Raw genomic sequence first — 72,089 nt, 5'->3', positions numbered from 1 at the left:
CGACAGAGTAAGTGAAGATATGGTGCTGCTAATGATTGATGGCTTCCGTTGATGGTAGGCGTCATGGGTGCCCCGTTTTACCAACTACCCCCTCCCCCGATACAGTTGGTATCGCATTACCAACCGCCCCCCCTCTGAGACGGTTGGTATCGCATTACCAACTGCCCCCCTCCCCCGAGACAGGTTGTATCGCGTCACCTCAGGTAGTGCGATACCAACTAGCCCACAAGTCTGTTCTTTTGTGCTCTCCAAAATCCTAAGTAGCGCCACTTAGGATGCCAGTATGGCAGACCAACTATACCGAATTACTGCCTTGGTAAGTACTTCCCAGTTAGCATAAGGCCTTAATAAGTCCGGCCCCATATGACGTCGCATGTTACCATATAGAAACGACAGTGACGAAAACGGGGAGGTGCTAAGCGCAGTTGCTGCATGGCTTGTTAGCATCCCGGAGAACCACTCAGCAGGTTTTTTTCCCCTTTATCTGGCATAATTGGACATCCCTTTGGCATTTTCAGCATCCCGACAGATGGGTTATGAGGCTTACCTGGCCAATGTCGACGAGGAACGGCTCATCCTCGAGGTAACCGTTGCGGGACAAGAAGGTATGTTTCTCTCCTTTGGTTGGGGTGTAGTAACGACCACCGAGTGACACCGACAGGAAGAACTGGGTGTAGCCCAGTTTCATGTGCGCCAGCTTTCCAAGCGCCCAGTGCGCCGTGCTCTGCGAAGGGAACACCCGTATTGCTTTAGACTTTGATTCTGAGATCCTGCTTTTGCTCTTACCAGTAGAGTTCTTCAATCGAACCAATATCAAAGCTACGCTTCGAATTCTGTGCATGCTATAGGCTTTGTGCGGGGAGTTACCTAACGCCCCACCACTAGGCAACCAGATGAAACTCGCCGTATGACATATCACCAGCTAAAGTGTTGGAAATCGTTAATCTGGCCGAAAAAAGAATGTGCGCATCCCATGCACTATTCGAATCGGTGGACGCGAAGCTTAATTGAAGTTGTTGCTTGTGTTCATGCTAAAATTGTTGACGTTGTGGGACGATACAATGACGTAGATACCACGTTACGTTACGAAGATGCCGTGTGAATGTTATGTAGACGCCACGTTGGTAGCAAGCATGAAATGACATCTTTTGCACCGGAAAAATACACGAAAATGAATTAAGTTCACTCGTTTATTTCTTGGACAAGGTGAATGATCGTCACTGCTCCGCATTCGAACGTATATTTCCATCCGCAGCGGCTTCCGACACATTTTCAATACCGATATGCTGTTGGTCTATCGGTGCCAACAAAATTGCAAGTCTACTTGTGCAGAGAAGTACGAAACGTAAAGCGTGACATTTAACACCCAGTTTTGATTACACAGTCTCCTGGACAAGCCCAATTTAATATTTCACTGTATTTTTCAGTGTTTTATTTCTTTCACAGTTTTGCGTGACGTGGCATTTAGCGCGCGGCGTCACTGCAGAGACAGGCGTTCTGACCGCTGGCAGAACGCTCGTCTGTGGACGCTGACTGCTAGCCATTCGGCTTCTGCTGAAAGCTATACACGCCCTACAGCGATCGATTCAGAAGACTAGCCCCAACAAAAATTGCATTATCCTTGTGCTTCAATAAGAGCACTTGCTAAAGCAAACAAGTGCTGCCGCGATTTTTCAGGTGCGATGGTAATGGACCAACTGAACGAGATTGACTATAAGTAGGGGTACAGGAGATGTGGAAAGTGTTCGTCATGCCAGACGTTCAGCAAAAGGGTGGTTAGCTGGGACAGTTGGCACGCGGATTAACTGGGAGGAATCCAGCGGAAGAGGCGACATACAAAATCAGTACAAGATCGAATTCCACTACTTATTTTGTATTTTGTAGAAAGTGGGAAGGGGCAAATGAAAGGCAGGGAGGTTAACCAGGACTGATCCCGGTTGGCTGCCCTGCGCCGGGGGAAGGGGATAAAGGGACGAATAGATTAAGAGAAAAAGAGAAAGTGGATATCGCCGACGTAGTGGCAGTTCTCTGCTTCATTTCACAGACGGTCACTCAGTCCTGTAGCTTTCAGTAATAGCAGCAGCACTGTTGTGGCGGAACGTTCCAAAGCATTAAAGGAGTTATAAAAGATATCGTAATGGAGGAACTTCTGAATAACTTGTACCGCGTGAGATTATTTAAATCGCATTTACACCACTATACGCGAGTTCCGTTGCATTCCGCTCCAATCACATTGCGGCTGCAGCTGCCAGGACACGACACCACGATATTGTGCTACAAACTGTCTACATAATGTCCACAAACTTGGATACAGAAGCGTCGTCAGTAAGTCTTTCCGTAGGGTAATGCGTAACTCATAGACGCTTAAGCAAGTTGCTCGAACAAAATATAGAAACAATAGCCGACGTAAGTTCGGGGGCATTCTCCAGACAGTCTGTAGTCAAAAAAGAAAAACATTGTACGGACTTTCTAAATAAATTTTCCCGAGGATTTATCTGGTCAAACTTCCAGGGCGCCTCGGAACGCGTGCTGTAAACTTACTAAATCGTGCACGTATGCGTTTTTGTTTATGGCGGTCGAGTTCCAGAAGGACGGCGGCAGGATCTGTCCTATGCTCCGGTCGTCTTCGACGATGTGGCCGTACACGACGGCACCGTGCACGTGCATGCGTTCCCTGCGCGCACGGAAAGACAGACAGCAGATGCGGGTCGGGAAACACGAAAGAGGAAGCTCCGATACAGTCATGTGCGATTCGCAGCGTGTTTGTTGAGCTAACTGATGCCCAGACTTTTTTTTTATCGTATTAGCATAGTCTCTGCAGTCCAATTACCAATTAAGAATCTCCACCTTCCGCGGTGCATCAGCGGTCGTGACGTTCAACCGCTGAGCACGAGCTCCCGGGTTCGATTACCGGCTAAAACCGGTAGCGCGCCGAGCGAAAAAAAGAAAACAGAAAAACCCCTTTACTGTACAACGTCACTCTCAGCACATGCGTTCCTTTTCGACGTTGAACTCCATAATACGAATCATCCAATGTTCTTGTCTTCTTGATGTAAACACTTCTGTGTTTTACCGAACAGTGCTCGGCTGCCGGTATTCATGACTGTCCGTTAATAGAACATTAGAGTTGGGCCAAGATAATTTTATTCGATTAGAAATTGAATGCGAATAGTAAGCATCAAATACCAAGACGAATATCGAGTCGTCAAATGCAGACTCAAATACTTACAGCAAGAATATTTATTTCTATCTGATTAGGTACCATGCCAATACCGTGCTATAGTACAAGAAAGACAGCTATCAGAAGAACAAGGTCAGCTTCATACACAAGACCACTAACCGTCATTAAAAAAAACTGCACGAATGCCCTTTCAACGTAATAAGAGCCTGGTTGCAAACAAACGTTCAAAGACTGACTGCCTGACGTTTGACTAGCTTTTCAAAGAATCTTAAATAAATGGTTGCCAAAAAAGATCAGAAGTTGGGCAGAAACAATTGCCGCTGAAGGACTTCCGTGCCGTAAATACATGTAAACTGGCTCGTTGCGAGGAAAATACTGGTTATGGCGTGAAAGTTAAAACAGCTACATGGCTAGACTTCCAGAAACACCAAGTTACACACTACAAAAAATATGTGCAGTTCTCATCAGGATTCCGCCTCGAAACCGAAAACACAGCACAAACGTCGAACACTTTTGCTATTGTTTCATCATCATCATCATCAACCTGGTTACGCCCACTGCAGGGCAAAGGCATCTCCCATACTTCTCCAACTACCCCGGTCATGTACTAATTGTGGCCATGTTGTCCCTGCAAACTTCTTAATCTCATCCGCCCACCTAAGATTCTGCCGCCCTCTGCTACGCTTCCCTTCCCTTGGAATCCATTCCGTAACTCTTAATGACCATCGGTTATCTTCCCTCCTCATTACGTGTCCTGCCCATGCCCATTTCTTTTTCTTGATTTCAACTAAGATATCATTGACTCGCGTTTGTTCCCTCACCTAATCTGCTCTTTTCTTATCCCTTAACGTTATACCTATCATTCTTCTTTCCATGGCTCGTTGCGTCGTCCTCAATTTAAGTAGAACCCTTTTCGTAAGCCTCCAGGTTTCTGCCCCGTACGTGAGTACTGGTAAGACACAGCTGTTATAAACTTTTCTCTTGAGGGATAATGGCAACCTGCTGTTCATGATCTGAGAATGCCTGCCAAACGCACCCCAGCCCATTCTTATTCTTCTGGTTATTTCCGTCTCATGATCCGGATCCGCAGTCACTACCTGTCCTAAGTAGATGTATTCCCTTACCATTTCCAGTGCCTCACTACCAATCGTAAACTGCTGTTCTCTTCCGAGACTGTTAAACATTAATGTAGTCTTCTGCAGATTAATTTTTAGACCCACCCTTCGGCTTTGCCTCTCCAGGTCAGTGAGCATGCATTGCAGTTGGTCCCCTGAGTTACTAAGCAAGGCAATATCATCAGCGAATCGCAAGTTACTAAGGTATTCTCCATTAACTCTTATCCCCAATTCTTCCCAATCAAGGTCTCTAAATACCTCCTGTAAACACGCTGTGAATAGCATTGGAGAGATTGTATCTCCCTGCCTGACGCCTTTCTTTATTGGGATTTTGTTGCTTTCTTTATGGAGGACTACGGTGGCTGTGGAGCCGCTATAGATATCTTTCAGTATTTTTACATACGGCTCGTCTACACCCTGATTCCGCAATGCCTCCATGACTGCTGAGGTTTCAACTGAATCAAACGCTTTCTCGTAATCAATGAAAGCTATATATAAAGGTTGGTTATATTCCGCACATTTTTCTATCACCTGGTTGATAGTGTGAATATGGTCTATTGTTGAGTATATAGCCTTTACGGAATCCCGCCTGGTCCTTTGGTTGACGGAAGTCTAAGGTGTTCCTGGTTCTATTTGCAATTACCTTAGTAAATACTTTGTAGGCAACGGACAGTAAGCTGATCGGTCTATAATTTTTCAAGTTTTTGGCGTCCCCTTTCTTATGGATTAGGATTATGTTAGCGTTCTTCCAAGATTCCGGTACGCTCGAGGTCATGAGGCACTGTGTATACAGGGTGGCCAGATTCTCTAGAACAATGTGCCCACCATCCTTCAACAAATCTGCTGTTACCTGATCCTCCCCAGCTGCCTTCCCCCTTTGGATAGCTCCCAAGGCTTTCTTTACTTCTTCCGGCGTTACTTTGGGATTTCAAATTCCTCTAGACTATTCGTTCTTCCATTATCATTGTGTGTGTCACTGGTACTGTACAAATCTATATAGAGCTCCTCAGCCACTTGAACTATCTCATCCATATTAGTAATGATATTGCCGGCTTTGTCTCTTAACGCATACATCTGATTCTTGCCTACTCCTAGTCTCTTCTTCACTGCTTTTAGGCTTCCTCTGTTCCTGAGAGCTTGTTCAATTCTATCCATGTTATACTTTCTTATGTCAGCTGTCTTACGCTTGTTGATTAACTTGGAAAGTTCTGCCAGTTCTATTCTAGCTGTAGGGTTGGAGGCTTTCATAGATTGGCGTTTCTTAATCAGATCTTTCGTCTGCTGCGATAGCTTACCCGTATCCTGTCTAACGGAGTTACCACCGACTTCTATTGCACACTCCTTAATGATGCCCACAAGATTGTCGTTCATTGTTTCAACAATAAGGTCCTCTTCCTGAGTTAAAGCCGAATACCTGTTCTGTAGCTTTATCTGCAATTCCTCTATTTTCCCTCTTACCGCTAACTCATTGATCGGCTTCTTATGTACCAGTTTCTTCCGTTCCCTCCTCAGGTCTAGGCTAATTCGAGTTCTTACCATCCTATGGTCACTGCAGTGCACCTTGCTGAGCACGTCCACATCTTGTATGATGCCAGGGTTAGCGCAGAGTATGAAGTCTATTTCATTTCTAGTCTCGCCGTTCGGGCTCCTCCACGTCCACTTTCGGCTATCCCGCTTGCGGAACAAGGTATTCATTATCCGCATATTATTCTGTTCCTCAAACTCTACTAATAACTCTCCCCTGCTATTCCTAGTGCCTATGCCATATTCCCCCACTGCCTTGTCTCCAGCCTGCTTCTTGCCTACCTTGGCATTAAGTCGCCCATCAGTATAGTGTATTTTGTTTTGACTTTACCCATCGCCGATTCCACGTCTTCATAGAAGCTTTCCACTTCCTGGTCATCATGACTGGATGTAGGGGCGTAGACCTGTACAACCTTCATATTGTACCTCTTATTAAGTTTCACAACAAGACCTGCCACCCTCTCGTTAATGCTATAGAATTTCTGTATGTTACCAGCTATATTCTTATTAATCAGGAATCCGACTCCTAGCTCTCGTCGCTCCGCTAAGCCCCGGTAGCACAGGACGTGCACGCTTTTTAGCACTGTATATGCTTCTTTTGGCCTCCTAACTTCACTGAGCCCTATTATATCCCATTTACTGCCTTCTAATTCTTCCAATAGCACTGCTAGACTCGCCTCTGCTATTGTTTAACTACTGATAATTTGCTATATTTGTGTAGCAGGCAGTAAAACAGTAGCAAGATTTTAACAGTGGGTTGTTCTGAAATATTTTGTTAGTTTCAAGTGTTCGAAAATACCGAATAGTTCCTTTTTGAATTCGAATATGAATAGTGTGTAACATTCAATTCGTATTCGAAACTTCCAATTATCGCCCACCTCTACAGAATACTAACAAGTACTAGTGTAACACACGCAAGTATTTCGTATACGGTGCACTAAATCCCGCTGATAACGAGACTATAGCTGCTGTTATCGCCGGTTTCATAAGAAGATAACAAGATGATCAAGACCACGATTAGTATGACTGGGCATCGCCATGTTAGCGAAGTCAAGGAAGTTTTACCGACGATTGTGTAGGCTAAGTTATGCGAATTCAAAGCGATTCAAGCAGGTTAAGGTTATGTTGTGCTACAATAGACTTCGCAGGCTGTCACTTGATTGCTACCTGCATCAAACAAAGTACTTACCTGATATTATTAAATCCGAGGTTCATCCAAATGTCATTGTAGAATGCCTCGCCGATGAGGAAGTAGCTTGGCCGCTGTGGTTCGACGCCTTTGTGGAGGATATCTTTAACATTCTGCAATGGAGAACCGGCAAGAATATATATATATATATATATATATATATATATATATATATATATATATATATATGTGTGTGTGTGTGTGTGTGTGTGTGTGTGTGTGTGTGTGTGTGTGTGTGTGTGTGTGTGTGTGTGTGTGTGTGTGTGTGTGTGCGTGAATATCTATACTTTAAAGGTAAACGTATGTGCATGCAGCGAGCCCTCTGAGTCAGAAATCTAAATCTCTGCAGTTAGAAAATAGAGTGTACTAAAGCGCCGAGAGAATGTAATTAATTTCGGCTCAAAGCAACAGGTCATAAGGATGACGAGCCGTAAAACGTTTCTTGGGATTTTCGTGTGCTGGAAACGGCCCAAATACGACATAACACTTTTGAAATCAGTGACGTCACAGTGACGTATCGGCGCTGAGGATGCGGTGCCAAATTTGAAGGGAAAGAAACGGAAAGAATCGGCTACGAAAACATATATCTTACTGCTACAGTGGATGGCCGAATAACACACAGTAGTACATACAGGATCCAAATTATCGAATGACACTCTGTAAAGCACCTGGAATTTCGGTGGTCCTTCTTTCGGTTCGTCTGTGGAGCTTGTCCAAGCCACAAAGCTTCTGTTCATGTTAAGCAATAACAATCTATCAAAATTTAATCTGCTTGAATCTTTGCCGCAGCTTTTAAAGATGATTCGGTTCAATGGATTTCTCTTTACCGAGATTCTACTCTATTGGAAGGATACCAGTGTACACTTACTTAATGCGTGTTTCTCTTTAGTGTACCTTAAATACCGCCCGAACACAAGAGAATGTACGCATAGCACCACACTGTCATTTCCAGCGCAATAAAGCCTAAGAGGGAAAATCAGACAGGCTAAGCTGAACTGAGAACTGAGGTGCACTGAAGCAGTAAGCTGTGCGCAAGGAAGAAGGCGATAAAATCAACAGAGAAAATAAAATATACCGCATGTGCGTGTCAATCAAAAGAATAACTGAACTTAATCCTCCTTCGAGACACCAACTGAAGGCATGCTGATACAGTTACATATTCTCGCTGCATGCAGAAAGCGTCTTACATTGATCTAGGTACTCTTTTCAAGTCTGGTTACAGGGGACGCGTATATCATTCAAAAGCGGAAACAATTCACATTTTCGGCAGTGATAGGCCAAATGCCCCGTTTCCATGATCGCATGTGACCACTAATTAGCCCGTGTTTCGGCCTCAAATGAACACTAGCGAGAAACGCTTAATCAGTTTGGATTGATAAAAGATTCCTTCGAAACCCTATTTTAGTTAAGCTTGCGGTAAGAGCCGGTTTTACTTGAAGAGAGCCCCAAATGATAATGGGACGTCACTGGTTTCAAAGTATTTTCTCGCATTAGGGTCATCATATGTCAAAATAAAGCTTCCCTAAACGTACCAACTTCAGCCTCTGTTGTTTTTAAGTGCAATGTAGTCCATGTGCCGTATAAAGTCAAACTATTCTAGTTTAATATTATTCCGATCTCCTGACGTCAAATTTGCGTAACCGCTGGCACAAGTATGGGGTGGTGACCCGCAGTGTTGTTTCAACAACACAACGAAACGCTCTACACGTTTATACGAGGTAATTTTCGCTTACGTTGAAAGAAAATAGCATTACCTACTTTGACATGCTTTTCTTAACTAATTGGCTAAAAAGAGAGGAGGAGCGCGCAGAAATTGAGAGGGTTTCGTTGGGACTGAGATAGCGCAGTGAAAGTATAGATAACCGGATGAGGAGGGTTGTGCCGGCGTCTGCGATTTGTCCGCTTCCCCTTGCTTAGTTTGCGGTGGCTGTTCGAAAATCGGGGCGCTTGCAGCGGAAGATTAATAATGCCGCTAAAACGGATCCTCGCAAGGAAGACTAGGCAAAACGTTGTCGTATACTTTCCGAAAGGGCTCGACAACGTTATATCACCAAAGAATGTTTTTTTTATACGCAATTAATTCTCCACAGCAGCTCCAAGTAGCATGTGCAAGAATGATCGGCAGGCAGCCATCTTTTATTCCTTTCAGAACGGGGCAGTATACGGCTATTCCGAAAAAAGAAATGTTTTATTTGGCATATTAATGCATCTTCAATGCGTACACGTCGCTTTGACGTGGTGAGTTTTCGTTTTCTTTCTTTTTTTTGGGGGGGGGGGGGAGGGGGGGCACGTCGCGCGAGACGGGCGAAATGGGCGCAGCCCGAAAAAGTTTTGACCAATAGCGTAGGACTAATAGTGAGAAAGGCGCAGAATCATGAAGAATGACTTTTCTTTTATTCGGCCTAATCATACATAATCAGTACGTACGCGTCATATCCGATGGCGAGTTTTCGCGGTTTTCGTGACTTCGTGTGACAGGCTGGCAAAGTGTGAGTGGCCTGAATTTTTTTTTCTCCCATCATGGAAGGCTATTGGTAGAAATGAACTAGAAGCAGATTGGAATATATCTTTACGTTTTACGGCTTCATGTTTTATGTCCATATTTAAACTGCAGTGAGAAATTTACTGCAACCGAGCGGACATCCTCACGTTGAATAACATTGCAAATACCTGGGTCAGTTTTCACAAAACGCTCTTATGCAGGATTGTTTGATCCAGTCCAGATGTTGGACATATTATTATCGAGGGCAGCCAGCCAATGGGAAGCAGCACTTACGAATGAAGTTTCATGAATTTGACCTCCGGCGCGACAACTTCCGGGTAGTCTCGTCACGCGCATTTCCTTCTTGCGTCTTTTCTGGCCTTCACAGCCTTCTCTCATAATAAGAGCGACATTTTCTCATTGTAGTAGGGTAATTTACCATTACAGCGTAAGACCTACTTTACCCTCTTTAGTGTCAAAAGAAAAAAATACATGTGCACATGCCTGCAGGTTGTGGAATACTTTTCGGTACTCGTTCATTCCTATTCGATCGTTCGCGAGCAGAAGGTAGGCGTAGTGGTAGATCTTCTTCTTCCACATCTCCTGTAACGTCTTGCTGGCGACCTCTTCAGCGAGCACTTTCTCTGCGGCATCCCTGCAGCTGGAGAGAACAACAGGCTGTACGTGGTCTCTTTGCTGCCAATCTGTATAAACTGGCGGCCGATATTTTTTATGGGTGCAATTGCAAGTGGAACACGCAACGTTTCCTTTTCTTTCCTTGTTTGCTTTCTTTCTTCTTTACACTAATTTTGTGCTGCAGAAGTATTACGATTAAATGTGTAGGCTTCGTCAAATCTTCATAGCTTTCTGTCTATGCCGCATCATCGTTTCCTTTTTAATAAGAAGTCATCAAGGAATCCAACGAATGAATTGAAAATTAGAAATAACCAAAGAAAAAAGAACTAAAGTGGAAGAGAAGAAGGCATCCCGCTGGTGGAAGCTGACCCCACAGCCTAAGTTCATCTGACGCCTGTGTTTAAAAGGATGTTGCTCATCCGCCACCAGTCATCTGAAGGATGCTGGCTAACACTCCCAGAGCTCGGTTGGGTGGACATACACAAATACATCTAGAGCATCGCACCAGTGATGCGGATGTTTGGTCCCCATTGATGTGGGTTGGCTCTAGGATGTGGGTTTGGCTCCCATTGACGGCAAGTTGGCTTTTCTTCCATTTTCCTCTCCCCATTTCCTTTTAATTTACCCATGTCAGTTAAAGCACACATTTAATTTTCCTTTTGCTCTCACAGCCTTGATTGTTGGCTTTGTGTGGTACGTTGTCGCTAACAAGAAACCAAGCCCCTGTGTTCCCCTTGTCCTGTTCAATCATAGCATTAATGTAATTGGCATTTCAATGGCAAAAATAAATTTCTATTTGTTCACAAAGATGATGGGCGCCTTTGTGCCGAACAATAATGCAAGGTTGCCGAGAACGACGCTAATTTTTGCAAGCTATCGCTCAGGCAACGGCGACAATCCGGGTGGTTAAAAAAGACCGGTAGAACCCATCTCACGATAAATCTCGACGCTAATGCGATTAGCATTGAAACAGTGTAACGACGCAATTTATTGCCAAATTATTCACGTCTGCTTAGCCGACTTCTTAAATTTTCTGCTAGCCACATCTCCTCCACTTTCCTGTAGCTCAGAGCACGCTCTGGTCCGGCGCTGTGTTCACTTCAATTCTCTGTTCCTTGCTTCTTTAATTTTCTGTCGCCGACTTCTTCACTTCTTGCCTCTTTTTCTACTCATCTATCCTGATACCTATTGGCACATACCGATCCTGAAGGACTGACCAAGAATTTCAGCATACCTAGTTCCACATGCCCAACGACCCAAGTTGTCTGTTCGTTCACATACCGCCCTGGGCGCATGCCCAGTTGCACCAACTCAAAGGCCTAAGTTGTCTATTCCCAAGTTGTCTATTCAGCTCTTCAGCTACATACCCAGCGGCTCAACTTCACGTGGAAGAGCTTAGATAGGGGCGAACCAAAACGGGTGTGAAGTTCCCAAAGAATGTTAATAGCAGTAAAACACCCAAATGTCCAGTGGTTCCAGCGAGCGTAAACATGCCCGCTCTCGTCGACGTCTGTGTGCGCGCTTGTGCGCCGGTGTGAAACATTATCGCTTCGCCTCTACCTGGGCCTTCTTTGCCGGTCGGCCTGGTCAAGCTCTAGGCTTTATGCGAACAACGAAAAACTGCGCAAAAAAGAACAAGACAGAGAAAGAACCACACGACACAGGCACATCTGCGCCTGTGTCGTGTGGTTCTTTCTCTGTATTGTTCTTTTTTGCGCAGTTTTTCGTTGTTCGCATAATGTCATACCAACTAGCCCCTCACCGTACGCTTCTAAGCTCCAGGCCACTGGGCCAGCGCTACCCGAGAGACTGGAGAGCCCCATCGCGACAGCATCCACGCTCACCGGTAGTCGAAGCTGAATCCGTACTCGGTCTTCTTGTGCTGGGCGGCCGCCTTGAATACGAGAAACAGGCTAGTCGCGAAGGGGCCGCCCCCGAGACCCTTGAGTATCACGTGATCTTTCTCGTACGCCTGGTAGAAGCTGAAGTCGCACAGGCCGTCCTCGGGAAGCTCCGAAACCTGTCTCTGGCTCATGTTGCCGCTCAGGGTGCAGATGAGGGAGTTGTACGGCATCGGCTTCACTATGTACAGGGGAAAGAAACACGCCAAGCAAAGTTCACATTCGTATAATTCACATTCGTGTAACCGGCATTTGCTCTACATAGTAGACGCATCAGCCATTCCCGGACAAGAAGAAGGAGTCGCTGTTTTCCAGAATTGAAGACGATCCTTGCCCCAACTTCACAGCAGTTAACTTTCCAAGGTACCCCCGTACTCGTAACGGCAGCACTCATACATAAGTTTCTGAAAAAATCTGTTTAGGTTTCCTCTGTGTAGCTTCGTGGTAATTTTTGCATTTCGTTATACATAAAATATTGCACTGACGCTTATACAAAGCGATTGTGTGCATTGAGAAAAAATATCAACATTAAGGAAAATGTTTACTCAACTAGCATAGCTTGCAGTTTTTCTTGGCAAGATGACAGCCTTAGATGGCATGTTGAAACATCGTCCTTACAGTTACCGAAGGAGAAAAATAAAAGGAACAAATTTTACCCGCCAACACACCCCTATATCCATTCCTCCTCTTGCGTAACTTTCGAGCCACCAAAAAAAGAATATTTATTGCAACTGGTCAGAACACATTGTTGGGCTAGTTGGTTCATTATAGGGGCAACTAGCCCAATTGCGCATATCTTAAAATAAAAAGCGGTGGGTGAACCTTTTGTCAGCATACCCTCTGTTAAGATATAAAAAAATGCCTGATTTCTCTCGGGATGCGTTGTTCTGGCGCACTAGGCTTGTTCATGTTCTCTTTCCTTCTCCTTGTACTTGTGCTTATCTTCGGTTCATTCTTGTACAACCAGTATTTGTTTTTCGCGTTCAAGAAATAAACCTTCAGTTGTCAGTGCGCATTGTGATGGTCCCCGTCTCCTTTTATCCACATCCGCTGCAAGACGAAATCTTGTCCCACCGATTTACAATTACTCCTCTCTTGCGTTAGTCAATTACGCTGCAAATACAGGATAGAGTCCGTAAACATAAGCTTCGCAATTACACCAGCCGCCGTCGACTGCGTTTCCTTCTCTCGTCCCATATTCCATTGCTCGAATAGACCACCGTTTATCCTCTCTACACGTGCCATGACCACGCTGAAAAGAATAAACATACAATCTTATGACACAATGCTGAAACCATGATGTAGCTTAAGACTTTACCAGTATTCACAGAAAACTCTTACGGGAGAATTGCTCATAAGATCAAATTCCAGTCAATCCTGATGCTTGACATGTATTTTTAGTGAAGGCAACCGTCCAATTGCAAGGAAGCACTTGCGGACAAAAGGCTTTGCGAATACGGCCCTGTTTCTGTTCCCTTACCCCGAAACTGACGGCCCCGTTCTGTCATTCCATCTTTCATTGCGTTTCACAGCTCCATCTCTTTTCCCATTAGTGTCAACTTCTGTGCGCTAGGCAAACAAGCAAATGTGAATTGTTGGCACGCAGTTCTGTCGGTTCACCTTGAAGGCTGAACAAATTCTATGCAAGGTCGGCGAGAATTCGGAAATACATAAATAACCGTTCTTACAGGTGACGTCATCATGCATAGTTGAAGTATTCACATGCTCGGACATGCGTCTAACTTAATTTAACTAATGAATACAAATGTCTAGAGCAGCCATGGAATGACACTGCCGGTACTCACCTATCGGCCCCGTTGGTTCTGAAAATTTTTGTGGCCATGGTTATACATGTCCAAATTCAGTTGCGCATAGATACATAAAAACACGAATGAAGGTACAAAATCCTATATTATTTCTCGTTCTTCAGAGAACCTACGCCTTCCTCTCAGAGACCATGTAACTCTGAAACACCCTCATATTCTCTTTGCAGCACTATAGCGAGGAAGTGTCGTCTACCAGAAGTCTGTGTACAACCAATAAACTGTTCACAATTATTTATCTAAGGGAGGACGTTAGGCTGACCCTTCGACAACTAGACCGTCGAAAGCAGACCAATGACAAACGAGGATCCCCCATTTTCGCTCTGGTATTTTGAACGTGTCTGGCAATAGCAGCGTAAGATTACTACCATTACGTGACGGCCTTTTCCCGACCTTTCGTTTGACCAAGTATGCGCTTGTTTGCCGCAACCCCTTCACCAATACAGGCCTCTGGTTGAAGGACTACGTTTTAATACCGCTGCATGTCAGTCTCATACAGTAGAGCAGTTTTGGTCTTAGGCTACATGCGGTTGATCATTTTTGCCTTGAGAATTGCCGCACGATGTAACTTACCGGTGTTCGTGGCCTCCTCCTGGCTTTTCACTGATAAAGAACGCAAGAAGATAAAACGTGAGACAGTACCCTACATAAAAATTTGCATGCCATTGCCAGGCGCAAATGTCATCAGGTCTCTCTGGGGACGCTATACAACGTTCTCGAATGCAACTTTATCTTTCCGTTCAATAAAAAAACAGCATAACTAAACTCATCAATACTTCTTGGGCGAGTTGGTTCATCTTGAAACATATGGGTAACAGCGCGAACAGACGCCCACAAGTGTTTCCCTTCTTGTGGTTTGCGCTGTTACCCATATGTTTCAACTAGACTTAATTATTTACATTCTAAGCTCGCTACAAAACTTGCTTTCAATAACTCAAGACGACCACGAGGAATATGCCATCAGTCACAATCACCTACGATGTACCCCTTATTTCTTGTTGAATTTATGTAACTTGTTGTTTGTACATATTGTTTCAGTTACAAGAAGCAATCTGTGCATCTGACTGGCAAAAATCAACGCATAAACTGAGACAAATGGCACAGCACACGAAAGGACACATGGTACAGGTAGAAAAAGAACACTCCGTTCCTTATGATTTCTAGCTAAGCGTGTCGTAGCGGTGCTTGGCGTCGTCGGCTTTTCTTCCTCCGCTGTGGAGGACAAGATGTTTTTTTTTTTCCTTTCCACCCATGGCCACGTAAAGAATAAATTTAAACAAATGTCTTGCATGCGTAGAACGAGAATTCTCAACTCCAGAACCACGTGACAAGCACCAATGACCGTCTCCCCTACAATGTATACGTTTCAACTCTAATGGCGTACTCTTACAGGCGTGAAAGGCTGTAGGCGCAAGGTTTAAGCACAGCAGGCGTGAAAGGTTTAATAATTGCGAAACCTGAATCGTTTCTGATTGCAGCAGTATAAAACCGTACATCACTATGTTGTTCGTCTATACTATAACATGCTAGAAATCCCAATATAAGGCTGCAAAAAAAATCCAGGTTTGCCCTGCTGTCCGTAAAACTTCAAAAATTGCCTGCACGTGTATTCAATTCTCTGGGTATTTCAATATGAATGTCCAACTTTGTCGGTAAATGTAGAGGGCGTTTTTTTAGCTGCACCAAATTTTTAAAACTTGCCAGTGGCAGATAGCAATATTCAAACCCATGACTTAAATTACTCTATGAGGCGGCCATTACTTCTACGAGAAATCAAAATGCTTAATTGAATAATGAACACAATTACGCTAATGAACTTTCATTAATTATTTACTGCATATATTTTCATCCACAAGTTGTAGTTAGTGAGTTGGCAAAGCGTATCCACTTGGAATCACTTCTCCGGACTGCACCACTTTCAAGATATAAGTTTTCAATGTGTCCGACGAAATGCCTTGGTGTTCAAGTTACTTTTGTGCTTCATAGCATAAAACTGCGTTTTATTAAACTAAGTAACTGGAACGCCAATAAATTTCGTCGGACACTTTGAAAATTAACATCTCGAAACTGGTGCAGTCGTGAGAATTCGTTCTAAGTGGATACGCCTTGCGATCTCACCGGCTATAGTTCGCAGATTGAAATATGTGTCGTAAGGTAACTAATTTAAAAGTTAGTTAACATGATTATGTTAATTTTTCAAATAAGCATTTTGATTTTTCGCAATGTAATGGCCGCCTCGTGGAGTAACTTAAATCAAGGGTTAGAATTGTGCTACCCGGTCCCGGTAAGTTTCAAAAATTTCACCTACCAGCTCTGTACGATGTCTATTTAGAGAAAACGGGCAAACACGCCTTGCAAGAAGAGTACGCGCGCACACGGAGCAATGCGCACTTTTTTTTACAGTTCTCAGTGTCGATGTGGGGATAAATGAAGATGTCTTATTGGGTGGTCTGGTTTCATTTTCGTGCGCACAGTCACCGCACACTATAAACCCTACTTCGGTCTGTATTTTGGGGGCTTTTGGGAGCTGCTTCTACGTTGCTCGCAAGATCACGCTGGTGGCTCACTGCCAGCCCAACGTACCTGGCCACGCACATCACTAATAAACTTCGCATTTTCTTCATAAACAGCATCAGAGCGGAGAAATAGAAAGAAAGAAAGAAAGAAAGAAAGAAAGAAAGAAAGAAAGAAAGAAAGAAAGAAAGAAAGAATGCACAGCTCGTGGTTTCTTTTCTGTGACGCTCGCATCTGCGCAAATAAGTGAAATGTATATGTTTACCTCTTTTGCATACCTTTGATGATCTTCCACTAATCGCTCGGAACAGCAGAAGGCCTATACTCGTTGCAAAAAAAAAATCTAGCCTGGTCTCAAGTGTACCTCAGATAAAGATATCCTGAGTGCAAAAAGAATCAATAGAAATGTCCTGACGGAATTGCTACAACTTTCGTAGTGGACTTACTGTTTTCCTTCCCATCATCTGAAACGAGAAAAACAAAAACTTTAAATGTATTTATTACTTGCACGCGCTCGTTGTAATAATTTTCTTTATTCGTCACATATCTTCAAGAAAACACACCGTGTTCACGAGAAGTCGTTGCCCTGGCGAAGACAATTGCCTTGTCAAAACTTCGACTTCCTCTTGGGACCGCGCTAGCCTACTGTCATTCATCTTCAATAAAAGTAGTTTGACTTTGTTTTTAAGGTGGCGCATCCCTGCCTACTCTAGTACCCCTGCCTCTTATCACACTATCGATGTCCACAGTTGAAATCCTCCGCGTTATTTCAGAAACCCATTGCATATCACGCCACTCTTGTTTTCATACAATGTGCGGTTCTGGCATATGAACACTTGATGTATAGCACTACCGTGATACAGAGCGTAGCAGCGAATTCCAATGGCGATTATAAAAGACGCTAGTGAGCTCCGACAGATAAGCCTTATCTCCCTATGTCACTGTTGCACGTGCCGGCCGAACGTTGAAGCTGTTTTAAACGCAGTTAGTGCACTTCGCTGTAACAGTGCTGTGCCAGGGTACTGCTATTGCTTTAGGAGTTTGCCGAAAGGTCACTGCCGCAGGTGGCGTCGCCACAACTTCCCTTAGTTCCGGAAATCAACAGCGCAAAACAGACGAGAGCGAAGGAAAAGAAGAGCACGACACTGGCGCTGTGTCTTTTCCTTCGTCCTCGTCTGTTTTGCGCTGTTAATTTCCGAAACATGAATCCCCACCAACTCGCCCAAGTTTCTCTTCTAATACAGTTCCCTTAGCTCTGATTTTGAACCATCGAGCACCGCTTTTTAGTAACAATCACATTGGAATGCAAACCATGAATGGTAACCCAGACACCGCCAAATTTCGCCACCATGATTGAGCTTTGAGCCAATCGGAGAAGGCGACCAATCAGCGTTGACGAGATGGTGAATTCAACAAGGCAACGGACTATCACGTTGCCTAGTGTAGCACCCCAGGACGCAATTTCTGTGTAGTACTCGTTGAAGCTCACCTGGCTTCTTACTCTGTCCTTTCCTCGAGGCGTCGTCTGCCTCCTCCTGCTCCTGACCATGGTCGCCCCCACCTGAAAACGACGCATAATACACATTTCGCACGTGGTAAAGCCAGGTTGCAGGCTACGCTCTCTGCGTGGATGCACTAAAGTGAATCTTAAGATGTGCTCAACAATTACTTTTTTAAAGAGAACAGCGCCAAAAACGGGACATGCAAATGGTAATCACCCACACACACAGAGCACTGCGTTCTTCCCGTATTTCGCGCTGTTTCCTTCAAAGATGTTACCAACAATCTCGAATTCAGATATTAGTGCTGAACAATTACAGCATGTGCCTGAAGTACGAGAAGAGCATGCTATGCAGTGACATAATTTCTGTGTAGTGCTCGTTGAAGCTCACCTGGCTTCTTACTCTGTCCTTTCCTCGAGGCGTCGTCTGCCTCCCCCTGCTCCTGACCATGGTCGCCCCCACCTGAAAACGACGCATAATACACATTTCGCACGTGGTAAAGCCAGGTTGCAGGCTACGCTCTCTGCGTGGATGCGCTGAAGTGCATCTTAAGATGTGCTGAACAATTACTTTTTTTAAAGAGAACAGCGCCAAAACGGGACAAGCAAATGGTAATCACCCACACACACAGAGCACTGTGTTCGTCCCGTATTTCGCGCTGTTTCCTTCAAAGACGTTACCAACAATCTCGAATTCAGATATTAGTGCTGAACAATTACAGCACGTGCCTGAAGTACGAGAAGAGCATGCTATGCAGCGACGTAACGTTCACCTTAGCTACTTCTTTCCTTCGTTCAAGCTGAGGGTTATAAATCCTTGCGACTCAGCCGAGCATGGTTTGACTTCAAGTAGTACTTACTTTTCGTTGGAGTCACTTTCGTAGCGCCCTCACCGTTTATGGCTGCAAATAACTTCTAACGTTTTCAGTCACTTCATGAAAGCATATAACATTATCGTTGTTCCTGTTTTGAAACTTTTCTTTTAGTACCATCATACATATATACCAGTTCACAATAAGAATTTTTCTTTTTTAACGTTCAGAAACCATCGGCGATGATTCTCAATTTGAGCAAATAGAACGAACGAACGAACGAACGAACGAACGAACGAACGAACGAACGAACGAACGAACGAACGAACGAACGAACGAACGAACGAACGAACGAACGAACGAACGAACGTTTTCCTTGCCGAGTCCGACCATCGACCAAGCATGAAAACGGGCGACCGAAGTAATGAAAGGTTTATACACAAACCCACACACAAACATGCACACCTTACGCGAGCTTTGTTTCAGATGTGCGGTAACGTAACCGCATATAACGATGCGACTGTGTATAAAATTGAATTTGTGAATTCAAAATGGCGAGCATCGTATAAAAGCATGAAAACCTTCGTAGTGGTTTTGTCGCTGATAAAAATATTCTTTTTTTTATAATGCGGTGTCTTTCTCTGCCAGCAGAAGTGTTGTCCAAAGAACAACGGTTTCCAACGAGTTCCACGAAATACATTAAGAATATAATGAGCAAATTACTTAAGTTCCTCCGTCGCTACCAGGAGCTCAAGAAACCCCGTCTCGGATTATCAAGAAATTAGTGTATTTGTTGTCATTAGCCATGGCTCATCTACAGAGCGTGTTTGAACAAGATTAGCAGAGATCAAAAAGAGGTTTCCACACGGCGATATTCCAGAGGAGGTCCGCGGGCACGGTAAGACAAGCTTACGTCCTAAAGTGTTATGCCCGGAAGAAAAGTTGTGAATTGGAAGTAGGTGTGGTGCCCGTAATGTTATGTAATAACTACAGATAATCTCGATTGAAATTAACAGAAGAAGCACTTACTAGGTTTCTTGTGCGCTGCGGTAGGTTTTTTTTTCCCTGAAATAGGTGAAGAGAGGGAAGGGCATTGCAGTGAACATCGGTGACAGGGGGAGGGATGGCTACATTTCGCACCGCAATTCACTTCCCAGCAGTAGCAGCAGCATCAACTGCGGCGGCGGCAGCAGCAGCAGCCTATTTTAGGTCATTTATAGAACAAACAAGTAACCCTGTACTGCGTCAAGCCAAACTCGCAATACACCGAGCAAATTTTTAAGTGTTAGTTTCTTTGCTACGGTCCAATCTTCCAACGCTTTTGAATCGAAGCTGTTAAGGTTGGTTTTTGCAACTTTACTAGAACCTAATCTATATGGTGACGTTGAGTTTTCGTGCGGCAGTGTGGTCGATGTCGAATGTCACTCTGAGAGCGGGCAGCAGCAACGCAGCCTGCGTGGGAGCTCCGAAGCGACTATATGGCCCTAGGAACATACATACATACATACATACATACATACATACATACATACATACATACATACATACATACATACATACATACATACATACATACATACATACATACATACATACATACATGCATACATACATACATGCATACATACATACATACATACATACATACATACATACATACATACATACATACATACATACATACATACATACATACATACATACATACATACATACGCTGTATGCATGCATGCATACAGCGCGGCCGCGGCGCTGCATACATGACCATGCTCAGGATATATCGTAGATCATCGGAGTACCGGAAATACTAAACTCGAACTGAAGAACTTGGAAAGACCCAGGTTAAGCGCAGGAATTGCACCGGTTATAGCGAATTTCGCAAAGTTTCGGGTAGATTTCGGGCACTGGCTAACCATTATCCTAGGACTTTTCTAAGTATGTCACTGTTTTTTTTTTATCTGAGAGTTTCTCGAATGTGCAGTACGTCTGCAAAGTTTCTTTTTGCCCTAGTGAAACAGAAGCTTTGCGTTATCCGATAACTTCAGGCGCGTGAGGCCTCTGCCTACTTCGTCTACTCTTGTTGTGCACATAAAAAGCTAAGAAGCCTGCCTTAAAAATGGACTCACTCTTGTCTTTTGAGAGTGGTAATTATCTGGCTAAAATTATAGACCTTTTCAACCAGTGCGCCCTGGTCGTCGCAATAAGAGAAGGCTCTGGACTGTGTCAATCGCGCGTGAGCCCTCGCGCTAAAGCATTGCAGACGCTGCCACGTGGGCCTATGTACTCCCGCGATACAGTTCAGAGAGGAGGTTCTCGCTCTCTCCTATGAAAAGGTCTGTGCTATCCTCAACAGCACCGTCACGCAATTGTGCCCCTTGTATGTCCAAGAAACGTACCATGCAAGTAGAATTTCATTAAAGAACTCCGCGAGGCAGCACTTTCCTCTTCCCATCAGTGACGGTTATGTTATTACACTGTTCACGTTATCGTGCTCTTCATTAACTGGTGCCATCCATAGCTTCCGCTTCAATACCCCGTTATCTCGAAACAAAGCATAGGCGGGACGTGTCTCCGAGGCAAAAGCATATCTATATAGAACATTCACCGCTGCGAACTTTCGGTCGTGGTATTTTAGTGTCTCTCTATGTGTAGCGTATACAGTAACTCCAAAGGTAGTGTCCATAGTGACATTTTCATGAAAACCCTTACATCGGGTGGCATCAATGTGAATCGAGTAGGTTTTGTTGACTGACAGTCGGTTCTAGAATCTCATATTCAATTTTTTCAAACATCGTCGCAAGAAAGTTTCACTTGGGACAATTGGGACATCTGTCGTACACTCTCAATTTCAATCCCGACAAGCCGTTATGTCAATAACTTACCTGTCACATCCGTCACCGAGGCAGGGTCATCTGCAACAGAAGAGGAAAAAATATATCTGATTACATTTAGAACTTGTAATTAAAACGTATGCTGAGATTCCTGTGTGACTACCGACGGCCGCTAGCATTTCATATAGACCAAATGCTAGGAGCTGGTGAGCTACCCGAAATCAGCTGTACAGTTTCCTGCAAAAGTTGCAAGAGGGCATTCCTTCGCTCTATTGTCTACGGGTGCTGCAAGTATGCCGGTTGAGCCAGCATGGGAGTGATGGGCGGTACATGCGGATTTGTCTAAATTTCGTCCTTGTGGCTTCAAATGGCTTTGTGAATTTGTAAATTGATCGTTTCCGACAAGATATTACGTCATAAACGTTACAATTCACAGCGATTATGCATGTGCACGTATAGTTACTGGCTTGCTGGACTATTTAGAAAAATATAATTGCTCGAACAGTTTGAAAAAGGAAGCTCAATAAAGCGGCATGCAAAAACGCCTGTAGCCACAAGAACGAAGATGAGGCAAGTCCGTGCACTATACGTGTTCGCGTGACAGCTGAAGGATTGCAGAGCCAGAGTTCCTTCTAGTGATTTTTGTAGGAAACTCAAATCGACAAAAAAGCCTGCGAACCTATAAGAGATTGATTGATTGATTGATTGATTGATTGATTGATTGATTGATTGATTGATTGATTGATTGATTGATTGATTGATTGATTGATTGATTCCATCAGCAAAATAAAATAAGCGTAGTGGTAAAAAAATTAGAAATGGGTGTGGCTGCGGGTACCGAACGGCCTCACTGCCCCCTTGCAGGCACCTGAACTATCCCGTGATCGAATAACTGAGGAAACGTTTCGTGGAGGGTCGCACATTACAAAGGGCACAAAAGATTGTGAAAGAAATATGTGAAGAACCTATATAAGGAGAGAAAAATTCCGGCATGACCCATCTCAGGACCATAGTGTCGACGTTAATGCGATTAGCATTGAAGCACTGTAGCGACGTACCGTAATGCCACCCCCGAAACGCGTCATGTGTAAAACGCCCAGCACCGAATAAATTTTAAAGAATATGTTTTGCCCCTGGAGAGTGGTACGTGCCCAGTGGCACGTAGCCAGTGACCCAAGTTGGCGCCATGGTGATTCATTGAAGAGCAGACGGTTAGTCTGCATGCGGTTCTCTCAGCACAACAGCCAGATGCTCTAAACATTAGAACACAGACTGTCCAGTGACCCATGTTTGCTGGAAAACGGTTCGATGCATAGATAGGCAGACAGACAGGCAGAGAGTCCGACTCCAAAAAGTGCGTAAGGTACCATAAGAATGCTAACGGCATTAAAGCATAGATACCTGAAAGTCCGTGAAGTATTTTAATTACAGTAATCACATAGAACGGGGCGGCTAGTCGTGCAAAACGTGAGCGAATGACATGCGAAAGAAGAAGCAGAGTATCTTTGTGTGTTCATATGTTCCTCCTTTGTGTTTTACTGCATTATTTGCTGCGGTGATTGTTAGTGTCATGTCTGCACAGTATGGTTCATTCCTAAGCATCATATTCAGCGGCCACCACTTGTAGTGCATATCACCATGTGTGCATGCGTGTTTGCGTGCGCGTATGGCTGTGCATGTTTTCCAGAGTATAGTGTTCTCGTGGCAGTGTGCAACAAGCCGCAGGTAAAATCGATTCTTCGTGTAGAATAAGTGCTCGGAAACTTACGTTCTTTGCTTATACTACTTATACCACTTATACTATAGTGCTCGTAAACTTACGTTCTTTGCTCTGGGATGCAGCGGAAGTGAAGGTGCTAAGCAGGGGTTCGCGGGTCTCTGAATTGGCATTGTTGGCGCCGCTGACGTTGAAGTCAACGTTGCTGGCGTTGACCAGCGGCACATGGCGCAAGCTCTTGTCTGGGCATACGAAAAAAAAGAAGAAAAAAATGGACAAAGGAAGCTGAAGCGCTTTCGGTGCTTCTAGCGGTCATACTCAAAGAAATTCGCGGCTCAAACTAGACGAGGACAGAGAGCACACGGGACGGGACGTGCGCCAGCTACCAACTAGCTCACACCGAGGTTCTGTTTAGCGGTCAAAATACCTAAGCATTTCGTGGCGTGCTTAACCCATTCAGTGCTGTCGCCTGGCACATTGTTCTGGTAGAGTGGCACTAATGTTCAATAGATGCATGGTTTATAACGATTCATTCAACTTGCTATTTGCACTTCTAACTCGAACACCACCGCGTCGTACCGTTTCAAACGGGATAAGAAATGAATTGAAAATGAAAGTGATCGTAAAAACACGGCTCCAGCACGTGCATTCAAGAGATGAATTTCTGTCGGTAATATTGACCTGTAGTGTAGGAAAACAATTGCTCGAAAAAGTACTCTCCGAGAAGTTTGATGAAGTTTCTTTGTCATCCCACAGGTGAGGACAGTGGTCATACGTTAACCTTTATACTTGGAAATGGTGTGCTTGTGCAATATCTATAAGCAAGGAATGCTTGACGAGATATCCGAACAAGTGGTATTCGAGTTTTTTGTTGTCTGAACCTAACATATGAAGAGCTAGTGGAGTTTTCTGCTACTGCGCCCCAAGCTTGGCGAGAGGCATGGTCATGGGTACCTGAAGAGGGCACGAGTAGGACGGCGGCCACCAGGATGAAGAATGTGAGGACCATGGAGAGGCTTAACAGGGCGCAGAACACCGCAGTGGCCTTTGGCCTGCGATTAACATTGCTGGCTTGAGGCCACTGACATGTTATTAAGTAACAGAGCACTTAGAGTTACTTAAGTTTAACTAGCTCGGTAACAAGTCATGTCAGACTGGCATGTTAGTTAAACGCATGATCATAAATTTGAACGGAAGTTGAAAAGACTTCTGAGATCGCTAGTGAGCGAGAATGAATGGGGCACCTAAATAGGAGTCATTTAAGCCGGGCTGGTAGAATGCACCGCATAAAAATCAAATCTGCAAGTAACTCAGGGCATGAGTTTCTTACAAAAAGAAAACATTCCGGCAGAACCATCCTTGGCTTGATATATTTGGGAGTGATAGCTTGGGAATTACGAGAAGAGACCCTTAGCAGGTTTCAGGGAAGAAAGCGCCCCTCATTCACCATGGTAGACCTTGCAGAGAAGGCGAACTTTTATTCAGGTTCAGAACGTGTTGAATCACAAGACACAACGTTCTTGACTTTGTACAAACGTGCCACAGTGTCATAGTACGATCAGTGAGGCGCAGAGAACTTCGGTGACGAACGCGACCTGTAACTTCTATATTCATCGTCAGCTAGAAGGTGCGTTCTCACTTTTCATACACGGTACCCATGATCAAACTGTGGTAAGAACGAAAGCTTCGTATTCGAGTCGGTCAACTATATCGAATGGACGCAGTCAACTATTTCGTCTGTACGTCTGTACAAATGTGTTCTAAGATTATCATGATTGACTACCAACGCTCCAGTGGAATTTGACCGAGGACGTATTATGAGAAGAGCAAGTGCCGACTAAGAAAATGAACGTGCGTTCTTTTTCATTTCGTAAGCAAAGCCATTTCAACGCGTTACGTGCGTCTGATTGATCGTGGAATATTAGCTGCCACTGCCACCAGGTCGTTTTATGGAGTAATCTATCTTAATGACCCTTCCGGTCGAGTTATCTTACAGTGCTTTATTTTGCAAAACTTGATGCCCGGGTGCTAGGTCAGCAATGCTTAGAAAATCGAACAGTGAAAATTTTAGGAGCACGGAATTAAGCTATCAAAATGGGTCACCTCGGAGCTTCGCTGTTTACCTGCATTCGGATGTACGCTGGTGAGGCACACCGCATAGCACACTGAGACGCCTGTGATAGAATTCAAGGCTAGACATACAATAATAGCATGTTGCACGTATGTTACGTATCGACAATGTTCAGAGTTGACTTCGCACCTATTTCGGTCGCGGACAGAGCTGTGGCAGATCCTCAAGTCCCGTCGCCGTTCGATATTACGGCTATTACGGAGAAGTCACGCGTCGATTCGGCAGTGCCTCTATATGGCGCAGCGAGTCCAGAAAGAAGCGCGAGAGAGGAGCTTGGTTGCCGCATGACGCGTTTCTCAGCGTTCGCACGCAACGGTGCGCCATAAATTTGGGCGGCCACGCACAGGCTTCGCGGCGGCGGCCCTAGATGGCGCCGTGTTCTTAGGGAGGCGCGAAAGAGGAGTCCCGCTGCGGTACACGCCTCATACGTATACATATAGACTCGTGCAAGGGCCGCATCACAACTTGGCAGCGCAAATTCTCGGGGCGAAATTCTCACGTAGAAGCACTCGCGTTCGGTGCCCTGATGCCGCACGCTCGCATCGGTGAGTTTTCGCCGATGCGTACTTCCGTGTGCCACTACTATATGGCGAGAGCTGCGCGCTGACCTCTGATGCAGTGGTAAATCCTGGGGTCCAGAGTGTTGACAGTTTAATCCGAACGTTCGGTTCCGTGTAAGGGCCGTACCTCGTCAAAACTGTGAAGGAAGAGTGCGACCCCTACACGGGTCTATACGGTAACTCGCTTCGACGGTGGTGATGCTTTGAGTCATTATGTTGATTCAATGCCAACGCATTACCGTCGACAGTCATCGTGAGATTAGTTCTACCGCGATTTTTTGGAGAATTACCAAATTCGCGAGAACCGCAAAATCTCCGACAACTTGTCGCATGTGGGACCCAAATCCACATCTTCCACAGTACGTGTGGGTTGCGCGCGTAATATGGGGGATATGGGTCCGGACTCTACATGCGGCCAGTTGTCTTTTCACGCACTTTCGTTTCCTTTGAATTTCTTAGCACTTATGCATCCCACTTAAACATGGCGATTAGTTTGCCTTCAGTGTTCATTTCTTTTTTCGTATTATAAGATGTAGTAATAGCGACAACTTTGGGTCCCCCGTCTTGAACTTCATCTAGCGGACATATCAGTAATTGCGGTGTCAAATCTTCAGCGGCTGGGTCGCTGAGTGCCGCATGTACTTGCCCTTCCTCCATGGCATCTGCAATAAAGTCGACACCATTTGTGCTGCTTGAAACTACAACTCTTAAAAAAAGGTTTACGCCCTTTGGGGCTTATCTTGTCCCACAACAGTAATCGTCATCTGCCTTGGATGGGTTTTCTTTCTTGAAAGCTCAGCGCTCGCTATACTTTCCGGTCGAGAATGTTCCGTCACGCTGACAACGCGCAAGCCGTCCGTAACTTGGAAGTATCAGGCTCGTAGCGTTAAAGAAAGGAAATGCGGGCAGCGCAGCTGACGATTATGGTTGTGGGACATGATATGACCCAAAGGGCGTAAACTTTTTGAAGCAAGCCTTTATAGTGATCTAGAAGTCTAGACCAGTGAAACAGCTCTAACAAAGATTACGTGACTTTTCTTACCTGGTTCCGCAGTTTCAATCACTTCGTCGTTATGTTTCACTGAAGGGAAATGTGTCACTTTAGTCAACGTCTATTCTTGGGAACAAAAATAAAAATTCTCTCCGAAGAAAAAAAAAAATTCACGTGACCTGTAATACTTACTTTTCTCTTCGCCGTCAAACCCATGGTCATGCTCGTCTCGTTCTTCGCCTAAACGAATTGTAACAAACGTCGTATGACAAGTCAGCCCCTTGCGATATACTTTCCAACTAAAGAGAGAGAGAGAGAGACGACTGAAAGAAGCGTTTATGCGCCGCGTCGTAAGGACTTTGCAGTCTATTGCGAACAATCTGCACGCAAGAGTGTCTCAAGAGGCGGTACTGAGCACAATTACAAAACTGCTAGTGGAGATAACAAGGTTAAATGTGTGTTTAATTTAGCATACATTTTTCATTCCACGCAGGAAAAGGTATTTTCGCTGCGACGTACGTGCAGGTTCTATGTTAAAGAGAATGTACGTGCTCACACCTGGCTCACTTCTTGCGGACGCTGCACTGGCACCTGCGAGAGAGAGTAAAACATCTTTATTAATAATATTTGAATGGCGAGAGCAGTGTGGGAGGAACCCTCAGTCCAGGGTCCCTAAGATGATTCCGGCGATGTTTCGAGCCCGTTGTATCACAGCTCGGAGGACCTCGGGAGGTCCGTCGCGGAGGGCATCGTCCCACAGCTCTTTGTTGCGTAGGGGGTAAAGGAGAGTTGGCAAGGGAGGAAAGAGGTTTGCAGTGCACTCAATCGTGACGTGGAAGATTGTGGGCGAGCTGCCACAGCCAGGGCAACGATCTGCATAACAGTGTGGGTAGAATTTATTGAGAGAGACAAGATTTGGAAAAGTTGCGGTTTGTAACTGGCGTAATGCCACTGCTTCCTCCCGCGAGGACGGCGGTGGTGCGGCGTGGGTGCGACGAATGCGTGTATAATGACGGAGTATGTCTTTGTAACGGAGCAAGGGATCCCCGAACTCTGAACTAGTCGCCTCACCACGCCGAGTCGCCCGGAGGGAAATTTCTCGGGCTACCGTATGTGCGCGTTCGTTAACCGGCAGCGAGGTATGACCAGGGGTCCAGAGTAAGTGGATGCGGGAAGGTGTGGTTGGTGTATTTTGCGGGATCTGTTTGAGAATTTGGTGCGCCGCTCTCGGGATGCCATGTCCTGATAGGAACGCCCGGCATGCCTGTTGCGAGTCCGTCAATATATACACTTCCTCAGGAACACGGATGGCGTATCGAATTGCAAGAGCAACACCGAGAATTTCTCCGTAAGCGGCATTTGTTCCGCGCACTGTAGCAGAGTCTCTCAGGGATTCGGTGCCATCCGAAACTACCGAGGTATAGCCCTCTGAAAGTTGCTCTCTCAAAACTATACGCAGGCTGCGCTTCCAGCGATCGCTATAGGCTAACCGTAGGGTGTACAAAGGAGGTGTTGCGGTGCGCCATCAGCTCCTATGCCATAGGTGGTGCTCCCTCTTAATAATTGACCTACCCGCACACTTCAGTGCACCTACGACGAAAGCAAGAGATCCTCGTACGGCGCCCAAGCACATAGTTGGTCGCAGCGGAAGTTCGGTGGCACGCAAAGCAGGCTGCTTTCACACGGCGCTCATACACGCGCCGCCTTCTCGCGAAGAACTTCGTCGAGGCTCACCCGTTGCGCCTGCGGAGTGAAGCATGGCACACTAATGCAGGAGACCGAGTCTTGCTTGCTGGTGTGCTCCCGTACCGCGTCGGTCGCTTGCAGATGATGATGATGATGATGATGATGATGATGATGATGATGATGGTATGATGATGATGATGATGATGATGATGAAGCCTCAAGTAATGGCACAAACACACTGTGGGGGCTAGGCCGCGAATCGGGTGGTAATATAGTTCAATAAATGAGATAAAATAAATTGGTTAATAAACAAATAACACAAAAAAAGGAAAATAAATAGATAATCCAATATGCGAAATAAACTGTGAATACATGAGATACGGTATTGATCAATACTATAGTGAGCTTTGCGTTGATAGGAATATTAAAAAGAAAACATGCAAGAAAGAAAAAAAGGATATACTTAAACTTGAGTAAGTTAAATTATGAATAATAATAGTAAGATTTAAACTGTGAATTTGTGCTTTTACTTTTTGAATTTTCTAAACTGAAGTAGAATTAAATCAATTGTTGAAACTAAGAACCCTTAACAAGACGTTCTTTTTGTGCCACATAGAAAATTATAAATGGCTAGGCAAACGTTCCTGTGGCTATATCCCAAAACTGTTGCTCCAGGGGAGAGTATAACAGTACTGCTTAAAGGTAATCCTAAATTTTGAAGTGGAATTTCTAGACTTAGTTTTTGGTGAGTAGAAAACCACCGACATGATAATAAAGAATGATCTATAGATTCCGGTTCATTGCAGAGGTAGCATAGAGGGGATACCGCCAGACAACATCTGTGCAGGTAAAAATTAAGTGTTGGAATACGGCAACGTAGCCTAGTAAATGAAACTTCGTATTTCCGGTTAGGACACCATTGCCGGTTCCAAGAATAATTTAGGTGCAAAAAATATGTAGATTTTGCTAATGACAGAGCTTTTTTGTTCTCGCACAAAGAAAATTGCCTATATCTGGCTGCAGTAATGTGCGCAGTTGCCGGCAGCACAGATAGCACTGGACCTGTTAAAGAAGCTCGTGCTAAGGAATCGGATATTTCATTAATATGAATGTCTCGGTGGCCAGGGGCCCATAATATATGCACTAAACTTAAGTGAAGCGGAGCTAATGAATAAAACGTGTTCAATGTTGTCGACTTTCTAGACGCAGTAAGTGCGCTGCATACAGATAGAGAATCTGTGACGATAATAACTCTTGTAATATGAAGGGGTAATTTCCGCAAGGCAAGAACTATTGCCAGAAGTTCGGCATGAAAAACTGATGTGTAATCTGGTAGGCGAAGTGAAAAAGACCAATCGAGGGATGGTGAATAGATACCCACGCCTGCCTTCCCTTCAAACGAAGAAGCATCAGTCGCTATTACGTTTATCTTGAAACGGGCCAAATAATCTTGTAAACGGTCATTCAAATATGTTCTGGGCAGAAATTTCGCATTGTGTGGAAGAATGTCTGCAAAATCAATTTTCAGCGACCCCGGAGACCTATGAAGCGGAATTATTTCTCTAAGGCGAACACTTAAAGGTGCTAATTGTGCTTGCACAAATACAACTTGTGGGCTATGGAACCGTGACCACGTGGTCTCAAAAAATGGACTTGGTTCACTAATAAATGCATATTGTCCACGTCGTAGCGAAGAATCGTAAGCTCTTAAGTAGGTTTGAACAGTAAGCATGCGGAATCGTGTGTGAAGAGTAGGTAGGCGCGCTTCCTGGTATAATACATTATTAGCAACGAATTTAGGAAGACCTAAACATAGTCGAAGAGCTTCTCTTTATAACAGGACAAGGGGTCTTAATTTATATTTTGCACTTCCGGAGAACAAAACACAACCAAATTCTAGAATCGGTCTTACATACATACGATAAATCATAATTAATGTGTCACTTCGCATACCAGAACGTCGTCTACTGATTCTACGTAGTAAACCTTTGGCTCGTGTCGCCTTCGTTCCAATATTTTCGATGTGAGAACGCCAGTTAAGTTTTCCGTCATATATGATACCTAAGTATTTAGGCGACTCTACCTGAGGAATGGTTCTCTGTTCATATACTGATGATAACTGTAACGGCCCGGAAAGCGGGAAAACAAGGACTGCACTTATGTTTACGTTTAGTGACAGATGCAGATTGTGAAGCCACGTCTGTAGAGTACAGAGGTACGTTTGCAAAGACAGGTGAAGGGAATTGATGTCTTTAGCTGTCGCGAAAAATGCAATGTCATCTGCATAGACATACAGATTCACATCCTGGTGCAGTGGTACTGAACTCGTCAACAGGTTAAATAGTATAGGAGACAGAACAGCCCCCTGGGGCACCCCTCTTGTCTGATCGAACATTCTTGAAGAAAAACCGTTTTGAAAACAATGAAATTTTCTGTTTCTTAGAAATTCAAAGAAACCATGCTATTATATGTCTCGGAAAATTGTAGGACTGCAATCTGTCCAGCAGTAGAGAGTACTCAACGCTGTCAAAAGCTTTTGCTATGTCAAGTGTCACTAAAGCGCTAACTTCTTTTCTATGCTGAGCAAGTTGGATGCGGCTTTCCAAATCTACATGCGCACACCAAATGGAGAGACCGGGCCGGAAACCTATTTTACTTGGGCTCAGTAACCAATTTTCAGATATATGATCCATCATACGATCATATGAAACTCTTTCAGTTAGTTTTACCATATTTGATGTAAGAGAGATAGGCCTAATGTTGTCAAGGTTGTAGCCAGCTCCTTGTTTTTTAAGCAGCGGAATAATTTTGGCTGTCCTCCATTCTGGTGGAATCCAAGCATTTTTTAGAGAATAATTAACTGTGTTCAGAATGTCATCAGAAGACATTTCAAACAACATTTTTAGCATGGCATTGGAAATGCCGTCAGGACCTGGAGCTGAGGCAGGCAGAGATCTAAGGACATTAGAGAGCTCTGACACTGTGACTTCCACAAAGTCATCGGCGATGGGAGGCCTTAGTGGCCCATTCGGCAAACGTGATGTTAAGCGTTGCGCTAAACACTTTCCTATGAATTCGAAAGAAGCCGATAACTCGCATGGTGAAAGTATTATCGATTCAGTATTTGCTGGTGTTGGTATGAATTTTCTGTATCGTATGAATCTGAACAGAGCTTCTTTGTTGCTGGGCTCAGAGAGGAATTCATTATGTTTTTTGTCATACTCATGTTTGGCATTCGATACTGTTCTCTTGAACGCAGCAGCTGCGAATTTATAATCACTCCAGTTACTCGGACACTGATTGTAAAGTAATTTCTTCCACGCGGCTTTTCGCCTTCTATAATCCCGCGTGCAATCCGAATTCCACCAAGGATATTATTCTCCTTGGTGATGATTGATGATGATCAATGATGATGATGATGACGACGACGACGACGACGATGATGATGATGATGATGATGATGATGGTGGTGGTGGTGGTGGTGGTGGTGGTGGTGGTGGTGGTGATGATGATGATGAGACTCGTGGCTCATACCCACTGTGGGGCAATGGTCAAGACTCGGGTGCATAATTGGTGAATATAAAGATCACATTTCATTTGCTGATTCTTGAAAACCGATTAATTTAATGTGATAGATGAAGCAAAATGAATGAACTAGCCTGAGTGGAAGTGTACCAGAAACAATAGTGATAAAGGAAGCCGATATATCTTGGCTGAATATATATCCAGACAACCGACACGTGGCTCCAGATGGTGCAACTGATCCAGAGGGAAGCGCGAGAAATGAGCCAGGCCAGAATACGCGCCTCACACATCAGGCGCATTGGTGTTCTTTCTTTGTGTACTTCGCCGCCGTCGACATGCGGCGGCCGCATCACGTGATGCACGCGGCAAATCACGTGATTTCATCCAGCGAGTACGTGCTTAGCAGCGCAACGCCACCAAGCCGCCATGGTGGATATGGGGCATTAGGAAAAAAACGTACGCATTACTCAAAACAACAGCAACTTTGGGAGAAAACTTATTCGAAAATAAAGAACGAAAATTTTTGTCGAGGGAATCCCCCTGAGACAAAATTTCTCCATGACTGAGCAAGCGTCCCTACGACGGTGGTGTAATGGACAATGCTCCCAAAGAGAGAATGTCCGGAGCGGAAAAAAATTGAGCCAAGTCGACTAAATCATGCTTCTGTAACTCTTTTTTTTTCTTTCAAGATGTAAGACGGCGAAGTTCAAGAAATAAAAATTTTCGATCGCCTCATCCTTTCCGCATATCAATGATGATGATGATGATAATGATGATCCTATAATGTAATACCTTATACCCTTGGGGGACTGGCCAAAAATTGGGCACCTGAACTTTCAAGTTGTCACGGATTCGTCTTTTTGCGGACAGAAGTAGCGCGGGCTTAAACGCACTTAGCCTAGTTCGATGACGTAGATGTACGCCCTCAGGAGGCAGTGGCGAATACCCATTCTAGGAAACTGGTCAAGATCCGGGTAGCTCAAAATAAACTAAGAAATTTACTTATTTAATTTAGTTGAACGTTACCCCCAGTGCCATTCTAAGCATTATTGCCGGGGAAAAAGCATTATTAAACGATGGTGAAAACACCATCGAAATGAGGTGTTAAGAATGGCCATACGGGGTGGCAACGTGCCAGCTTTCAGCCCGCTGCACGTGTTCCAAGCCCACCAGTCGGGGCGCCCTTCCGAGAGCTGCGGTCGGCAGGCAGCCACGTGGCGCGCGATCAACTCCGGAAATTGGTACTTGGCCGAGCCACCCGGGACAAAGCAGTTCTACGAAGCCCTCTGACGTCGGCACTGAAAGCTGGGCGGTACCGAGAACTGCGGATGACCGGCAGCCACGTGGCGCGCGATCAACTCAGGAAATTGGTACTTGGCCGCACCACCCGAGACGGAGCACAGTTCTACGAAGCCCTCGGTCGTCGACTCCGGAGCCTTTGTGTGTATGGGTTCGCACCTGTGTGTTTGCGTGTGTGTGGGCGTAAACGATAGTGCGGGGCGGCGGCAAGTTTACAATGCTTGGACGAACCTTCCCGACCATTCGTGCTCCGTCCACGACCGAACGATGACGTCGAACTATGACGTCAAGCGGAGAGCTTATAAGCAGCGTTTGCCGGCTGCTAGGGTGTGCTCGTGTCGTGATCGTTGTGGGGAGCTGAGTGCTCTGTCATGCTAGAAATGAACTAGTGAGCTGTGTGCTCGTAAACTGTTTGCTGTATGTTAGTTTTGCGGGCTCCATATGGGAGTCGCGCTAGTCTGCCAATGTATGTCCTGCTTTAAATGTAAATCCTGCAATTAAAGCCTGCTCGCCCAGTCCTGTCGTCCCAAGTCCATCCCTACGACTACGACCGCTCCAAATCCCTACAGAGGCCGCCGCAGCGGGGACTTGCTTACGCGACCTAGTGCTTAGCAGTGCAAGGTCAAAGCCACAAAGCTCCACGGCGGGTCAAACCACATCAAACATAAAAAAAGGAGTCCTGGAAGGCACCCAAGAATAGCAAACTACTAGTAACATTTATACGTAACCCGAGAAGATGATGGGTGCTCAAAGGCACATTTTCGTAATTCAAGAAATCGCCGACAATAAATTAAAATGTTCGATTAGCTCTGACAAGAACAAACAAACAATTATACAAGCAAAAAAATTGTGAAGGCAAGTCAACTGCGCAAATAAAAACTTGAGCATGGCATACGACGGCGTAACTCAGTGATAGCTACTTCAAATAATTGCGTTTGGCATAGTTTACTTTTTTCAGGAAGTTAATGGGTGCTCAAAATCTAGGGAGCTTGTTATAGACGGGACAGAACTTTTGTTTTTTCAGTATCATAATTGTCTCAGAAATTCAGCCTTCACGATCGAAGCTGATGAAGGGGAAATTTGAATAACTGTACCCTCTAATGGAGCTTTCGCCAATGCTTATGCCATTTCGATAAGGAGTAAGTCAGCACTTTATAACCAGCATAAAAGAAGATTAAGCTACACTACTTGTATGGCTCACTGGCAGCACCCTATATACAGGGTGATCCTTTCTAAGTTTTACGTAATTTTTAAACATAGCCCGTTGCAGATAACCTAATTCTAGTCCTTGAGTTTGGCTATTCAGAGAGGCAGACATCATTATTAGCACGATAAATCGAAATACATATTCAACTAATTTACAAATATTTACTAGTTAACTTCTGAATTAATTACTTTACTGCAAGTATTACAATTTATGAATTCTAGCCGATAAGCTTACAAGACGTAACCATGTGAAATGAATTCCCAGAATGACACCTTCGAATAATCCAGCACAAGGACAAGAACTACGCTACCTGACACAGGCGATTTTTAAAAATTCCGCAAAACTTGAAAATGATCGCCCCCGTACAATACAAGAAATCCAGAGCATTGCCACGCACCACGATCGCGCCCCAACTACGGAATGCAAACGTTGCGCTCCAGGCTACCTCGGTTACTGAATCGTCTTATTGTTAATGAACTTGATATTGTCCTTTCTCCTCCTGATGTTCTTGCTTTTTCTCTTGTATGTGAGTGGTATGCTAATATCCAAGGTTGGGCAGTACATTGAGGTGTTATACTTTCTTCCCTTTATTTTCTTTTTTAAGCATCTTGCTTTGCCTTTGCACACCTGTGATGTTTATGCATGGTATGTTGTAGTGCTTGAATTGTAAGCAACTAGAAAAACTGTGTTACCACTGTGCTGCTCATGTTGTTTTAGGGGTATTTGGGGTTTTTCAAGCTGCCACGGGCAGCTGTTTTTACCACTTTCCACCCGCAATAATCTATGTTTGTTTTTGAGGAAACAAAGCATACATACATACTCAGACGATTGATCAATGACTCAATGATCATGATCATGACTGATCAATGGGAGCGCGTCGGTCAACGGTGTGTCGCAAAGCAGAAATTTGCCTCGGTGCAAAGTAAACAACCTCCTGCGAATCACTTCTCTCTAGTCGGCACCAGTCAACGAATCATTGGTCCCATGAACACCTCGCAAATTCAACATGTCGAAGAATTATTTTTTTCCAATACGGCATTCGCACTCTGACCAACTAATGACGGCATGGGTCATCACCCAACATAGGTAGTAGTGGTAGACGTAGTATGAACCCTGGTCGCTGTATAGTGCTTCACTAAATAGCATGTGATTTCATGTCGAGAATGTCGCCGGCCTTTTCAGGCACAAACATGAAACTGCGTACGTCACCGCTAATTTCAGATGTAGATGCGCAGTCATTATATTGCGGGGAATAAGGCCGAAAAATTAGGAAAGGTATCCATTTTGCTGAAGACTCAGCACAGGTCATGTCAAGGGCATGTTACCGGAATCATCGCCTTCGTACTGTTCTCGTTGAGAAAGCATTAATTCCATCGCCAGGCGTTCCAATACCCTGTATCATTTATTAAGGGCGCCGTCTTGGTAACCACGGGATGACTGACGCGCGCTCTCTCTCCCATCCACCAACGTCAAATTTCAGGTCACTCGACCGCTCTTACATACGATGCAACTGTGATTTATCCACTTTATTGTTCATGCGATTAGCGTCTTTGTGAACTTCACCCAGTTTGCGTTGTTTGTATCTAACCTATCTGACGCCAACTTGGTTCACGGAGTATGTGCCTCTCTTCAGTGAACATCTCTGATGGCAGCTTGGGTGACTAGGTATGTGCCATTTAAAATTTTTCCATTGCTGAGCGGAATCGAATTCATGTTATATATATATATATATATATATATATATATATATATATATATATATATATATATATATATATATATATGTGTGTGTGTGTGTGTGTGTGTGTGTTCCAATAATCTTGTCCGAACATGTACTCAAGCACGCGTCACGCGCAAACTTTGCGGCGGCGCCTCTAGATGGCGCCGCGTGTTCAGAGGAAAGCGCGAGAGAGGAGTCCGGCTGCAGTACACTCCTCAGCATGACGCGTTTCGGCGGCCGCAATAACGTGTTTCACTACAGTGCTTCGATGCTAATCACATTGACGTCGACAGTCATCCTAAAATAGCTTCTGCCGAAACTTTCCTTTTATAAAATTTAACCTTACGACTCAACAGCGCAGCTGAGTTGTCTCCTTTATTTTTCAGCCTAATTTTAAACCGTTGCTGCTACTTCTGGCCCTCACGCTGAACGCTGGCTTCACTACATTAAGACGGTACATGAGGAGAAGCCCGCTTCCGTTTTATTTCCCCTTCGTTTTTGCAGGGATGGGAACGTGCAACCATGAATTGTAACGAAGACCGTGGTAAGCATAATCGTTAAAGGCATTTTTATCTGGCCCGCTCTTTTGGCCAAAATACCTCTAGAAGTTAGCGCTTGTCCTTTTTATCGTTCCTGCGATATTATATACATTTGCTCTCTTGGAGCAATAAGCTCTAGAAAAGCGGAAGCGCCATCACAGCGAAGTCCTTTGTCTCTCACGAGACTGGGCACGAGTGAGACCACAAACGCACAGAATACTAGGAAGACGTTGTTGGTGTTTATTTTGCAGTTTGGCATTCGGGTGGTCGTGACGGGGCAGGCTCGTGGTGGTGGTGCTCGTCGGAGAATTTGCCGTAGGTTCGCTCGAAGGCCTTCTCGGATAGCAGGAGGGCGTAGAGCGACGGCAGCGGCACCTGGCGTGTGGCCAGCCACTGCAGGCGCCGGCGCAACCGACTTGCGCTCGAGCTCAGCACGCGCGGGTACTGGCACACCTGCTCGGCGGTGTAGCCGTTCGTGAACAGAAGGTCGAGCACCTGCGCAAACGAATTTCAACCCACGCTATGTCGAAGGGACTTCGTAAACGCGCTGCGTATGTACTACAGTTTCGTTAACTAACTTGCGCGTCTTGGAACTGGCCACTGGAGCCAGGATCACACAAGGCCCGCAAATGCCCTGCACCTGAATGGTCAACAATGCGAGCAAAGCCAAAAGGCCTTGCCTTAATCTTTGTTGCGATAGCAATGATATGGACACTCCAGGCGCATTACTGCCGTCGGCGTCGCCGTAACGTTCCGTATAAAGTCCAAGGGAGATAAAATCGCCACCGCGCGCCGCATGCTGTATGTGCGAGTGAAAGGGTGCGAGGGGAAGCCGGCGGAGTTTCTGCGGTCATCGAGTGAGATGTGTTCATGTTTGCGTGTGCGCGCGAGACACCATGTTTGTTAATTTAGTCAGTATGTCTATGTTTACAAGTTTACACGGTCGATAAAACTGCTACCTTTATTCCGTATAGCTGTCCACTAATTTGCTACGGCAATCGATGCTTCACCTTTCGGGCGAAACTGAGCCTTTTTAGACACATCGTTAGACTTTGTTAAGCTCAGTTTGATGTATACACTTAACGGTGACTGGGGAACGCAGACCTTACTTTTTAGTGCCAATAGCTTTCTTTGGCTCTTTAGGCCGTTTCCATAGTAGGTACGACGGTGGTCGTTGACCGGACTTGGGCGAGGGAAGGCGAGGAAACGCGGGCAACACCACCTCGGGCAACCAAGTTCCGAAGAGGGGCCGGGTGGAGGACTGGGAGGGCCGTCACGCGTGCGCTCTCGCTCAACGAAGTTGCAGGTAGGGGCGGAACGAGCAGGGAGGGGGATACTGTCACTCTTCAGCTAGCTTGATGTGCAAAAAGAGAACAAGGTAAAAGCGGGAGCCAACGTTCCGACAAGTGCACTTGTCTTTTTCAAGGCGGCAAAAGACAAGTCCACTTGTCAAAACGTTGGCTTCCGCTTTCACCTTATTCTCGTCTTAGTCATCGTCTTGAATTTCAATCTCCCGCCTACGGCGTGTTTTCCTTCGCTAGCTTGCTCTTTCGTAGCGGGCAGGCGAGGGAAAGGGCACGTGCTCTCGGGCAAGCGAGTTGCCGGGAGTAGAAAAAGCCGGAGGGAGGATGAGGTGCGGCTGTCGCTCGCTCGTTCATTGCGGGAGGAGGAAAGGCGACGAAAGAATTGGCGCATGCTTTCGAGCAAACGAGTTGAGGCAAGGAGCCGGAGGGAAGAGGGGATTCAGGGACCCTAAAGAGGGGGGGGGGGGGGGCGGATTGTCGCGCCCTCACTCGGCCGTTCGGGCTATTCGCTTGCTTACTTTGACCATCATCATCGGGTTTCTGTCGTAATGTTCATTCAAAGTTTGCCCGGCTGCATAAAATGGATGAAGTATATATGTGCAATCTACCACAAAAGCTTATGGATCGCAGGACCTGAAAAAAAGCTGAATATCTTCGTACCTATACGGAATGCAGTCTAGTACTCGGAAATTAGGAAATTTGCAGGCGCAAGTCGGAATCAGCTAGCGCGAGAAAGGGTTATTGGAGATCGCTGGAGAGGCCTTCGTCCTGCATTGGCCTTAAAGATAGGATGATGATGATAATGATTATTCGTATCTCCAGCCTGCACTATACAGTAAATGCAAATAACATAGTGCTGCACGGATCAAGTGATTACGGTCTAAAACTGTTTGGAAATAAATTTTCTCACATCCGAGGGTCCGATATATATTGCGGTTGAATGTACACATATAACTCGTTCTGCTCAATAGACCATACCTCCTTGAGCTTAGGTGGTCGTATGCTGAGCAGGCGTGGGTGGCGGCGCACCAGATCCTCCAGGCACGTGCGGTGCAGCCTTTCGGCGAGGTACTCGGGCGTGTCCGGGTGTGCGCCTAACACCCTCCTGGAGGCTCGCCAAATCTGCACGTGGCGCTGGAGAACGTGCTCGGGGCAGCGCAGCAGCCACGTGCGCACTGGAATGCCCAGCGCACGGCACTGCTTTGCTCGCTTTGCCATCAGAGACTCGCTATGCCGGAACACCCACGGGTCCTGCCGCCAGAAATGGTACACAACAAGTGTTCATTCAGCTCAGAGGCAGTGACTTCTGCCCAGCCGCAGAGTGGCTAAAGTTATAAACAGGCCTTTACCAGGCCGCCATAACACATATTTGATAGTACGACTTCACCTTCATTGACGGCGCAGCAGTACTGTGCATGGCAGGAAATCAGGTAGCATTCAATAACTAGAATGTAAATGTGAAACTACGACCGTTGGGTGATGGACAAGTTTGCAAGGATAGCGAAGCAGTTCTTGCACGACGCAGAGTTGGAAACTTTTATTTAACTTTCTTTTATTCCTGGTGCTTTGCGCCAAATACTCGCGAATAAAAAGAAAAGAATGCGAGACAGTGCCAAAGAAAAAAAGCTTTCGCTATACTCTAGGGCATGCGTCAGTGCATGCTCAATTTTGTCAGCGGCCGAGCGCGGCACGGTATCTAATACCGTGCCGCTTGTAAATAAAGAAAAGGTCGACCAAGTGTCGACGTTGAATACAAGGTCGACGTACATGGTGGTTGATGTAAATCGATGATTAAATGATTATGTGGCCACGATACGATTTCACTAATTTGGGCTAGACGGGTCTCGCGAGCTTCAGTCCTGTTCTTGTCGTGGCTGATGCGTGCTTTGGCGAGACGAGCTGGCCTGTCGAGTGCGCGCAGCCTCGGCGCGCTTAACTCGGCGGCATGTTGCCGTTACGAATCCTTCACACACTATGAGTTGCTGCTACAGTGGCTAGAATATATTGACTGTTGTGCGTGCTCCGCCGATGATGTCTGGAGGCAGCACAAGTGGCAAAGTTGGAAGGATGATGATGGTGATGTTTACTAGCATCTCTTTGAAACGGGACGGGGACAAATAGTCGCCTAGCCTGCTTGATTTAATCAGGTTTTACTACATGTATCACTACCTAACTCACTGCCTATCTGATCTCACTCTTAAGTTTCGTATTGAAAGCCTACATCATGTGTAATGTGCATGCGTAATCGTACAGCCTACTGTACCATTACACATGCTTGCAATGACTCTGGTTCTATCAATATCTTCCCTGCTTTTTTTTTTTTTCAATTAATACTCTAATCGTCTCATGCTTATCTCGACTGTTGAACAGTTAGCTTTCCCATATTCTTTGAATCCCAATGCTTCTGGAAGGTGGACATTCCCTACGGGTCTCACTGGGTGAATACCTTGGCATGCCATTACGATGTGCCCAAGCCACTTCCGAGCGTTCCTTGCAGCACGCACATGCCTCATGCTGTGGCGCATATTTGCTCCGGTATGTTTTCTGTCCTCAGGCAGCCAGCTCAGGCCTCAAACAGCAAGGCACTTCCGTTTGCATTATCATAGACTTTCCCTCCTGACTTTTTCCCTGTCGCATTTGTAGACCTCCATGTTTTTATTAGTTTTTTTTTTCATCATTTACATTCAATTTACCGTCTCTGTTTCTCTCACTTTCTTATTTACGAATCCTGGTTGTCTATTCACACCTTCAATTACCCTATAGTTGGCTGCCAACTTTCTTGCCCTCTCCCTTCACTCCGTGTCCACCCTTTTGAAGTACAGATATTTGTGCACTCTAGCCGGCCATTTCTTTTCATCCATGTCCATTAGTCTTTCTTCAAAACTAATCTTCCTCTGCCACAGCACACGGATGAATGTTATGAGCGTCCACTTTGGAACGGGGCGATGGGTTGCGCCACGAAGCTCTAGTTATCTTATTGCCTAATGTCCTACCTATGTTAAAAAAGGAAAAAAAAACAAGAAAAGGGATTAAAAAAAACACGATGAATTCCCATAAGCAAAGTTTCTGAACCGCTATTATGAACTTTGTTTTTGTACGGCTCTATTGTTTGTCGTTTCCCTACTTCCACAATTAACATGGATGGATGGATGTTATGAGCGTCCCCTTTGGAACGGGGCTGTGGGTTGCGCCACCAAGCTCTTGCAATTATACTCCCTAATGTCCTACCTAGGTTAAACAATAAAAAAAGAAAAAAAAACACTATGAACTCCCACAACCACATTTTCTGATCCCCTATTGCGCACTGTGCTTTTCTACGTCTCCGTTTTTTGTCGTTGTCCTACTTTTCTTCCACCAATCCTCCAATCGCCTCTTACTAATCCGTATTGCGGACATGTTTACTTTTCCACTGCTCTCGCTGAACCCAAGGGCTTCAAGGAGGCCAGTGGTGCCTAAATCGACCGCTGGGTAGACGTCTTCACATTCTAATAAAACATGCTCCATAGTTTCTGTAGCTTTACCGCAGCAAGCACATGCTTCTTCTTCCTTCTTATATCTCGCTTTATAGGTGCGTGTTCTAAGGCATCCTGATCTCGCTTCGAAAAGTAATGAGCTTCCCTTTGAGTTACCATAAATGGTTTCTTTTCTGATTTCGTTTTTTCCTCTTAAGTGGTTACTCATGGCAGTAGTGACGTTCACGACAGCAGCGCCTCTGGTGGCTGTGCACCGGAAAAGTTTTACGCTCCCCATGGCCTCCGAGATTGCGCGCGCTGACACGTTTTGCTCCAGCCGTCCCACTCGTACGGAAAGAGCGTAAGTTCAAAGGTGGCCATGGCCAAATCCTTTTCCACACCACGGTGCTCGCAACCGAGGGCTTTTCAAGCGTCGAGGAGGACTTGGGCCGCTCCGGTATTGTTGCTGCGACTTGGACGAGGCGAGAAAAAATGTATCTTGCACCGCTAAATAAAAACTAAATTTAAATAGAACACATAAATTTAAATACACGAGCGTTTCGCACTCCACCCGATCGGAATGTGGCCGTCACTACCGGTAACATATCACGCGAGATCAGAGGGCACAATAGAAAGATATTTGCTCATACTCACTAACCATTACTTTTTTACGCTACACACTCACTCATACTCATCTACGCAGCTCAGTGCTTAAAGTCAGGGAGGGTCCGCCCCCACCCCTTCCATTCTTCAGGGAGGGGCTCAGCCCCCCTCTTGGTAGATCATCTGTAGCACTGCGGCACCCATTCGACAAGCACTGGAAGTTATTTTATTACCAGTAGTGCCTTTTGCGGAGCAATTCAATACATACATACTCACATCCACTCACACTTGCCGACAGCCACTTACATTGATACTTACATTAACTAATTCTCGCTTTTGTTCATACTCACATTTATTCAAATTTATTGGCACTTATGCCCATTCATACTTACATCCACTCGCTCCATTTGTCTTTCATTGGCATTCTATCTCACACTTGTGAAATGTGCGTAGAGAATGTATGAAAAAGTGTATTCATGAGTGAGTATATGCCGACCTATGCCCACGAAATCATGCTCAGCAGCAGAGAACTTGATATCAGTGCAAAGCAAGAAAGTCGAATTTGATACTACCTTGAGCACAGCTTCTTTGGAAATGCCACACTCCCTGAGAATCCTCAGCTTGCGCTTCAATAGTTCACGATCGTGGCTCAGCAAACATGGTACCCGACTTATCAGGTCCAAACACTCCTGCTCGGACAGGGACAGCTCCTCGCACAGCAGGAGCATCCGGTCCCGTAGCGTAGTGCAGATGCCCCCTTTGTCAGAGACATAAGACAGCAGAGACTCAGAAGAGGAGAGCAATGCCAGCACAGCATCAGAGCTCAACTCTGTGATTTCCTCCTGCACCAATCAGATGGGGGAATGGAGGAAACACACTAGGATTATATTCAATTCTAATTTTCTACCTCTTCATGTCTGTCCAATATATCATCTGCCACATGGCACTACTATCTGTTAAACAACACCACACAGACATTTAAGGGGCCTTGTAATGCACCCGAGAAAGCTTCTCGGGTGCATTACAAGGCCCCAATTGGCCAGCACCAATAGCGTCACCACAATGCAGTGACTTCTTGCACTACAAGCAGAGAATGTGATGTAGAACTGCATCACTATGATCGTTGCTTTAAAATGTAACAGGCTATTGATGTTCACACAACATTGAGAGTACTGTGAAAAATGTATGACATCTGATTTCACAGCCAACTTAATTATTGCCTAATTACCATGACAGCCACATGGAAGCAGTTGTAATGATGGAAACGATGTCATCAACAGGACGAGCATATTGCATGCCAACTTCCACCAAGTAACATTTTTTTAACTATAGATACGATGCCATCAAAAGGCTGAACAGGATTGGAAACCATGGTGCCAACTTTCGCAATTTAACATTGATTCCCTGCTTCTATTGGACGCCACAGTTCTACATCATGCCCAAGTGAAATGCTGCATTCCAAACACCCAAAGGTTTAGCTGAGGGTAACCCTCACTTCGCTGTATTTTAATGTTTCTGCAACCGATAACTTGGATTTGTGTGCATGAATAATGATAATTCCTTTAACTCTTACATCTACTTACATACTGAGAACAGGTCTAGAGTAAAAATAGTCTACTTAAAACATCGTTACTGGGTCCCTTTACCTGTACATGTCTAGCGTATGCATCGATGAGCAGATGTTACTGTTAAATAATTTGCAATCAGCGATCCAGCAACGATGGCCTCACCGCACATCACTCAGCGGACAGACAAACCCAAGAGTCACAGTTCCAAGGGGAGGCAGCCTAGAACACAGTGTGTGTAACTTGAGCACACGTCGACTACCCTCTAACTACCTTTGTGTGTGTTTGCGGGAGTTTGCGCAGTAAATAGGACTTTGACCTCACGAGTGTGTGCTGGAGGGAGCGGGATCAGAGATGCTATGGAAATTGCAGAGCCAGAGCGTGCATTTTTCCCTCCGTGGCCTACCTTGCCAATAGTCTCTTAATTCTAAATAACGAAAGTTCCCCATGCAGTGACTACCGATTCAGTGATTAGTGAGCTACATTATCAACAGCTACCACCACAGCTATTACACACTTTTTCACTTTGTTGGGCACTCACACACACAAAAAAAGAAGGAAATGAAAAAGCAAAGGAAACAAGAGAAGTCTGAAGGTGGCAGTAGCCAAAGGGGTAGCATGCGCTCAACGAAACATTTAAACCAGTATGTGGTCTTGTTTATCAAATACGACGAATGAATGCGGTATACAATATCGGCAGACATGATAATGTACGAATGGTCAATCGCATGAACATGATAATTTCATTATTCTATATCTCAATGATGAGGTAAGAATCTTCCAACTCTAGAAAATAGTGAGTGACACTTCTAAAATCAAGAAGATCAATGCTTTGTGTTAGCTACGTTTAGACGAATACGGTGTAGATATACCCTGTCGCGCCTCTTAAGACCACAGGGCATACGAAACTCGCGTGTGTGAATAGGTCTGTACTGCTTTTCTGAATCAGTCCAGACCACACGCTGCGCGCACCATGCGAAACAACACCAGAGCTGACCCATCACTCCTAGAGAAAGGTATCGACAGTATCTCTGTAGTGTTCTGTGCTGAAGCAGCTACACAGTCAGCATTTACTACATTGCCCGCCACATAATTTTCTGCCTCAACTTGCGCATTCTCTGTTCTTGTTCGTTAATTTAGCTGTTTTCTTTTTTTTCTGTCCAGTGCATTTTTTTGTATATTGTGTCGGATGCGGTTGTTGAACTTATGTCCATGTATACTTATGTTTTGTTCTTGTTTTTCACTGCTGTAATAGCCTGCAAAGGCTGTCAGTATATATAAATGAATGAATGAACACTGAAGTGAGAAGGCAGCCACTGCAGAGCAAAGCTGTGCTGCATAACACATGATTCCGTGTGTAAGCAGTTGATCTTGTAAATGATCTGGTCATTGGCACATGGAGATTTCAGGGATGACAGGTCCGCACGTGAGATTGCATGCGCAACACGTCGGCTCAACTTCCAGCGATGGTCACCATTTCTAATGAAAAAATTATTTAGCCTGTGTTCGCCAATTCGCACATTTGCTATGTTGAACAAAGCAAATATTTCGCGATAGTTTAGGCCTTCTAAGGTGACATGTTTCAACACAAGTATCAAAATAGAAATACTAAAAACGAGTTATTTTATATTTTCACGATCACGATCGCTTAAGACCCACGTTCCCGATTTCCAGTGTTACAAGTGTGGCTGTCAATTTCGCTGTCTTTATAACAATGGCTAAGCGCACTTGCACGGTGTCAGCAGTGTGGTGTTCGCATAATTTTTCATTAAGTTTGTCCTTACGCTTCCCTGTTAAGAGATGTCCACGGGACTGATGAAACAATTGTAACTGAGCACACTGTCCTTGTAGCTGAGCACAGTTATCGGTAACACTGAACTTAGTGTCACACATTACTGCCCCCCCCTCCTCTGGCTTCTGGATTGGATTGGCGCGGCTCGCTACGCGCTTACGCGCGCTTTTCTGAGCGCAGATTGATGTGCGCCTGGTTTCTGCACTAGGCTTTTATACAGTCGCTTTTTCGAGCGCAGATTGGTGTGCGTCTGGTTTGTGCACTGCGCTTTTTTACGATCGCTTGTCGCTGCTTTCCTTTTCTCTGGCTTGATTCGGTGCGGCTTGGTGCAGGCGCACATACTTGGTGTGCGCCTGCTTTTTTTTTGCGCTGGTGCTGCGCCGCGGGCGTACCGTGTACGTAAGCGCGCCAGAAAACTGCGCCTTGTTTTCCATTACTTTGTCATGTGCCTTACCACTGAGTAGCACCGAGCCATAGAGTTTCTAAATAAACCCTAGAGGGAAATGTGGCGCTAGTGTCTACGGGGGTTCTCATGAGCGTTGCCTCAACCTACATGGGAATGATGGGAAGTACAGGCTTCGGATTGACTTCGGTCTTCAGACTAGTGACGTTTGCTTCTGGCGCAGTAAACAAAGCTATACTCAAATATTATCTCGTAAAATCTAATTCTATTTCTGCACTATGTTATATAATGTACAACACGCTACATAAACTTTGTATGACTTTGAGATGGAAGCACGGTTTACTATGGTTTGTCACCAGGACACACCAGGGTATGCATACTTGTGCGATTCTGTTCTCAATTTAACGCCAAAGAATAATTATTTGTTCATTTTTGCAACAGCAAAACAACCGTGCATGTGCTTATATAAAAATACTCATCAAGTATTTCTAGAAATAAAAATGTTGTATTGTGACAAAGCGTTGCGCCCTTGAGCGGAATGCTACAAGTGTCGTCTCCTACGACACCTGCTCGCTGCAAACGCGAGACTTTTCTCGCAGACGACAGGCACTTGCGAACTCTCTCGCTCTTTCGAAAGGTTGCGTCGGCTGTCACGATTGCTGAACGTCTTCAAGTACTTTTAAGCACATCTGCTGCAGTGCTAGCTAGGACGCTAGTGGCCTCCTACGAGTATGCTTCATCATATTTTATATTGGCGTACCGCTTCCGAAGCGTTACAGCGTGGCTTTGCGGGTACACATTGTGCGACACTAGACTAGAGCTAGGAAGCAGCTATCTTTCCTACCACAAGTAAGTTTGTGTTCTCAAAGTCCTAAAACACGCATTTCAATGAGCACATAAACGAGCACATAATGAAGCCCTCAATAAAATTTGATTGTCAAGCCACTAGAAGTACAACTGTATATATCTTGTATCAGTAGCGCCTTCTTTGTCCTATTCTGAAGTTTCATGAAGCACGTAACGCTACAGTGCCAACCTAACGCACTTAACAAACCAAGGTCCAAACGCTCAAAACATGTTCTTTCAACGTTTACGATGCCGCCGCTTTCTCGTCACGGCTTCGACGCCACACTGCGACACAAGCATCGTCCCAGTCGCTGGCCCAGCGCGCTATCACCACTCCGAGCAACATAACAAAGGCAGAGAGCTTTGCGTTGCACTCTCCCACTGCAGGTTATAGCAATTGCGCTTGGAGCGAAACCAAAACTGCCAAAAAAATTCTCGTAGTCTAGTTTGCCAGTCAATAGAATGCCAATCCGAAGCCTGTACTTCCCATCATTCCCATGATGGTTGAACGATCGCAGCGCCAGATTTGCCTCTAGGTATACTAATATGAAACTCTATGCACCGAGCGATCGCTTCTAAAAACGCAGAAATGAGTCTTTGCAGCGCGTGTGGCCATTAATTGACTCCCACCACAGCCATGTGAGGTGCGACTCCAGCAGCGGTGCAGTTACCCTGCAGCCGGCGGAGAGGAGGTGGCGCTTCAGTTTATTAACTTGCTAGTTTTTGCGCGTGAACGCCCGTGATAGCTCGTGAAGTCGTGCGGGACGAGCTGCTGGCGCGACACCCACTCGGTGGCCCCGAAGGATTGCGGAAATTGATGAATGCCTCCTTCGCGGCAAGCGAAAACACAATCGGGGCCGCCTGATGACGGGTGACAAGGTTCCGCCGAGCCGGCAAAATCACGGCGGCATTGCAGACCTTGGACCATCGGTATTCGGCATGACCTGCGTGACCACCGGGCAGTTCCGACTATTCAAGGTCGACAGACGAGACGCGGCGACGCTAGGCCCCATTATTGCAGCCAACGTTGAACCGGGGACCACCATCCACAGTGATGAATGGGCCGCATTCAACTGCATCCCGAACTTAGTGGATGCTAACGGAGTGAGCCTCAATCTGCAATGGGAAACTAAACCAGACAGCATGAAATTTGTGGACCCGATCACGGGCGTTCACACGCAAAAAATGGAAAGTTATTGGCATGCAGAAAGTGAAGCGCCACCTCCTCTCCGCCTGGAGTCGCACCTCACATGGCTGTGTTGGGTAGTCAATTAATGGCCACACGCGCTGCAAAGACTCATTTCTGCGTTTGTTAGAAGCGATCGCTCGGCGCTACCCAGTGTGAAGGTACATGACAAAGTAATGAAAAACAAAGCGCAGTGTTCTGACCCTTTGCTTTTGTATGAATGTTTCCCGGCATTGCTGCTCGCTTACGTACACGGTACGCCAGCGGCGCAGCGTTTTCTTACATATAAGCGCGAGCAGCGAGCGATGTGTTCGAAGACCAGCGCAAGAAAGCAGGCGCACACCAAATATGCGCGCCTGCACCTAGCCGCGCCGAATCAAACCAGAGAAAAGGAAAGCAGCGACAAGTGATCGTACAAGAGCCTAGTGCAAAAACCAGACGCACACCAATCTGCGCTCGGAAAAGTGATGGTGTAAATACCTAGTGCAGAAACCAGGCGCACATCAATCTGCGCTCGGAAAAGCGCGCGCAAGCACGTAGCAAGCCGCGCCAATCCAATCCAGAAGCCAAAGGAGAGGGGGGAAGTAATGTGTGACACTAAGTTCAGTGTTACCCAGTTATCACCCTCGTCCCAGCATGACTGTGTACAATACGTGTGCTTCCAGACATTCTCTGTGACCTGTTGTCAGCAATACAAAACCGGCAAGGAGCAGTTACAGCCCCTTGCCAGTAAACACATGGACGCAAAATCTAGCGCAAGCATGCCCCCACCTCTTGGCGAATAACGGCCAGGCGTCGCCGCAAAGTGTTGGCGGAGACCTTCAGGACAGCAGGGTGCTTCCTGAGCGCTTCGCGCTCCAAGCGCTCGCTCAGCAGCCAGCGGCATGTGTTTGCCAGCCGATCGTTTGGCACATTGAAGAGCACATCCTTGTGTTCGCGTTGCCAGGCACGGTAGTTGGGCTCGCTGTCAAAGCCCAGCAGTGAGCACAAATCGCAACGCTCGTCTTGCGCCGGCGCGTTAGTGTTTAGCGGCGCCAGCCGCAAGCGGTGAGTTGGCGAGCACGCTTCGTGCGCCCAGCACCGCTGTAAAGCACGGACTGTCACTGAGATCAGCAAGCGTTTTGCTGGGAACGACGCCGGGATATGATGCGAGCACCGGCGCCCCAGACCAAGCAAGCGAAACCAAACAACACCGCACGCCGCCATAAGCGCAGCTGGCACGTTGGTGTGGATTGGATTGGAATCCTGATATCTGCGTCTTAAATGCTAAGTAATTTCTAAGTTTAAAATTATGCGTCACATTTTTTTGCTTAAGCCAGAAAAAGTGTTGCATTGTCTTTTGCAACAAACATCTCGGAACTTTTAATGTGCAGTCACTGAGAGGCTATTGTATGATACTGTGCTGTGGCGTGACTGTAACGAGGTAACGAGTCAGTGCGCAAATATGATGGCGGCCGCGTAGGTACGCGGAAGCGAGTGCACACGCGAATGCGAAAGTCGCGCAGCCGGCAATGCGTGTGGTTTGTTGCGTCTGAAAAAGTTTGTGAAACTCTCACTACCCTTTTGTTCAGTCGAACTTGAATTTCTGTACGGCTCTTTGCGAGGCTTGGGCACGATCTCCTTGAGAACTTGTCTGCTATTGCAATGACGTCCCCACTGAAACCTTGGGAAACATGCGCTGCGGGTCGCCCGTCTACATCGACCGCCGAGCACGTCAACAATTCTTCCTGGTGAGTGGCCTGATGACAGCTGCAATTCTTGCAACTGAAAGAAAGTAGAGGTTCCTTTCCGCACAGACAAAACTGAGCGTTGCCTACATTGCACGGTTCTTGTTTCGTCCGACTTCATGTGCCGTCGTAAGAGGAAAGTAGCGCGGATGATGGTAATGAGTTTTTTAGGTTTTGAATCGGTTGCGCAGCGTCGGTAATTTCATCGAAAGAGGCCTGTGTTCTCGAAAGTGTCTGATCCGTGTTATCCGCTGAAGGTTCTTAACAGAAACACGGGCCGCACTGCCCGAAGTTGTGGGTCCTAGCTTTAGTTTAGTAATCCACGGGGTAAGCAACCACAGATGACATGGAGCACGAAGTTACTGCTTCGAACGTTGTTCTATGTAGTCTTGGTAACTTTTGATGAGTTTTGATGAAATTAAGTCGTTGTTAATGCTGCTTGCCGGGTTCTTTCACGTAGGGTGCCGTCAATTCGAGGCCGCTCGGCGGCTTAATGTTTCGCAAGGTGTGCGCGATACCGCCTGCAGGAAAGTAGGCGATTGAGAGAGGATTCGTGTCGCGTTGCGTGCGGCCCAGGCGACCTTCCTCCCGTGCGCAGCCCAAAAGGCCGTGTCTTCCGGCTCCGCTGAAGTAGAGCTGCTGTGTCGGTCGCTTATTGCGCGCTGGGCAATTCCGTGTTGCTCCACGGTTCGTGTTCAGCGTTGTCTACGAGAATCGGAAAGATCTCTGAAGCCCAGAAGCAATGTCTAGTGGACTGTGCACAATCAACCGTGCGGTTGACCTGAAGAGAGCTTGTCGTACTGATCATAACTATCCACGCTCGACATCCTAGTGCATATAACGTACGAGCGCCATAACATTTTTCGGAAATTATACAGCATCTATAGAGCGTGCGTTTTGTGCGGCAAGGTACGCATAACGTTTTCAGATAGCTGTGGAGGTTTTCTACCAATGCTGTACAGCGTTCTTTGACATGGCACTGAGTGAAAAATAAAAATTTTGCAAGTGGGTGCGTGTTCCACATACTTTCCTCAGCTTTTCGAGTTGAATGTTCTTTGGTTGTATCGTCACGTTTTCCCCGGCAAGCCTTCTTTTTCTTTTTTTTTCCACGAGCTTCAGCCTTCCCATGCAGTATACCGGGCAACCAAAAATCATCTTGGTGTTATCTTCTCAAGCTGGAGGATGCATGCCTTCAGCAGTGTCAGCAAGTTGGGAAACTTTGCGGTAAAGCTTCAACGATACATCAGCTTCTAGTAATTAATAAGCAGAATGTCACACTTGTAGGTAATGAAGGTAATAACGGAGCTGTCCTGGGTAAAAAGATTAATGCCATGTGGTGTAGTGCGTCCATCCACATTCACCAACTATTGTAGTGCGTAGTCATAAGGGCCTACACTTCCTAAAACTGTGGAATACTTACTGATATGCTGCTGAATTTCAATTGTTGGAAAGACTTGAATTCCATATGCTAGATTGCATATTGTGGTGCTAAGTCTAAGCTCGCTGAATGGAAAACACAAGAAGTAAACTGTATATAACCTGTATTCGCAGTTGTACTATGGCACCGTAACAAATGGGTTGCTGGGAGGAGTGAGTGCTAATTCACTGGTTTTCTTTCAGGCCTATTGAACAGTCTTTGTTGTGATGAAGCATTGAATAAATAAAAACAACTGTGGTGACCTTTCTTTCATCATGTTGTGTAGAGTGCACAAAAGAATATGGGCAAAGAGGTGTTGCCATGAACAAGGTCCACTTCATTCATCTGCACGATAGTCAACCAGTGCATTCCTTCCAAAATGGTGGAGCTCAAGTTCAGCAATGTAGGTGCAACACAAAACTCAAAAGGAATGCCAAAGTTCACATGTGGTGCAGGTGCCTTGTTTGAAAGGCTGGGTACAGCTGCAGTTCACTAAAGTACACAACAGCAGTCGATCCTGAAGTACACTTCTGAGGGGTCTGGTATTAAAAACAGCAGACAGGAACACCCTATTTGTGCCATTAGCAAGAAATGGTGTATAGAAATTTGTGAAAGCATTGAACTGCTTGGTCAATTCTGCCAATGGCAGCAGTAGCAGTAAATACATGCTACGTGTTCAACTTATGGCTAACTGTTCTTACGCTACGTGCAGTGAGGCAGCATATTTCTAAAAGCAGCATTCACCATAGAACATCAAGTGTTTCGGACTGATCTTGTCACTTGCTCGCTGAGGAACGTTCGGGCTTTTTTTTTTCCATTCCATTTCCATTTGTTGGCTTTACAGTGCAATAAAATACACTAAAAATAAAGGTGTCAGCACTGACATTTTGACAGAGGCTCATCATTTACTCTGAAGCAGTGCTTTTTTGATCAGCACAGAGAGCTGAATCGGGGGCTGTGGCAGCTTCACAACTTGATTGTGTACACGTGTGCAAAAATGCACATTGTGTTGCTCAGATGTAACAGGTGCACGTGAGTGCGTTCCAGATGGCACTTAGGCCTGTGTGCTGCGCTGTCTGCTGCTGTTTAGCACCTCTGTGTCTGCATCAAGTTGGCACCACCTGTAGGGAAGTTGCAGAAAAATAGTGAACCAGCCTTCCCACCTTTCGTGCATGCTTTAATATGAATATAGCAGGGTGCAACACTTTGTGAACTGGTTCACATAAACAGAATTATCGAATGGACCTATTATTGGCAGAGTGTGACATCACAATGACATTTAGCAAGCAGTAGAGTGAGAGAGAAAACAATTAAGCTTCACGACCATTGTGCATGTCTCAAAGGTTGTTGTCATTGCAAAACAATGGGTCTTGATTCATCCGGAGTGTGTCAGCTAAAGGTAGCCAAAGACAACAGGCGAACAATGCTTTCTTTCTTTTTTTTTTTTTTTTTTGTCCATGGTATGCCTTCAGCTGATGCCCCTCATGATAAACTGTTACAAACTCGTCCAGTTGCCTATCCTGTTGTAATGCATTCTGCTTTTGTAATTTGACCTTGAACTTTCTCTCCTGCAAGTTACCACATCAAACTGCCTTGGATTTGGTTTTATTCATTAAAGATGCAGTTTTCAAGAGTAACGGGCTTTAGTTGTGTTTGCTGTGGTGGGGAACACAACAGCTGCTCATGACTTACGGCATTTTCTGACTTTGACATGCAGGCCACTGGCATGCCTGTACAGTTTGGCTTGGTAGCGCAGAACTATGAGTTTAGAAACTTTCTGACCAACATATTAGCATACTGTAACCACATTACCACTGCTGCTGCCTTTTAAAGCTGGTCGCCATCTGCACATGAGTTAAATAGTACAGTTAGCGTGCACATGACTGCTGCAGTAACAGCAGCAATCACTGCATGATGAAAACCCTTCACATTGAGAGCAGCAAACATGTAACATGTTCAACAGACTGAGCACTTGTCCACTGTCAAAAGTGGAAGGTTCTAGGCTAGTGCTTCTAAAAGGAAGGCCACACACAAGGCTAAACCTGTGCTGACCAAGTTTTTAAAGTCTACAGGCCTGCACTTAAATAGAATTTGATGGTAATTCCTGCTACCTCAGAATCATGTGCATGCTTTTACATTCTTTGTATTGATCTCCTCCCTTTTTTACCCTTACCCTCTCCCTCGGTATAGGGTAGCCAACCAAAACTATCTCTTGTCAGCATCTCTGCCTTTTGAAACAGCCTTTTTTGCTTCCCTATGTTCATTAGCATTAATATTTTTATACGAATCTTGCATTTGTGTGAAATCCTGACCTAAGACACCATAAACAATACAGTCTAGCCTTGATATAACAAACACAGATTTAACGAATTCTTGGATTTGATGAAGGGACTATAAAATGTTGCTCACCAATAGAGGGTGTACTGAATATTTCCTATAACGAGTATTGCATATAACAAAGCTTTTTGTTTTAAAAATATTTGTTGTCACAACATTGTCATAACATGGCTTGACAGATTTTTTTGGTTACGTGCCAAGCTTAGGAATTTACCAGTGTGCACACTTATCTTCACATACAGTCATGGCAATCTCAAAGCACATTTGAATGGTCATTTTAGAGCACTCAGATTTTGCAACAGAAGTTGTTAAAGACGACTTAAAGATGTAAAAAAAGAAAAGACAGCTTGAAAACGTGTTAACGGGAATGAACTAGTCTGCCAGCGATAATCTGGCTTCATCATTGTCATTGGACTAGGCTCACAATAATGCTTAGTCACTCTTTTACATGACATTCGGATCACTGCTGGAGCATTCAGAAGTGATCATTTTAATTGTGTGCACAATTGCATGCCAAGATAGCACAGCAAAAGCACTGATGAAAATAATGTTTAAAATGTGTCGTGTACATCTTGAGACATTTCTGATTGGACCTTTGCTGCAAATTTGAATAATATGATGTCCAAAGCCCTCTTTTGAAATGTGCTGGAAGCTAGACATCTGGGTGTTTGTTCTTGGTTCCAGTATGTCACCATGTTGTGGGCTGACAATCCTTTCATTTTTATAAGAATGTTTTACATCAGGCATTTTTTCTCAAGTGGCTGAATGGGTGCTCTAAATGTTTGCCAGACAGGTAATAGTTGATGTTCTCTTATGTAATATTCCTGTAGAGTCCATGTGTGGAGTCCACATACTTTCTGAACAAATTTCTGAAGAATTGATACTTCTTAATTCGTCCAGCAGCTGTACACTTTTCATCTGATCAAACATACAAGGCATGCAGTGAAACCAAAATTTTCAGTGGACAGAATTAAAGGAGTTCTGACATATTTTGCAAAAGATACAGTGTCGGTGGCGTTGTCAATAAGAAAAAAATCATCCCACACCACACTGGCCCTCCGCATGACATGTAGGTGTTAGTGGACTAATTGAATTTCTCAAAGTAAAATGTGTTAGGAAATTTGTAAAGTCTGACATGCACACAACCTACACATATGATAGTATCAGATTGTAATTTGAACATACGAGAAAACATAATTTTGTTAGGCAGAAACTGAAACACAAACCCCCTTTTCCTTGTTTACGAGGGTATGAGCCATTGATGAGTCACTACTTGCAGCTTCTGCCTCACGAGGGTACAGTATACTAGAAGGGGCAGTGTCGCGGGCGGCACACACCCGTGTGGCTCCGGCGGCGTCACAAGTAGCGGCGGCGCTGAGATTGACCACTCTTGAAAAGCAGCAGACGAAACGCTCGCATACACTGCAACGTACCTGTATGCTTGACAAGTGCAGGAGGTGTTCATGTTTTTGCCTCAAGCAATTTCGTTATTTGGTCTGTATTCTGTGCTTACACTCAGACAATGAAATGTGTATTGTTGTTTTTTTTTTTTTTTTTTGCCACAGGTGCTAAAATATTTTCTGATTGTCGCTGGAACCTAGCCACGCTGTTGAGAAGATGGGCACTTTCGAATGCAATCAAGTCCCATGCGGATGAACTTTTTTAACATGATAGAAAATGACCGCTGCTGTACGTTCAGCAACCAGGATCAAGTTTGTTTAGCTTTCTATACGAACTCAAGTGAGCAGATTCAGATCGTACATAATCACAATCGAGTGACTGTGTGGCAGGGTAATTATACATAACTAATCCCCGCAACGTCGAAAGTAAGTGTAAATCAAGCTGTTACATTGCATTGTTCTCTCCTTGGCACACCTTTCAACAGCACATTATAGGCAACGCCTTAGACGAAAATATAAACTGCGCTAATGAATAACTTCGAACAGCTGGACTTGTTGCTTCTGGCACGAACAGAAATGCTCACGAATTGAAAAGCAGCAGAGAAAACTTGCATGCACGGATTGAAGTCACATACACCCACAGAAGCCACTTATTCTGAAGAAGTCATTGAAATTCATCTGTAGAGAATGTGTTGCACCCTCACAGTAAACACGAATGAGAAGTAGGAGAGGACTAGCACAACGATGATGCCGGAAGCCAAGCAGTAGCCTCGCTGCATCGGAAAAGCAGCTAATTGTTGTATTTATGGAGACCGTGCTTTGGCAAGCAGTTTAATGACCCAGTGAGAACACTTCGTCTATAGGACATCCGGATCATGACCCGATGTCCACGCACCATTTCAGATAAAAATAGGACATTCTGGATATCCTATTACGAATCTCCCAAGGTTCTCCCACGTGGACCTTTTCTTTTGACATGCACGTGAATATTTGTCCTCCAATTGAAGCTATGCCTCATGAGTTTCCTTGTAACAGAATTATGTTTTTTCGCATGTTCAAATTACAATCCGAAGTTATCACGTGTGAAGCTCGTGTTTACGTCATACTGCAAAATTTCTGACGCAATTTACTTTGAAAACTTCAAGTAGTGCAATAAGTCAATTGCGCTTGGCGCAATTGCGCTTGGCGCACTTGGCGCAAGGCCTAGAAGAACAAGGAGTATGCTGCACGTGCGCACATGTGCGCGCACACATAACGTGTGCCCACAATGTATCTATTCTTGATGCATGGGTACTCTGCCCGTTGCATATATCACACAGACACACACACACGACCACACACGATGGTAATTAGCATTATGTCGAACACTATGCAAAAGGCCTTGGCATATGCCCGTAAAGTGTATGCAGCTTGTCCACATAATGTCCCTGGCGTACCTGCAATGAATGTCCGCAGGACACAGGAAGTGCGATCAAATGGTCATGGGAGGGGCATTTGGAGGACGTATTCGGCACTGCCCTAGGATATCGAGGTTCTAGCAGTGGATGTTGATAAGATATCCATAGGACGCAGTTCTTGTCAGTGGGGATATGGGTACAGCATTTCACAAATGGGGCACAATTCGATGATCTGTGTAATCTGTAGATAGATGCTCACTATACAGGCATCACAGAGTATGGGGGCACACACAAGAGCCAGTATGGCGCCAAAGAAGGAGATCTGGATAACAATGACAGCATTAATTGCTATCGGAATTAGCACAAAAAGAAACGACCTGCATTACAAAAGTCCCACTGCTTGCTTTGCTTCAGAAAATCCTAGTTCCTGTAACAATGAAAGTAAGCTTAAATTAAACTGTTACACTGTGCAATTGTTCTCTCCTTGACACACCTTTCAACAGCACATTAAGTGAGGCCCTGGAATTTAAGAACTGCGCAAATGAATATCACACAATAACAGCTGGAGGCCTCCTTGCTGTTGACGCGGGCTAAAATGTTCACGAATTTAAAAGCAGCAGACATTCAGAGAAAGCCGGCGAAACGCCACCTAAGCACTTTCGAGCCACACAACAGGCACTGCATTCAAGAGCGAGCGATTGCAGCGCCGCCACTCCTTTCACCGCCAGTGGTGTCAGGAGCCCCTATGTGTCGCTGCCTCCGCGCACTGCGCTGCCCCTTCTAGTTCACTGTAACGGAGGTATGAGCCATTGCTCTGCCCTGCACTGTCACTGGGTTCAGCCCATCGTTGTTTCCATCGGGCCCTGTGTTGCACAATATCCAGTGTCGGTGTCAGCGGGGCCTGAAAACGCTGTTGCATTCCACTTTTAAAGGCAAAGCTTAAGTGTCCTCCATGTTTTTTTGACAATTCTTATTTTTGCAGTAAATGATGGTCCTAGACCTATAAATCCTAGAAAAAATAGTGACAAGCTTGGGAGGGCTGTAAACAATTTAGTGTAATAGTATTTCCGCAGCCAGTTTCGATTTCATTTCCTACGAGGATACTGTGTCGTGATGTCACAACACAGTATGGAATCATGTGAGAGCTGGACATTGCAATGTTTGGCACTCGGTCGCCTCGTATGCTGCTGCTCGTTATGAGAGCCGATGTAGCAGTATAACTCATGACAGGGCGAGCCAGAGCAAAGCAAATATCAAAACATCGTAATGCCCTGCTACCACATACTGGTAGCATGACACGTGACGTAACAACACACGTGACATCACTACACAGTATCCTCCTAGAAAGGAAACCAAAACTGACTGCAGAGAACCTATTATGTTAAACTATTAATGATGCTCTAAGGCATATCACTATTTCTACTAAAGTATAGAGGTCTAGTACTTTCATTTGATGCAACAAATGAATAGTCGAAAATGTACCTTTAATGGCTGACTGCACCGAATTTTTACTTTGGCTAAATTGGTTATACATGAGTAGTGTATGCTTAAAGCAATCTTAGCAAATCTTCAGGTTTGGTAATTATCTAATTTTCCTATCAACAGCCTTTAACTAGCACATAAGGAGATGATGCGTGCACCTGGTGGTTAGTGGATATGATGTAGATCACAGCACATTGCCTCCGAAATTTTTCCAGCACACAGTCTGAAGTGTCATGCCAAGGAGCTGCACTTTCTGGGTCACGTATCAGTTCCAACGAGTGGCAACGGCAACACATTTTTTTTGATTTTCCATATTGGAAACTCCTGCTTTTGCTATGTTTTAGTAATACATCCACTCATATTTCAAATGTAAGGTTATTGCATGAAGGGTGCTCTTATATCCACGCTGTCTGAAACTCAGTTTTTTACGCTGTACAAAACGTTGTTGAAGGTGGCCTTTCATTGGCACCTGAAGGGGATGTAGCTCTCATCAATGTGGCGAGCATCCTGTTTTCTGTTGAAGAGCGGACAATTGATCTTGTTTATACGGCACTATGTGAGTAAAAGTACAGAAATAAAAAATTGAAAGGGACACTGTAGCACACTGGCCTGTATTTGTTGCAGGGACGACAGCCTTGCAAGTAATGGTGGGCTGCCGAATGGCCCCGTGGGCCAGCCTCACGTGACCCACCAGCCACCAACTGTACCACCAAGGCCGAACCAACAGCCACTGCATGGTGGCTCTGGATATGGCTATGGCTATGGATCGGCCATCTCCCCGTGAGTGTGTGTGTGTGTGTGTGAAGTGATTTTAGGGAAGGGAACGGAAGAGATGAGTGCAGCGCCGTAACTGTCTCTCACAGGAGGACACCTCAACGGCACTGCAAGTGTCTGGCTGCTGCGTTTATTTACCTATTTGCGTAGTTCGTGAACTCATTCTTTGATTTGTTGATTCTGTTTAATTTCTCTGTGGAGAAGGTGCTAGAAAATGCATGAGATGGGTTGTAACTGCAAAAGCAAAATAGCATTCACACATAAATGTTTACCTGCAGCAGCTTTATACGCATTTAGCTTGTTAACTAGTTTGTTTTATTGGCTTTACAATATGCAAAATCATCATTTGTCAACGTCTGTATCCTGGCCTTAGTGAGTGAAGCAGGAAAATTGTTTTAGCCTGCTCTTATTTCTTTAATTCGAAGATGAAAGTGCATGCTAATGACCAAGTGGAGAAGCTAGCTTTTAGCTGGTTATGACTGGCAGACAGAAATTAACAATGCCTATAAGAACAAACCGTAGTGTAGCCTGACTCATTTAGAAAAGACACATTTTGTGAATACAAGAATGTACAATATTTGGCGAAGTAGAAGTTTTAGCTAAATTGAAATCGGTTTCATTGCAGCAAGTTTAAAACGCTTTCAGAGCCTTGTCACATGCATTGGCCTGGTCATCTCAGTTCTTTGTGTCTCCTGTGTTTTAGCTTGGTAGCTCGCCACGGTGGCCTTGTACTGATTGGCGAAAGGTCGCGGGCTCAATTCCTGGCTGCATTCCGATGGGGAGAGAACGCAAAAAATGCTCGTGTGCCGTGCCTTGGGCTGTGGGCATGCGCGGCTCTCACGCATGCATCCCCTGATGTTGTTTTCCCCGCGTGGGTCCTGTCTTCTGTAATTCGGCTTCGCCGCGTAGCTTCACGAGAGATTGTAGAGAGCGAGAGAGCAGTATGAGAGAGCGAGGTAGATGGGTGGATGGAAGGTAGGAGCGTCCCCTTTGAAACGGGGTGATGGCAGTTGCCACCATGCTCAGCAGAGTGTTGCGCTGCTAACGCCGCCTAACGGCGGGGTTACTCGGGCGCAAAAGGCAAAAGGGCTGTGGCTCTGGCTTGGGTTTGGCAATACAACTGCCCGGATGTTCTACGCGTGCGACTATCCATGCGTCGGTGAACCAGCATGGGGCGAACGTATTCGCTCGCTAGCCGATCGCATACGGTCGCGGTGAGTTGTACTTGATCGAAATGTCGCGCGCCCATTGGCATTAGAGTTACCGTATGCATGTTCTGTCAGCGCCTCCTCTAGTTATGTGGATAGCAATGGACACTTTGCAAAAAAGTGAGGGCGCCTTGCCGTAGATGAATCGTTCTGAGCTCTGGGAAATGTTCCCCGTTGTCGCCTTGTTGCTACCTGTGCCATCGAGTTTGATCACGTGTAATTCGGCCTACGTTGTTTGTTTAACCGTCGTACGTCGTGTCAAAATGATGGAGGAAGGCTGTATTCCGTTTTCTTTTATGGGCACGGGATGAACTTGTGACTTCTCGCGATGTTCGGTCGCCAGCGACAACGTGTGGAGCTATCTACACTCAACAAACGCGACCGTCCATCAGGCTCATCGTGGTTGGGCATTTAAAGAGGATTACGTGAAGAACGTTGTGCTCAACCTGAGTGCCAGTGACCCACAAGTCGGCCTTGTTCCGGCAGCTTGCAGCAGGCACATTGGATTTGACGTCAGTAGATTCACTCTTGCTTTTCTCTTCTTGCAATGTTGTAGAAGCTGAACCACCTCCATTACAATGCGCATTTAATGCTGCGCGAACTCTTACATGGCTTGGATAGATGCTAACACATGTAACCTGTCGCATCGCCAGCTGTTGAAGCAGGCTGCGTTCCCTCGGCTAGCATTTGCTTCATATCGCTCGCTTATCTCGCACTTCGAGTGGCAGCATAGAATGACCGCGCGTTTTGCGCCATATTTTCCAACAGATTGCATTTGTCATATAATTCGTTGCATCAAGTAGCCAGTCTATGGGCTATCGGATGTGTAGTGACGTGCGACACGGTATGACATGATTTAAAAAATAATCGTTAGCAAAAAAATCGCAGTTTCGCTCTCAAGGCGAAGCATCGATTGCGATAGCAAATTAGTGCGCAGCTATATGAAGTAAGGATAGTAGAGTTCTTTCGGATGTATAAACTTGGAAACATTCGCTTACTAACTGAATTAACAAGTATGGTGTCAGTGCGCACGAGCTAACATTGAACACATCACACTCGATGAGCGGACACTCGCTGCCAAAACGCTGGTGTGAACAAGCACGGCAGCAGCAGCGAGCGAAGTGATCTTCGTGCGATCCATCACTTCAACGTAAGAGCGGCGAGAACGCAGCGCGCACGAAGGTATGAGCCGTCTGCAGACCGCTTTCAAGATATATCGCGCGCGGCCGCGCAAAGTACGCATTTGTTGGCGGAGTCGAAGCAGCTCCCCCCCCCCCTCCTGCGCTGCTTCCCGCTTGCCTCCATATATGGCAGGCGAGATTGAGCCGCGATCGTCAGTTCCCCTTGCGCCTGGTCGCGAAATGCGCAGTTGCTGCCGGAGCGCAATGCCGCGCGCCCTCCCTCCCATCTCCTTACGGCCTTTCGCGCGGAAAACGAGGCGTTTGCTCTCCGCTTTTTTCGTTCGCGCGCAGCAGATTGAGCCGCGATCGTCGGTTTCTCGCGTGCTTTCACTCGCACATACAGCGTACGACGCGCGGCGACGCAGTTATCGCCCTTAGACTTTATAGAGAACATCACTGCGACGGCGAAAATGTCGCTGGAGTGTCCATATAATTTGTATCGCGATAATATCGCCCTTGATTTTTCATTTCATCGCAATAAAAACGCATGTTAGCTGGCGCGCAAACACACTGTTTAAGCTGGCCACACAGTGACGGAGCAAGCCAACATCCAGAGAGCTTTAGCTTACACTGAGCAAAGAGTGTGCTGTTTGCTTGGTGTAAGCTAAAGGCCTCTACACGTGGGCTCGCTCTGAAACCACTAGCTGAAGCCGCCGTGCGCTTTGTTTAAGCCAGTGAGATGCTGGCAGTGCATGCCCACATTCAGATCTCGATAGCTATGAGCGTATACACCGAGTGCAAGAGCGCTTTTTTAAACCGCTAGCCGATGTCATCATGCGCATTCCCTGCCAAAATCCTACTTCGCTATCATTTACGTGCTGCTCCATGCCCCTTTGTCCTACGACTGTGCTGCTGCACTGCAGCCTCTCCGGAAGTTCGGGTGTATGTGAAAACAGTTGTCACATAGTCAGGGTGGGTAGAAGAGTTTGAAGGCTGGCCTAAAATTGAAGAAGGGCAAATATTGATACAAAGGACTAGCTACAGGCCAAAGTTGACAACGTATACCTGTTATAAATTGGTCGCTGCAAATCCTTGAGTACATGTTTTGCTGCCATACTGAGTCTGCATTCAATCATGTTATGACGTTTTCCGATGACACTCTCTTTAGTGGGTACTGCCACTTGGACGGAAACCAAAAAAAAAGAGACATCTTGCCATAATACTTCGTATCCGTACGTGACGTAGTGTGCTAGCATGCCAGAAACATGGGCACAGGAGCATGCCAGAATGTCCAGCCAGGTGGGGAGCCATCTGCTAGCTTTCCAACTGCATGGAGTGCGCTCGTGCATGCGCAGCAGCTTTATTGCAATGTGTCCATTTGGCTAGCAGGCATTAGTGTATGAAAGGTGCAATAAATGCGCTTGTTATTGTTTGAACTACTGTGTTGTCGTTCCTTTGACGCTAGAGCACTTGTGAGACTCCCACAGGGTTTATGTTAGAGACGCTAAAGAGAAACACTGAAGCTGCTTAGAATGATAAAGTATTCTTTCAAATCTAATTTTATGCTAATTTTGAAGTAAGAGGTTGATTATTAGAAGAGAAAAATAACTGTAACAGTGGGTTTTCTTTTTTTCTCCCCACACCAAAATTGTCATGTTGGTACGTCAACGTGACGTCACGGATGTCTGTGACATTGCATCGAGCTGGTGTTGCAGCTTCAAGTCGGCATAGCTGCCTGTAATTCATTTTTGCACCTTTTCTGGCTTGCCAAGCCACCTGTTGCAAGAGCGGCTTCCTTGGTATTCTAGAAACGTAATTTACTAGTAAAGCTCACCCTGCTTTTCTCTTCAGTGTCCATTTAAAGAACACCAGACAGTCAAAAGTTATTCTGGAGCCCTGGACTACCATGTCTCTCAACCTTTTGTGCAGCTTCAAGTTGTTTGGCCTTGTGATTAATTTCTTTTTTTGTGTGTGTATTTTTTGCTTGAACAGATACGGCACTCGCTATGGCTATGGAGCTGGTGCCTATGGATACAATAACGGCCTTTACGCGACCAACGGCATTTATGGGACCAGTGGCTTGTATGGAACAGGTGGCATGTATGGAGCAGGTGGTTCGTATGGAGGTGGCCCCTTGCAACAGCTAGCAGAAGAAAGCACCCGAGGTGCATTTCACTCGGTCGAGGCTGTTGTCCAGGTGAGGCAGGATGACTGGTTCTTCTTACTAAACCTGTGTTTGGGCTTGTTAGTCATCACGCTTCCTTCATTGAAAACTGATAATTTGTGTGGTGGTGGCAATTTTGAAGTGGCATGAATTGGCACATTTATCAGGAAGAGAACCTGAAAGCCTTAACCATCAATGCGCAGTAGCATTTGTAATCAATTGTGTTGCCCAGATATTGAGCTTTTTCTTTGGAATTTCATAAGCACATTAACATTTTATAATTTTTATGGAAATCTAATGTGTAAAGTACATCGATATGTTAGAAATGCTGGCCATTCAAAGAGATTTGATGAAATGTAATAAACTAATTAAGTGTCCTTTGGTGTACCTTTAACAGCTTTACTGGGCTGCAGCAGCTGTTTTGTTGTTAATGTTCTTAATTAAGAAAAATTCTCAAATTTCGAAAACTCTTGACAGGCATTTGCATCGGTGAGCTTGCTGCTGGAGTCGACATACCAGGCACTGCACAGCTCGTTCCGTGCTGTAGTTGGTGTTGCGGACCAGTTCGGCCGACTGAAGCTACACCTAGCACACACGTTGTCAGCACTGGCCCTGGTTCGCTCCCTTCGGTGGCTGCTGCTCCGGGCCTGGTACCTGCTGCGAGGCAAGGGCATCGATCTGTTATGCACTACGCTTGTGCAAAAACATTATTGTCAGCCTACCACATTTGTTACCCGCTGTGGTGGCTTCGTGGCTATGGTGCTACGCTGCTAACCTTATGCTTAGCAGTGCAACACTATAGCAATGAAGCAACCACGAGGTTGCGGGTTTGATTCCTGACCCCCAGCGGCCACATTTTGATGGGGATGAAATGCAAAAAACACTCACATAGTCTGATTTAGGTGCACCTTAAAGAAACCCAGGTCATTAGTATTAATCTGGATTTACTTGCTACGGCATTCCTCGTAATCATATCCTGGTATTGGCAGGCGAGACCCCCTTTAATTTGTTAACTATTAATTAACACATTCACTGTGGCTGTGGAACTTTGAGGTTTCAATTCCTGTGTGGTCATGACCTACTGCCAAGTCGTACCTTATAAAATCTCAGGTGCATCATGACAAACTGGTGAGTCGTGCACCTTTGCATCTTACTTTGAGTCCAAGAGAGGGAACGCCACCATGTGTTTGGTCTTTTTGAAGTTAGCTTCACTAACAGCTAAACCTCGAACAAATGTCGTACTGCGGCAGCAGTGTCAGGTCGTTCTGAAGTGTGCTTTGGGGTAAAATTTTATGAAACAGTAAAATGCTGGCAACCTTGCGATGGTTAACTAGTGGAAGAAGTGTTATGTTAGCTTTCATTGAGGTTACCTATGGCTATGGCCTAATGGGCTTTGTCACTATTGTCACCATGTGTTCTATGCACATGATGAGGAGCCTTTATAAGAGCTGAGACTTGTAGTAGAGTTGTGCAGGTGCCATCAAAGTGGCGAACTTGGACAGGTTTTAACTGATTAGGTTAACTGACATGGTGAAAATGATCCTTTTCAAGCCTAACCTACCCAGCTCACACCTATGGCCACATGCTGATGCAGGGCGCAGTGGCATGACGGAGGCTGCCTGGAACCAAGCAACCAGAGCGGGATCAGCGATTCCTTCCACAAGCCCACCTCCAACGGATGGCTCTTCCAGCTGGCCCATCGTGGCTTTTTTCAGTTTTGTCGTAGGTGCACCATGGCTCCTGTGGAGGATCTTCAGCGCAGCAGCTCGCAGGGGTGAGTGGAATCTGATGTGCGAGTGCTGTGAAGATAGAATTTCTCAGCCGTATGCTGATTGTACCATGGTGAACAGTGTTTCTTTTTTTTTTTTTTTTTTTTTTTTTTTTGCAGCATTTCGCACTGATAGTCTCCGTTTTTGTATGCTCCTCGAAAATACCCACACACCCTGCCTCGAACCTCACAAGATGCCTTTGCAGCCTTAACTAAACATAAGGAACTCCTCACTGTGTGATGGCACGTGTAGCAGCTGTAAGCAAGTAGCGAGGTGGAAACTATGGCTGTGTTCAAATTCCCATCATAGACTGCAAAGTAGACAGCTGAATGAATAGCAGCCATCTTATGTCTTGCTTTAATTCTGATGAAGCTGTCAAAGAAGACAGCTTCCCGAAGGTAGCATCGAATTAAAAAATGATGCAGGCTACTTTGCTGTCCGCATAAGACGGCGACTGAGCAGGGAGCTTTGAAACTCAACAGGAGGATCATCTTCCCACAAGAAAACAGTTGCACTTCCCTATGCAAATAAAGTAGGCTATGTTGTGCTTTTCATAATTTGCAGTGGCAAAGAGTTTAAACACGGAGATCTTACCGTATTTACTCTATTCTAACGTGCCCTCGATTGTAACGCAAAAGGAAAGTCCTTTACAGTACTGCGCACCTCATTCTTTCATACACAAATACAACTTTCTCTCATTTGGAAAAACAAAGATTTACTCTCAATACACCAAAGTTGCGATAAATAGAAAAAGTCACAGTTTCGCCCGAAAGGGAAAGCATCGATTGTGATAGCAAATTAGTACACAGCTATATGAAAAGTAAGGTTAGTAGTTTTATGAACCGTATAAACTTTTACACATTCACTTATTAACAAAATTAACAAGCACGGCATCACACCCGCACAAGCAAACGTGAACATGTCTCGCTCAGTGACTGCGGAAACTCTTATCAAAACACTGGAGTGAGGAAGTGCTGTAGCTGGAGCGAGCAAATTGACCTTTGTGCAGCCTCTCCACTTCAGCACGGACTAAGCGACGAGAAGGCAGCGCGGTGCGCCTAGATGCATAGACTCTGTCTCCATTGCATATCGATTTCAAGATAGGGGACGTGAGACCACGCCATGCACAGCAGCTACCGGAGTGAACGCCTCTGCTGTTTGTGCCAGTCCCACACGCAAGCTTCGGGAACTCCAAACGCCCGTGATGCACAGTCAGCACTTCGATGCTGACAGAGCAAACACAGACTGACTGACACAGACTGACAAAAACATGACTGATGGCAAGCAACAAAACATGACTATACAGAACTTGCCCTTTTGTGAGTCACTGAAGACAGATATGAGGGGGGGGCATGATAAAAATTTGGAGCATGCGTCTGCTCAACCTAATAAAAAGAATGAGGTGATAGAGATATGGGATGATGAAAAGCAACATCACAAAGCACAACAATTTGAGCTCTATAATTTTAGGTTATGTATAGGACACTGACATAGAATAACAGAGACCCGCCATGGTTGCTCAGTGACTGGTGTTGGGCGGCTGAGCACGAGGTCGCGGGATCGAATCCCGGCCACGGCGGCCGCATTTCAATGGGGGCAAAATGCGAAAATACCCATGTACTTAGATTTAGTTGCACGTTAAAAAACCTCAGGTGGTCGAAATTTCCGGAGTCCTCCACTACGGCGTGCCTCGTAATCAGAAAGTGGTTTTGGCACGTAAAACCCTATAATTTAATTTTAAGAATAATAGAAACATTGTCGTGCCAGAAATCTTGCTGAAAGATTTCTTATGTGACTGTCCTGCTTTAATTTGTTGTAGCAGTTTTTTTTTGTTTTTTTTTTTTTCCTAATCCTATCAGCAGTTTCTTTTAACGACTTCTCACTGCCAGATAGGCTGTGATAGTGACATGTGGTGCTTCAGTTTTGTGTACTGATTTCCGTTTCGATGCTCATGTTTTGCCCTTCGTATCTCTTCAATGTTCTTCATTCAGGATAGCAAAGTAAACTTTCTGGTTAGGTAACCTTGCTGCCTTTATTTTGTTTCTCTACCCGCCGTGGTTGCTCAGTGGCTATGGTATTGGGCTGCTGAGCACGAGGTCGCGGGATCGAATCCCGGCCATGGCAGCCGCATTTCGATGGGGGCGAAATGCGAAAACACCCATGTACTTAGATTTAGGCGCACGTTAAAGATCCCCAGTTGGTCGAAATTTCCGGAGTCCTCCACTACTGTACTGCGTGCCTCATAATCAGAAAGTGGTTTTGGCACGTAAAACCCCATAATTTAATTATTTTGTTTCTCTCTCTTGCTGGCCAGCCTACGTTCTAGCTTTCGATCTAATTTCCTTTATCTTTATTTGTTTTTAACAGTGTCATTGAGTGTCGATTGAGTGTCAATTGTGTGTCACCCTGTTGTGCGTTGCAGAGGCTCGGTGGGCATTTGGGGAGGAGGAACACCATGTGGCCGTCGCACTGTACGACTTCCAGCCTGAAGCACCTGGTGAAATAGCAATCAGGGCTGGGCAGGAGGTGCGCCTGGCACCAAAAGGTCAGTATTGTGTGCAGTGAAAGCAAGGCATCTACTCGAACCGTGTTATGCACTTATGGACAACTTTCTGTGGCAATGAAGGGAAAGCTGTAGGAGAAGTACATGTTTTATTGCACCAAGTAGTCCAGCAACGTTTGGAAGTGGTCTTGGTTCTGGAACAGATGCTGAAGCAGCATCGCATCCACATGCGACGCTTCTACATTTACGCAAACACAGAAGAGGCAAGCAAAAAAATAAGTCAAATTTAACACTTCGTGATGTATTTTGTCTTATTTTGTTGTTGCAAAGGTGTTTTTCTCCTCCACAGTTAAAGATAACGGTGATAAAAATTAGACACTTTCTTCAGAAGCTTTGTTACTTGTGCATGCTTGGCCTCCGTAGCTCTCATTTCATTGCCACGGAAAGTTGTCCACCACTGTAGTGCCGCCTGGGAGCCTCATGCTGCACCAGTACTTTTTTAACTTTCCTGCAAGACACTGGTCTCTGCGAGATGCTTCAATTCTGTATGTTGCGTTATGTGTTTAACTCAAGGGTTGTATGTCCTTTGTGTATCATTTCATTTGCCATCCATTTATCATTGCATTTCATTAACTCCTTCAGGAAATAACCACAGATCTAGAGGGAGACGTGGGGTCTCCGACCATAGAAGCTTTTTTTAATCTTTCATCTTAGTTTTGATAGTGAAAGCTTGCAGATACAATAATCCCTCGTTATAACGAAGTCAGCAGGACGGTGGAAAACTTTATTATAAGCGGTAATTTGATACAAGCGACCACTCGAGAAGAGCTAAAAGCAGTCTAGCTTTAATTGCGCCACAACTGCGAGGAAGTCAACATACAGTGTATTCAGTGAAACAGAACTTTATTCAGGTGCAAGAAAAGTAGTGAGCTTTGGCTGTTTCAAGTTCTTACCGGGCGCGAGCAACCCCTGCTCTAATTTTACCAATCATTGCACGAGGCCATGGTCGCCACCCATGCATTCGGCCTTATTTCGCCACAGGTGTAGGTACACCCGCATCTGCACCATAGTTGGCACTTCACGTGGCTCTTCATCCACCAGCTCTTCATCCTTGTCAGGGCCACCAACAGTGTCAATTAGTATCTTTGCATCCGTCGCCAGGGCGACCATGGGAACAGCAGCATCGGCCAACGCGAATGTCTCGGAAGTCGCCTTCTACCTCTTGGCCAGCAATTTTATGAACAGCCTCGTACAGATCCCTGCAAGTCCGGTCATTGTCAGGCTTGTCATTGTCAGGGTCGCTGACGATGGCCCGGGAAAAGCTGGCGTGCACAGAGCAGTTAGTGACCTTCGAAGGTGCGAGTTCTTTCCATGACAAGTTGAGCAAATGAATCACACCAAGCAATCAATGTTTTACCTCTTGCTTGCGTCATATGCCACGAGCATGTGCTGCAAAAGAGCCTTGCGGTACAGCTTCCGGGCGGTCTCAATGATGCCCTAATCCATCGGTTGCAGTACCACAGTTGTGTTTGCAGGCAAAAATTCCACAGTGATCGTCTTGAGATTGTCAATCTTCCTGTGGCTCGGGCAATTGTCAATTATGAAAAGCACTTGCCGATTGTTTGTGTCGAGCGGTCTATCCAGAAGGCGCACATACTCTTCAAAAATAACAGCAGTCATCCATGCTCGTTTGTTACTTCTGTGGATGCATGCCTTGGGAATAGTGGCATTTCGGAAGCACCGTGGTTTCTCTGTCTTCCCCACTATCAACAAGGGAAGCTTGTCCTCGCCTACTGCATTGGCACTAAACAGCACCGTGACACGGTTCTTGCTCTGTGTTCCTCTGGATAAGGATCCGCCAGGGGCAGTGAATGTGTGATTCGGTAGCATCTTGTAAATAAATGCAGCCTCATCTAGATTGTAAATGTCTTTGTCGTCATATTTTTCAAGTAGAGCTTGGAGCTGATGTTGGCATGTGTGGCGCCATACGTCTACAGTGTCCCGGTTCACGGCTGCACTTTCTGCAACGATCGACTTCAAGGTCACGCCGTGTCGTTTCTTGAACCGCTCAAGCCAGCCATTGCTGCACGTGAAATCTTTATTGCCCATTTGGAGGGCGAGAGCCTTGGCTTTTGCAGTAAGTGCAAGTCCATGTACAAGGAGATTTGCACTCCTGGCATTCTTCAGCCACTGTAGAAGTGAACCTCCCACTTCGGGGTATATTGAATCACAATTCCTCTTTTTCTTCACCGAGAAGCTCTTTTCAAAGCCATTCAACACAGCTTCCTTGTTTTTCAATACAATTGATTAAGTAAAATAATGTAGGCGGCGGTATGCCAAATTACTTTGCGATGTCAGTTTTCTGCTGGCCACGTCTTTTATCAGCAGAACTTTCTGTTCCAAAGTCGAACACTTTCACCCGCAGACTGACGGAGCCATTTATCACTGTAGACCACAAAACCACATGCGATACACACCTAACGAAGCACTCTGAATAGCACACAATCACATGGCCTCCAGCACGGATCCAAACGCATGCACCGTCGGCGCCAAAGTGACTGAATGTGGCGGGCGACACAGAAGGCAGAAGCTTCAAAATGTTATCGGGGCATCTTGCTTTCCTCATCGGTGCATGCTTGTGATGGCAATGGTTGCAATGGCAGGCTTGGCATCAACTTCACGTGTAGCAGAGGAAAGGCAATCGAAGTTGTGGATACCAAGAAGCAGGAACCACGGAAGGGCACCCATTGGTGGAAGATTGTGCTCGGCAAGGCAGGCCGGAAGAGGGCAGCTTTGGAGGAGTAGCAATGTCGAAACTGGCAGCGAGGAGGCGAAGAGTTTACATGAAGGCGAGTGAGAGGAGTGACTGGCGTCCAAATGGCTTGCAGACTGGAGAGCGAATGAGGAGAGAAAGGCAGTGGCCACTTCTATAGGGGGGGGTGCGGAGGTCATGGAAGACGATGAGAGCATCGCACTAGAAAGTGGCGCAAATGTCGTGGCTCGAGTCTGAGGTTGTGTTTGTTGCACTCAAAAACTGATTATCCACTCATTGTGGGTATGCAGTGCGATCATGAAAACTTAATAGTTTTGCAGTAAGGGCTTTGCATGATCACTGGGCAATATTTTCCTGAGCTGTGCAGTCATGAAGTTTGCAAAACAACAGTTTTTTGGTGCACCATTGTCGATGACACTGTGCTATTCTACGGTTCAAGTGTCGGTGTTCATGAACTGACCCTGCCACGCATTTATAGCATTTGTCTAAAGTCTGATGGCGCGAATCCAGCATGACCGGCTCGAGAAAATCGCCGGGGAAACACCAGCTTGCATTGACCTGCCGTGTTGGCAGCCTGACTCACCAGCATGGTTTTGGCAAGTTATCGGTCCATTTGCACCGTCAAAAGTGCAACAAAGCTAGGGTCACTCACCACTTCGCTCTAAGCGGGTCAAGCTCTTCGTGTGCTTCACATAATGCAGCTTAAAATGCATGCGCTTGTGTCGGGACCGGAAGAAATTTCAAATAAAGCGATATTTTGAGTAAAGCGATTTCTTTATAGCGAGGGATTACTGTGTGTGTAATTTTATGTGTTCATTTCAAATGTGAAGTCCACTTTTGTTAATTTCATTTGGTTGGCATTTTAGGTAAGCTTCTGCTACTCATGTTCCAGTAAAGATTGCAAAACATAAGTTCCTCACTTTACTCTAAACAGGGTGTCAGACCCAACACTCTCTTTGAGTAAGGATTGGTCTATGGATTATAGTCGTCTCCTTATAGAGTTTGCTGTATAGTGACCCGAAGTTTTAAATATAGAAGCCTATGCACTTAGCAATGCTTTGCTGTCACTCAAGTTTTTCTACATGATTTTATATTTTTAGTCCACATAAGTTGTCAGCTGATGCTAAAACCAGTCTGCATCTCAGCAGCAGCTGCCGCTCACCTCTCGAACAGCAAGGTCTGTGTTTATGATGCCAGCCTTTTTAAAACAATTTTGTCCCCTGATGACGACCTTTGCAAGCAAAGATGTCAAATCTATTGTAGAACAATGCTGACCAAAGTGTGCAATTTTGTTGCTAAACTTGAGCAGGAACAAAGCAATGGCAAGTATAAAATTCTCTTTCAAAGTTGTTAAAATAAAAAATGCCGGCGAGTGTATGAAGACGCAGCTCAGAATTGATGACCCATTGATACTGTATGCTTTTATCATGCCTTGCAGAAACAGTCTTCAGCCTTACAAAAGTTCTTACAGTCACACTTTCATAGCTAAGATTGGTTTAGGTGCCCTTAACGGTGTGACTGTAATGCTCATTTTCTGCACACCGCAGAGCTACAGCCTCGAGTGCGTGGCTGGCTGCTGGCCAGCTTGGACGACGGTCGCCAAGTGGGCCTGGTGCCGGCAAACTACGTCAAGGTGCTGGGAGTACGACCAGCCAACAAGGGCGCCACAGCAGAAGTAGCACCACCACCACCTTGACTTCCTGCTTAGCCATTACTGTTCCTCTGTACATAGTCTGTGGATGTTGAAAAATTAAAATAATTTGCATATTTAGGTTAATGAACCCTTTTCACAATTGTAAAGCTACATTTCCTATAAAGAAGGCGGGATAAAAAAATTACATTCTGGGGTTTTTGCATATCGAAACCACAATCTGATTGCAAGACACGCTGTAGTGGGGGACTGCAGATTAATTTTGACCAGCTGGGGTTTTTTTTTAACATGTGTCTAAATATAACTGCACGAACATTTTTGCAATTCACGC

At 45.4% G+C, this 72,089-nt stretch overlaps 2 protein-coding genes across 2 annotated transcripts; one reads left to right on the top strand and one right to left on the bottom strand.

Moving 5' to 3' along the window:
* Positions 1-37,101: 37,101 nt before the first annotated feature.
* On the bottom strand, positions 37,102-49,248 carry mTTF (mitochondrial transcription termination factor). The gene is made up of 4 exons (XM_050174890.2): positions 48,807-49,248; positions 42,816-43,085; positions 39,167-39,439; positions 37,102-37,379 (listed from the first exon to the last, which is right to left on the bottom strand). The coding sequence occupies exons 1-4, from the start codon at positions 49,239-49,241 to the stop codon at positions 37,125-37,127; spliced, it is 1,233 nt and encodes a 410-aa protein (XP_050030847.1). The 5' UTR covers positions 49,242-49,248; the 3' UTR covers positions 37,102-37,124.
* Positions 49,249-49,463: 215 nt separating this feature from the next.
* Positions 49,464-71,878, top strand: Pex13 (peroxisomal biogenesis factor 13). Its single transcript, XM_050174893.3, has 7 exons — positions 49,464-49,765; positions 58,420-58,575; positions 62,891-63,095; positions 63,540-63,726; positions 64,657-64,836; positions 67,254-67,376; positions 71,655-71,878. Exons 1-7 carry the CDS (start codon positions 49,680-49,682, stop codon positions 71,801-71,803), a joined length of 1,086 nt encoding a protein of 361 aa, XP_050030850.1. The 5' UTR covers positions 49,464-49,679; the 3' UTR covers positions 71,804-71,878.
* Positions 71,879-72,089: the final 211 nt, after the last annotated feature.

This window comes from Dermacentor andersoni, chromosome 9 (assembly GCF_023375885.2).
Source record: "Dermacentor andersoni chromosome 9, qqDerAnde1_hic_scaffold, whole genome shotgun sequence".
NCBI lineage: Eukaryota > Metazoa > Arthropoda > Arachnida > Ixodida > Ixodidae > Dermacentor > Dermacentor andersoni.
Note: the sequence above shows the minus strand (reverse complement) of the source record. Positions and strands in the feature narration are given on the sequence as shown.

What these genes read in the sequence shown, in the direction of transcription:
- mTTF (XM_050174890.2), bottom strand. Translation starts at nt 49,241, where the DNA reads ATGGCGGCGTGCGGTGTTGTTTGGTTTCGCTTGCTTGGTCTGGGGCGC. An exon ending in TGGCCGTTATTCGCCAAGAG is followed by an intron (nt 43,086 to 48,806) that starts GTGGGGGCATGC and finishes TGATTGGTGCAG; the next exon opens with GAGGAAATCACAGAGTTGAG. An exon ending in GACCACCTAAGCTCAAGGAG is followed by an intron (nt 37,380 to 39,166) that starts GTATGGTCTATT and finishes TCGTTTGCGCAG; the next exon opens with GTGCTCGACCTTCTGTTCAC.
- Pex13 (XM_050174893.3), top strand. Translation starts at nt 49,680, where the DNA reads ATGACGTCCCCACTGAAACCTTGGGAAACATGCGCTGCGGGTCGCCCG. An exon ending in TATGGATCGGCCATCTCCCC is followed by an intron (nt 58,576 to 62,890) that starts GTGAGTGTGTGT and finishes TTGCTTGAACAG; the next exon opens with ATACGGCACTCGCTATGGCT. An exon ending in GGTGCGCCTGGCACCAAAAG is followed by an intron (nt 67,377 to 71,654) that starts GTCAGTATTGTG and finishes TGCACACCGCAG; the next exon opens with AGCTACAGCCTCGAGTGCGT.